This window comes from Hyperolius riggenbachi, chromosome 5 (assembly GCF_040937935.1).
Source record: "Hyperolius riggenbachi isolate aHypRig1 chromosome 5, aHypRig1.pri, whole genome shotgun sequence".
Lineage (NCBI taxonomy): Eukaryota > Metazoa > Chordata > Amphibia > Anura > Hyperoliidae > Hyperolius > Hyperolius riggenbachi.
In genome coordinates this window covers 354,048,558-354,120,646 of record NC_090650.1, presented here as the reverse complement: position 1 = coordinate 354,120,646, position 72,089 = coordinate 354,048,558, and the positions used below count along the sequence as shown (strand labels likewise).

General features: G+C 46.4%; 1 protein-coding gene across 1 annotated transcript; it reads right to left on the bottom strand.

The window, feature by feature from the left end:
- Positions 1-12,307: 12,307 nt before the first annotated feature.
- Positions 12,308-56,367, bottom strand: LOC137519427 (NXPE family member 2-like). Its single transcript, XM_068238379.1, has 4 exons — positions 55,700-56,367; positions 42,765-42,829; positions 37,057-37,272; positions 12,308-12,843 (listed from the first exon to the last, which is right to left on the bottom strand). The coding sequence occupies exons 1-4, from the start codon at positions 56,365-56,367 to the stop codon at positions 12,308-12,310; spliced, it is 1,485 nt and encodes a 494-aa protein (XP_068094480.1).
- Positions 56,368-72,089: the final 15,722 nt, after the last annotated feature.

Sequence of the window (72,089 nt, the reverse complement as noted above, 5' to 3'; positions counted from 1 at the left end):
GGGATGTGTGTCAGCTTAGCCAACCTTAAAGCGCGAATGAGATTACTCCCATTATCACACACAACCATGCCCGGTTTCAGGTCCAGCGGTGCCAGCCACAAATCCGTCTGTTCCTTTATTCCCCTCCAAATTTCCTCCCCTGTGTGCTGCTTATCCCCAAGGCAGATCAGCTTCAGCAACGCTTGCTGACGCATGCCAACAGCTGTGCTGCACTGCTTCCACGATCCTACTGCTGCTGGGTTAGCGTTTCCGGATGAGGTACAGCTTTGAGATGCATTGGAGGAGAAGGAGTCAGAGAGGTAGGTGCTGCTGTTATCCAGTGGGAGGGACGGCGGTGCAGCTGTTTGCGGCGTGGGCAACACCCGCGCCGTAGCAGGTGAGGAATCGCTGCCAGGCTCCACAAGGTTCACCCAGTGCGCGGTAAGGGAGATGTATCGACCCTGGCCGAACGCACTCGTCCAGGTGTCAGTGGTGAGGTGAACCTTGCAGGCAACGGCATTCTTCAAGCTTCGGGTTATTTTGCTGACCACGTGCTCATGCAACTCAGGCACTGCAGAGCGCGCAAAGTGGTAGCGGCTGGGAACCACATAACGTGGGATGGCCACTGACATCATGCCCTTGAAGCTGTTTGTCTCCACCACTCGATATGGCAGCATTTCGCAGGCCAGAAGCTTGGCTATGCTGGCTGTTACTTCCACGGCCCGGGGGTCATTTGCTGGCAATTTCCTCTTGCGCTCAAGCATCTCCGAGACAGACAACTGAACCGTAGGGCTGCACACTGAACGGCTGTTGGTTGTTGTGTTTGATGACTGGGAGACCTCAAGAGCACTAGTGAAAGTGACAGTGTCAGCGTCGTCTGATGTTTGTGAATGTTGTTGTGAACCACGCAATGGCTGCTGCTGCCGAGGAGGGTCTGGTGGTGAGTCTGGTGACCCCAAGGGAGGCAGTGTTGCTGCTGGTACCCTGTCCTGGCGGCCACAGAGTGGGATGTTTGGATACCATGTGGCGGGTCATGCTGGTGGTGGAGAGGTTGTTAATATGTTTCCCCCTGCTCAGGCGGGTCTTGCACACCTTGCAAATCACCATGGTACCATCCTCACTGCAGTCTTCAAAGAAAGGCCAGACTTTGAACTTCTTGTGGTGCCTGAAATTTTGCGCCGCCTACCTTGTGGCACAAGTCGAACTCGTGCAGCAGTGGGTTCTTCAACAGACTCATCTGTGCTGCTGCTACGACGGCGAAGTTCTCCTTCACATACAAAATCTGGGTCTCTGTCAACATTGTCCATACCCTCCTCCTCCTCTTCCATCTCCTCAAACTCGTCATATGTGATTGTGGGCCGCCGCCGTGGAGTAGAGCTCCCCACAACAACCTCTGCGCAGCACACTCCAACGTCGTCTTTAAGATCTTCTCGGCCGACCTCCTGCAATTGAAACCCCTCCTGCCCAACTTGCTCTGGGATTTGGGTTTCCGAGTCCTCCTCGGACTCGCCTTGCATTTCAGTGCGCGGTGCATTTCCCACAGACAATGGTTGTAAATCCGGGCACAAAATTTCTGGCAGTTCCATTGACCTTTAAAGGGGGAAGTTTGTTGGGCTGGGAATAGCTCCTGCGAATACCCCATTGTGTCCTGAGGAAATTCTTCGGACTGGTTATTTGGCAGTTGTGTGCGTGGTGTCGCTGCCGGTTGTGTCTGCTTTGTGCCCACTGGCTCCTTGTAACTGGCTGAGGACTCGGACCTCATGCGTGATGTGCTGGTGCTGCTTAACCCACTGCTGGACGTTTGAGAGGTCATCCAATTAATTATCTGGTCCTGTTCTTTTGGATTTGTGAGGGTTGATTTCCTGGACAACATGGGCGGTATTGAGTGGGTTTTCTTCAGTGGTCCACTGTGGCCTGTACGTGAACCGTCAGGGGGAACACCTCTTCCCTTGCCCCTACCTCTTTCACAGGATTTCTTCTTCATTTCACTTATCCGTAAAAGTACACGCTAACTGGCAGCAGTACAGTGGCAGTACAGAAATGCTATACAGTGGCGGGTGAGCGGTGTACTACTATTCCCAGCAGCGACACAGAGCACAATGCTATACAGTGGTGGGTGAGCGGTGTACTACTGTTCCCAGCAGACACAAAGAGTGGCAGTAAACTCAATGCTATATAGTGTGGGTGAGCGGTGTACTACTATTCCCAGCAGCGACACAGAGCACAATGCTATACAGGGTGAGCGGTGTACTACTGTTCCCAGCAGACACACAGAGTGGCAGTAAACTCAATGCTATATAGTGTGGGTGAGCGGTGTACTACTATTCCCAGCAGCGACACAGAGCACAATGCTATACAGGGTGAGCGGTGTACTACTGTTCCCAGCAGACACACAGAGTGGCAGTAAACTCAATGCTATATAGTGTGTGTGAGCGGTGTACTACTATTCCCAGCAGCGACACAGAGCACAATGCTATACAGGGTGAGCGGTGTACTACTGTTCCCAGCAGACACACATAGTGGCAGTAAACACAATGCTATATAGTGTGGCTGAGCGGTGTACTACTGTTCCCAGCAGACACACAGAGTGGCAGTAAACTCAATGCTATATAGTGTGGGTGAGCGGTGTACTACTATTCCCAGCAGCGACACAGAGCACAATGCTATATAAGGTGAGCGGTGTACTACTGTTCTCAGATGACACACAGAGTGGAAGTAAACACAATACTATATAGTGTGGCTGAGCGGTGTACTACTATTCCCAGTAGACACACAGAGTGGCAGTAAACACAATGCTATATAGTGTGGGTGAGCGGTGTACTACTATTCCCAGCAGCGACACAGAGCACAATGCTATACAGGGTGAGCGGTGTACTACTGTTCCCAGCAGACACACAGAGTGGCAGTAAACACAATGCTATATAGTGTGGCTGAGCGGTGTACTACTATTCCCAGCAGACACACAGAGTGGCAGTAAACACAATGCTATATAGTGTGGCTGAGCGGTGTACTACTATTCCCAGCAGCGACACAGAGCACAATGCTATACAGGGTGAGCGGTGTACTACTGTTCCCAGCAGACACACAGAGTGGCAGTAAACACAATGCTATATAGTGTGGGTGAGCGGTGTACTACTATTCCCAGCAGCGACACAGAGCACAATGCTATACAGGGCGAGCGGTGTACTACTGTTCCCAGCAGAGAGACACAAAGTGGCAGTAAACACAATGCTATATAGTGTGGGTGAGCAGTGTACTACTATTCCCAGCAGCGACACAATGACCGGGGGACCCTGGCTAGCCTGGCTGGAGAGAGAACTACCCTGCCTGTCTACCCAAAGCTAAACCCACAGACAAATGGCGGAGAAATGACGTGGTTCGGGTATTTATTTACCCGAACCACGTGACCCGTTCGGCCAATCAGAGCACGTTCGGGTCCGAACCACGTGACACGTTCGGCCAATCACAGCGCTAGCCGAACGTTCGGGGAACGTTCAGCCATGCGCTCTTAGTTCGGCCATATGGCCGAACAGTTTGGCCGAACACCATCAGGTGTTCGGCCGAACTCGAACATCACCCGAACAGGGTGATGTTCTGCAGAAACCGAACAGTGGCGAACACTGTTCGCCCAACACTATTGCTGACGCCGGCTTGCGCTCTAGCACAAACTGTCGTACATCAGCAGGGCAAATGTTCAGAAATTGTTCCAGGACTATCAAGTCCTCCAGGACACCATAAGGCTCTTTGGTGAGGCCTAGAGTCCACTGGCGGAGTGTGGTGAGCAAGCTGCTGACCACATCTCGGTACGAATCAGAAGACTTTTTCTGCCAGGCCCTGAACTTTTTGCGATAGGCTTCTGGCGTCAGCTGGTACTTAGTAATGATTGCGTCTTTTATAGCGGCATAATCATTATCTTTCTCCGCAGGCAATTCTGCGAAAGCATCAAGCGCTTTGTATCGCTGCAAAGGTGTCAGATGTCTGGCCCACTGGTCTTGGGACAGACGATACTGACGGCATGCTTTTTCAAAAGATCGCAAAAACAAGTCAATGTCTGTGTCTTTTTCAATATTAGCACATTTAAATTTTGCACTTACGGGTGGTGCAGCTCCTTCAGCAGGGAGGCTGGGCGGCGAACTCCGGCTGGCCTGTTGAACTTTTGCCAGATTCAGCTCATGCTGTCGTTGAAGCTCCCGCTCTGTAGCAGCCGCTCGCCGCTCCCGTTCCTCTCGTGCCTCTGCAGATTGGCGCTCCTCTCGTATGTACTGCAGGTACTTGTCCAGGTCAGTCTCCATCAGCTGTCGTAAGGCCTGCTGCATTACCGGGTCAGCACCCATGGACAGTCCAGTACTGGCCAGTTCTGGGCGAGTACTTTCAGAAACTCTGGGATTGGGAACCACACTGACAGCCTCTTGCGTAACTGTTGCCACATTGCCCGCAGGTTGCTCAACCTCTGTACGCCTAGGATCTTCAGTCTCTGGTTCCCCTTGATTTGGGTCAGATGGGCCGGCGTCTACCTCAGCAGACACATCCAGCTCCCGCAGTTGCTGGGTATCCCATTGAAACAAGTCCGTTACCAGGTCCTGTTGTTTCCTGCGGCCGACGTCAATGCCTCTCGCTTGGCAAAGATTTTGCAGGTCCGACAGGCACATGTTCTTGTAGTTCCCGGAAATTTCCATGCCAAATAAAATAAAACTTTTGGGGAGGGGTACTGGCTACACAGTCTCTCTGTATATATAAAAAATATATTGCCTTCCACCTACACCAACGAATTAGTTCGTTTCTGGATAGCGCTAGTGCTATCTTAGATACTTTTCAGCACAACACAGATCCCAACCGCTGCCAAACACTGTCACAGGAGGCCCTAGTGGTCAGACCGCAAACGGTGCCAGCGCACGGATCGTGCGAACTCTGGTCACAGTCAATGCGTAGGAACCGTTGGGAATTGGCCGCAGACAAATCAGAAGGGAGCCTGTGAGGTACGGTAATTACAACTTACACATGATTCCAGGGTATAATTGCCACCACCACTGATATGGGCCAGTGGACCCGACTGCCTGACTGATCCTGCGAATAAAAACGGTTAAAACACGCTGTATTCTGTCTAGCCAACAACAAACAATAGTAGCGTCTCTTCAGAGACCTGGGATCAGTTCTGTGTGTGCTGAATAATAGGGTAGCTAGAACAACAACTGACGATAGCGTCGGTTTATTGAAAGCAATATAAATAATTAATATATACAGACAATTATTAAAATCAACAATTATTAAAACAGTAATAGCCAGTATGAAATAAAAAGGGGAAAATACTTAGGGTTTGTGGAAATATGTCCGTTCTGGGAAAACTTGTAGAGTTCCTTTGGTTCAGTTCAGCAAAGTTTAAAATCCACGCAATATGGAAAATGTCCTTTGTTCAGGTTAGACAAGATGGCAGATCAAGATGGCCACTAGCCATGTGTCCTTTGTTTCAGATCAAAGTTCAGAGTTCAGCAAGATGGCCGCCAACCATGTGTCCTCTGGCTGGCAATGTGCTTTCAGGAAGGTGGAATTTGGAGGACTAATTAGCCCGGGCAGCTCATGTACTTTTAATGGAGCTGCTTTCAGAGGCGGGCTTCCAGAGTCGGCCCCTGGGCCGGACTATGGTAATCACATCTGGGCAGGGGCTTCCACAAGCCCCATAATCCTGACATTTCTCTAGACCGACCTACGCGGCCAGCACACAAATAATAATTACATATTCTCGGTCCCCAGAGCCTACCGATTAATATGATACCTTGGATACCTTGGTGTTAGGGCGTATGGTTACCGAGGGGTCCATAACTCCTTAACCGAACGGGCCATCACAATGAATTTCATATCAGCACGATGGCCAGATTTTACCGAATAAGACTATATGCATTTCATAGCTGTGCGATATTCGGTTTTCGTATGCCGACAGGAAATCATACCACCCAGGCTTTCAGATTGGCCATTCATCAGTGCCAGGAAGTCTGGGGGGAACGTAGGATTGGAGTAGCCCCCTGCTGGGGAGGGAAGCCTTCTGTGAATAGAGTCCCCAGCTGGTGACTAGAGAGGTAATGAAAGATAAACATTCTAAGCTAATTAACACATCAAAAGACATCCTGCATCTATGTCAGGGGCAGAGGAGAAAACTTGTACTTTAAAAAAAAAACAGGAATGTCAATTTCTGATCCCTGTAATGGCTGCACAAATTTAGGTGGACAGCTATCAGAAATTGAACTGCGCGGCTCCTTCCAATTCGCCCGCGTTTCTCACGGCTGTTCCGTGACAAGGATTTTCTCCCCCCAAATGGGGAGAAAAAGTCCCTGCGTCTTATATGGCAAATGCAGGAAATCCCCGACTTACGAACGCCCGCCGATAAGAACCGCGTTTTTTTGCCCTCAAAACAGGTTTTTGCCCTCAAAACCTGGGTGCGTCTTATATTCCAGAGCATCTTATACGGCGCGAAATACGGTATATATGTTTTTTATTACTAGGTTAGCATGGGTGTCGCTTGTTCGTTAAAGCTATAATGGCTGAAAACTGAGAATAAATGATTTTTTTTTATTATTCCCTTTAAAATGCATAAAGACTTAAATAATTCTTATCCAAAAGTACAATCCAAAGAAAGTCCAATTTGTGGTGAAAAAAACAATGCATAGATCATTTAGGTGTAATGAGTAGTGATAAAGTTATTAATGAATGAATAAGATTAATACATGAATTTATAAATAATATTATGAATAATTGATCTTATAGTAGGATATTATACTAAATTCTTTAAAGAGGAACTTTAACTAAGGATTGAACTTCATCCCAATCAGTAGCTGATACCTCCTTTCCCACAGGAAATCTTTACCTTTTCTTGAATAGATCATCAGGGGAGTCTATGTGACTGATATTGTGGTGAAACTCCTCCCACACTGTGATGTCATGACCAAGGTCCTGATAGTTTCCTGTCTGTGAACCTCGTTTCATTGTGAGAAGTAATGGCTTTTTTCAATTGCCAAACAATCAATATCTCCCTTTGTGCATAGAACTCTCAATAACAAACATTCTGTACAGATCAGATCACCTGGCAGAACTAAAGCTATCACCACCAGCGTTAAATTTCAGAATGTAAATCAGGGAGAGGAAAGGTTTTACAATGGGAAGACACTGACTAAATAATCTACAGTATAAATGAATATTGTAAAAAAATAAGCTATTTGATTCATTGTTATTTTTACTATAGTTCTTCTTTAAACAATCAAGCCACTACTCTTCAAAAATGGTTCCTTGTATGTTATATTGGATGTGGTGGCCTGGGAATATCCCCAGGGCGTTATTGGAACAAATTGTCAAGGGATTTCTGCTCAGACTCATGTAAAGCTAGTGGATCAACACAAAGGCCCATATTTGCAATTAACTTTTACACCAGGGGTACCCACACTTTTTCAGCTCACGAGCTACTTTGCAAACTATCCGGTCACCATGATCTACTGCACTATACCGACCGCCAAAGCCCCCTCCCCCCCCCCCCCCCCCGGAAAAAACCATCAAAAAGCATATAGTAATTAGGCAGAGTCCCCTATAAATATGTAATTTTTCAAATCACTCATCGGGGTTCTATTAAAATTTTATGGTATTACACTATGGGAACCTGTTATTTGCGGTATATGAGATATTTAAGAGCGATTGAACTGATATGCTGTAACAGAGTGAGGATAAAGAAGTGATCACAAGGAACTTCTGAAGCAGAGTGATTTGATCCTTTAAGGTCAGTAGGGTGGGGGGGGGGGCTATGCGGTGACCTGGGAATATCCCCAGGGCGTTATTGGAACAAATTGTCAAGGGATTTCTGCTCAGACTCATGTACAGCTAGTGGATCAACACAAAGGCCCATATTTGCAATTAACTTTTACACCACCTAAGTTTTCTCCTAGGTCAGGGGTGCCCACACTTTTTCAGCTCGCGAGCTACTTTGCAAACTATCCGGTCACCATGATCTGCTGCACTACAGTGACCGTCAAAGCCCCCTCCCCGGGGAAAAAAACATCAAAAAACATATAGTAATTAGGCAGAGTCCCCTATAAATATGTAATTTTTCAAATGTATATCAGAGTCCCCCCTAAATCCACACATATATTTAAGAAGAGTCCTCCTTAATAAAAATAATTGGGCTGGCTACCTCTCAAATCAATCAATAATAAACATAGTTCCCCATCCCAGCATAGATGCAATCACTTCCAACCCCCCCCCCCCCCCCCAAGTCACCTTTCTCAAGCAGAGCCGAGTCCCCCCTACAAAGTAATTAGACCACCCACATAGTGCAGCTTTCCTCAAATCCATTGTTTCCACCCATTATAAAAAGAGACACACACCTGTGTGTCTCCCCTCGTCACCTTCTGTGTGGCTCTCTTCTTGCTGTGTGGCTGCTCTCACACAGCGACTCGTCGTCACTCGTCAGCAGCTCTTCTTCCTCCCTAAACCACATAAAATGGCCTGGAAGGGGAAGGACGCTATCGCTACAGGAAGTGCTGGAGGGGGAGACGCCTCTTATTCAGTTGCATCTCTCCCCTTTCAGCCGCGCCACTCCCCTTGCCACTCCTCTCCCCTCCCTTGGCTTTTCTGATTGGCCGTGTGCTGCTCTGCATTGGGCATCAGAGCAGCACAATATAACACAACGCGGCGGTCAAGAGCAGCAAGCCGGCAGTAAAATATGACAGGCCTCTGCCACGCCACCGCGATCTACCAGACAGTCGTTCGCGATCTACCGGTAGATCGCGAACGACGTATTGGGCACCCCCGTCCTAGGTGATAATTTCACACCGTGGGCCATATGCAATTCACTTTTTCTCCTGAGTTCTCACCTAGGAGATAATTTTTCATCTGATATGATGGGCAAGAGGCTGGGCTATGCATATTGGACCCTGGTGATTTAAGTATCTGATGAGTGGGTGTGGTGGAGGAGAGGGACAATCTGCCTATTATTGTGAAATGTTGACTATTTATGATATTTATATATGGTAATGCAACTGCTGCACTGTGAATGTTACTATATTGCATTGAAGTGGAGCCTGCGGTCATTATGCCTCACCGCAACACATCACTGTGAACGTAGCCTAGGTAACACTGCTGCAAAGTTCATGTACATTTGGCCCCACCCATGACTACTCCCATTTTCTGTTACATGGCCATGGCTATTTTTTTTGCATTGGCACAGTTCAACTCTGACCTGATGCCCACAGGTGCACCAGATCTCCCAGAACCATACCAATGCCCCGGATAGGTGCCAAGTAAGATTTAACCAGGGCAACAGATACAAGCAGGATTTGTACAAAGTTTGGAACTGTTTCTTTCCTCCACAGCAGGCAGAGGACTAAGGGCCTTTTTCCACTAGCCTGCGATTTGCGATTTGCTTCTGACTGCAAATCGCAAGGTACATTAAACTAATGGAAACTGCAGCAGCAATTTCCATTAGTGCGATCCGATTGCGATGCGATTTTGGTCAAAGCGCAATCGTCGTCCTGCTGCGTTTTGTATGCGATTGAGCTGGACTATAATGAGTATAGTAGCTCAATCGCAATCGCATGGTGGAAATTGAAATGCGATTGCGATCGTAATCGCGATCGCAATCGCGATCGCATTTCATAGTGGAAAAGAGCCCTAACAGTGCACTCTATGCTTAATAAGAGCATACATTTATAAGTAACTGGCAAGTTACATAAAACTGAGGACATTCTTTATGTATTTGTAACTGTCCTTGCATTGTCTTTTTTAAGTTTTCACTCTTTACTTTGTATTTTTTTTCATAATTCATATATTTTTTCATTTTTTTGTGAAGGGAGTAGTAGGCAATTCTCCTGGTGTGATTGCACATAGAGATTGACTGAATGATAATATCGGCGTCGAATATATATGACCAGCTGTTTAAAATTTTGATGTATAATTCCTTGTAATCATGTTGTCCACTCGTTTGCACTACATTTGCATTAAAGTACTATTTTATTTTCATGTGACTAATCTAAAATTCTGGAAACATGATTATTTATCACCATACAAAATGCTATTTTTAGTACCATACAATCTACATTTATACCCAAGCACTTCTGTCAACAACTTTTCTTATAACAGGTTCTTTTGTGTGGAGGAGGTGGATCCACCGACTCCTCCATATACAGGTAGTCCCCGGTTAACGAATGAGATAGGAACTATAGGCATAGGGACCTGAATAAGTCACGCTGCACCATTTCTGTCCCCTTTGACTACTATGTGCCCCCCTTTGCCTCTTGTGTCCCCCTCTGTGCCTCTCTGTTTCCCTCTGTTCCTGCTTGTCCCCCTCAGTGCCTTTATACCCACCCCCTTTGCCTATTTGTTCCCAGTGTGCCCATTTGTCCCCTCTGTGCTCATCCCCCCATACGTGTTTGTCTTTCTTTCTTCTGTGTCTCTTTGACCACCCTCGGTGTCTCTCTTTAACCCCCCTCAGTGCCTCTGTTTGCCCCCTTCTTTGCCTCTGTTTGTCCCCCCCGTGCCTCTGTTTTGTCCCTCCCTCTGTGCCTCTGTTTGTCCCCCACGTGCCTCTTTTTGTACCCCACCCTATGTGCCTCTGTTTCCCCCCTCCCCCTGTGCCTGGTTGCCCCCCTCCCCCCCTCAGTGCCTCCATTTTGTCCCTCCCTCTCTGCCTCTATTTGTCCCCCACATGCCTCTTTTTTGTCCTCCACCCTCTGTGCCATCATGGCGCCCACGGCCTCCTACGCATGCGCGCCCCTACGCCACTTCCGTCTAGCGTACCGGAAGTAACTCAGCACCACAAGGAGACGGCGTTCTCCGCAAATACATCTTATATATAGGGCTCAGGACGCCTCATTCCGCATTGAGGCGCTAAATGTATACCAGACCCCGAGTTGGTAAGTTCCCTTTACATTATTCCGCATAGAACCACGTTTTTCCTTACAAGTTTATGATATAGAAGTAACACTTTAAACACTTGACTTATGAGTCAGGCCAGAGTGTTCGCTTCATCAGATTGTATTTCCTTCTTAATATACTCCTATAACAAAGCGACAGTTTTGATTGATTTTTAATGAAGCATGGTTTTTATTGAATGAAGTTTTTAGATATGATACATGGTAGCACTGTATTTTGCACTTTTGCCTTGTTAAAGCACTGACGACTTTACTAGAATTTGTATATCTAATTACAAGCATTCGGGGTTCCTTTTTTGATATATTGTATTGTTCTGTATTTTTATAGCTTGTACCCCTGTCTAACTGCCTGAGGAAGCGGGATAGTCCTGTGAAACGCGTAGCACCTGGGAGTACCATTAAATTGTTTTTGTTCTTACTGAACATTGAAAGTTCTGTTGGTTTCTGGTTCTTTATGGGTGGCGAGTTGTGACTATAGTCTCCCCCCATTTTTATATTCATTATGCTTTTACTCTTTTGGCGCCTCTGGTCCGTATCCTCCTAACAAAGTGATCCACCTACGGTGGCAAGGATCTTTCCTGCATTTCTTCTACAGAGAGCGACATCTTATACCTGAGTGGGGTCAGGTTCTAATTCTCCCCACCTGCATATGGAGTGGTTGCCTAGGGGCAACCCGTGTTTGTGAGTATAACTACTATTTTCTTAATTATTTGAATTTCTTGAAAATACCACACAATCTTGGGCTCTCGGTCTTTTGTTTTTTTTGTTTAAGTGCTCTGTGCCTCTGTTTGTTCCCCTTGTGCCTCTGTTATTCCCTGTCTTGTACCCCCTCTGTGTCTCTGTTTTTCCCCTACACTGTGCCTCCATTTTCACCCCCCTCTGTGCCTCTGTTTTTTCCCCCCCTCTGTTTGTCACCCCTGTGCTTCATTTTGTCCTCCCTATGCCTATGTTTGTCCCCCCTGTGCCTCTAGCCACTCTGCCTCCTGCAGCCTCTAGTGTGCAGCACCACTTACTGTATGTCGTGTGTCATACAGAAAGCATGCCACGTACAAGAGCCGGAAGGTGGTGGAAAGAGGAGGACAGATAGTCTTGGACTCGGTACCAAAGTGAGTCCAGCACTGCAGCTGCTACGGGACATGCGCCGGCACTCGGGGGAAGTTTGAAGCAGCTTCTTTAAAGTTCCCCCACGCGAAATGACGCCATCACAATGGAATCAGGTCGTTCATATTGGCGGGTCGTTCATAAGCCGGGCATTCATAAGTTGGGGACTACCTGTACAGCGAAGTAACTGGGCGAATTTTTAAAGATATACGCCAATACAAAATCTTCCAGTGCCTCAAGTAAAGAAGAAGCTGAAAAATTATCTCCTAAGAGAAAACTTAGGAGAAAACGTTAATTGGATCTGGCCTATTGCCGCTAACTGCTCAACAAATGTAAGTCATTAACAATTTAACTTCATTCTCAATTACTATTTCTGGAGGGTGAATCTCATTGTAGTCAAATGCATTGGTCATATCCCAGCCATTGACAAAGCCAACATTGAGGTCAGTAAAAATGATTTCATTGATTAAATACTGAACAGAAGCATGGAAATCACTCATTGTTTCAAAATATTCTTTCATTGCGCTTGTGTTCTCAGTCTTGATGATAACTTTGGTGTCTGGACTTCTCAGGAAGAGACGTTCAATAGCACGACGTATGTTGAGGAGCCGCCTTATGAAGTGGAATATAGGGTATGCTCTGAAATGTACCCCTATGTTTAGTACAATCACAGTGCGATTGTCACCTCTAATTAGGTCAATTTCACTTGCAATAGTGCGTTCCTCCTTCCAGGACTGAAAGGAGCCAGAGATGAATGGGAAGGTGTGTCTCTTCCAGGTTATCTTCATATTCCTTTTCAGATCCAGGCTAAAAACTTGATGAGCCCAGTTGTCTTCATAGAGCTGGAAAGGAGTCAATGCTAAAAATAAATAAATAAATACAAAAAAATAAAAAGGAAGAAAAAAAAAGAAGTGTGCAGTGAACATATAATACAAAATGCCGACTTATTAAGTTTACAAAAAAGTGAAAGTCCCCTATCAACATTCCAGAGAAGCATCTCTAATATACATGTCAGTCACTTTTGCTATTTTGGTGATGGCTGTTAGAGGTGGGCCGAAGGGTTCGCCGGCGAACGGTTCCAGGCGAACCTCGGGTGGTTCGCCTTCGCCGGCGAAGGCGAACTTTCCCGGAAGTTCTATTCGCCTCATAATGCTCTATGAGGGTCAACTTTGACCCTCTGCATCACAGTCAGCAGGCACATGGTAGCCAATCCAGCTATACTAAGCCCTGGAGCCCCCCCCCCCCCTTATATAAGGCAGGCTCCGGCGGCCATTAGACTCACTCGTGTGCCTACTAGAGACAGACTAGGGACAGCTGCTGCAGACTTGTTCTCCTAGCCTAGGGACAGATTAGGTCAGGCTCTTGCCTTCTTAGCTTGCTCCTAGCTGAATATTATTGCCATAATAGCGCCCCAGAACAGCTCTTTTCAGAGCCAATCTGCTCATGTGATCATTTTTTTTCCTGTGTTTGAAACTGACACTTGTGTTGCTTAGACAGCATTGCTAATTCATACTGTGTGTGTCCCACTGCCAGCATCCCAGCAGCAGCAGCACATTCAGTGACTACCTGTGTGTGTGAGACACTGTGTTGCTTAGACAACATTGCTAATTCATACTGTGTGTGTCCCACTGCCAGCAGCCCAGCAGCAGCAGCACATTCAGTGACTACCTGTGTGTGTGACAGGGAGCTGCACATTGTACTACCCAGTACTGCATTTACCTACTACTAGTACATGTTGTGTTTAGTTAACCCACCTCATCACTGCATACACCTACGTTAGTGTTGAGTGAACCCACCTCGCTGCACATAACTACCTTTTGTGTTGAGTGAACTCGCCTCACTGCATATAACTACCTTTTAAAGAGAATCTGTATTGTTAAAATCGCACAAAAGTAAACATACCAGTGCGTTAGGGGACATCTCCTATTACCCTCTGTCACAATTTCGCCGCTCCTCGCCGCATTAAAAGTGGTTAAAAACAGTTTTTAAAAGTTTGTTTATAAACAAACAAAATGGCCACCAAAACAGGAAGTAGATTGATGTACAGTATGTCCACACATAGAAAATACATCCATACACAAGCAGGCTGTATACACCCTTCCTTTTGAATCTCAAGAGATCATTTGTGTGTTTCTTTCCCCCTGCAGCTATCTTCCACTGAAGTGTCAGGCTATTTCTTCCTGCAGAGTGCAGACAGCTGTGCCTGTATGTAATTCCTCAGTATGTGAAAGCCCAGCCAGCTCAGAGGAGGATTTATCCAGCTTGTAAAAGATAATAGAACAGAGAGAAGCTGCACTAATCTAAATATCACACAGGCAGTGTGCAGAGAGGGTCCTGGATGGGGGAGTTCATAGCAGAACCACAACACTGAAGAACTTGGCAGCCTTCCAGACACAGGCCTGACAAGTCTGACAAGAGAGAGATAAGTTGATTTATTACAGAGATGGTGATAGTAGAACCAGGGCCGGATTTACAGCTTAGGAGCCTATAGGCACAGAAGTTCTGGCGCCCTTAACCCCGCCCCTTTTCACAGGCCACACCCCTTTCACAGATTTTACCAAATTTAGAGCACGTTGTCTCTATAAAGAGCAGTGTGGTGCATCAAAGACCAGCCCCAAATGCCAGTCACAAGCGGGTGTAGGTTCCCTGCACACTGCATGCGATTCCGATTCCGCTTTTTAATATTTTTAACATCTAATTCCGATTTTTAATCTTTACTGCATGCTGCATTTTTTGATCCATTTTTCTGTTGAATGTATTCAGGGAAAATCGGAATTGAAAATCGGAATCGGAATCGCAAAACTGATTTGCAGTGTGCAGGGAGCCGTATACTGGCAAATTCTGGCCAGCCAGTCCCCATCTTGGTCTATCCCCAACCCCTCATGCACTGCCAGGCCATCCCAGGTCTCCCTTTGACTTGGCCTCAATGGGGGCCCCTGCACTATTTTTGCCAGCGTACCATCTCACCTGTCCTGGCGCATTGCTCTATTAGTCCGTACACTCTCGTCTTCATCCTTGCTAGTTATTACATAATGACATGGGCCAGGTTACTGAGATGATACAACTAGCAAGGATGAAGACAGGGAGTGAATGCACCAGGGCAGGTGAGTTGGTATACTGGCAGAAACGGTGCAGGGGCCCCAGGGAACATAAGTAGGGAGAGACCTGAAATGGCATTGGCAGCAGGGTGAGCCCTCACAAAGATTTACTTCCAGAAAATTCAAGTATTTTAATAAGCTTTGTTGAAAATGTGAGAACACCAGTGCCTGCAGGTCTAAACAGCCACAGCATCTTACAGCAGATATTAATGGCTGCAAGTTCTGTGTCTCTTCCCTCCCGTGCGGCATGCAACATGACTTCATGGCTACAGCAGGATACCTTTTTGGTGCATTTCTCTCAGCAACACAGCCACGGCTTGTGTAACAGTGTAGTTTGGATGGTGGTGGGCATAACTGTGTGGTGTGGATGGTGGTGGGCATAGCTGTGTGGTGTGGATGGTGGTGTGCATAGCTGTGTGGTGTGGATGGTGGTGTGCATAGCTGTGTGGTGTGGATGGTGGTGGGCATAACTGTGTGGTGTGGATGGAGGTGGGCATAGCTGTGTGGTGTGGATGGTGGTGGGCATAGCTGTGTGGTGTGGATGGAGGTGGGCATAGCTGTGTGGTGTGGATGGAGGTGGGCATAACTGTGTAGTGTGGATGGTGGTGGGAATAGCTGTGTGGTGTGGATGGTGGTGGGCATAGCTGTGTGGTGTGGATGGTGGTGTGCATAACTGTGTGGTGTGGATGGAGGTGGGCATAGCTGTGTGGTGTGGATGGTGGTGGGCAAAGTTGTGTGGTGTGGATGGTGGTGGGCATAGCTGTGTGGTGTGGATGGTGGTGGGCATAGCTGTGTGGTGTGGATGGTGGTGGGCATAACTGTGTGGTGTGGATGGAGGTGGGCATAGCTGTGTGGTGTGGATGGTGGTGGGCAAAGTTGTGTGGTGTGGATGGTGGTGGGCATAGCTGTGTGGTGTGGATGGTGGTGGGCATAACTGTGTGGTGTGGATGGTGGTGGGCATAGCTGTGTGGTGTGGATGGTGGTGGGCATAGCTGTGTGGTGTGGATGGTGGTGGCCATAGCTGTGTGGTGTGGATGGTGGTGGGCATAACTGTGTGGTGTGGATGGTGGTGAGCATAGCTGTGTGGTGTGGATGGAGGTGGGCATAGCTGTGTGGTGTGGATGGTGGTGGGCATAACTGTGTGGTGTGGATGGTGGTGGGCATAGCTGTGTGGTGTGGATGGTGGGCATAGCTGTGTGGTGTGGATGGTGGTGGGCATAACTGTGTGGTGTGGATGGTGGTGAGCATAACTGTGTGGTGTGGATGGTGGTGGGCATAGCTGTGTGGTGTGGATGGTGGTGGGCATAACTGTGTGGTGTGGATGGAGGTAGGCATAACTGTGTGGTGTGGATGGTGGTGGGCATAACTGTGTGGTGTGGATGGTGGTGGGCATAGCTGTGTGGTGTGGATGGTGGTGGGCATAGCTGTGTGGTGTGGATGGTGGTGGCCATAGCTGTGTGGTGTGGATGGTGGTGGGCATAACTGTGTGGTGTGGATGGTGGTGAGCATAGCTGTGTGGTGTGGATGGAGGTGGGCATAGCTGTGTGGTGTGGATGGAGGTGGGCATAGCTGTGTGGTGTGGATGGTGGTGGGCATAGCTGTGTGGTGTGGATGGAGGTGGGCATAACTGTGTGGTGTGGATGGAGGTGGGCATAACTGTGTGGTGTGGATGGTGGGCATAGCTGTGTGGTGTGGATGGTGGTGGGCATAGCTGTGTGGTGTGGATGGTGGTGGGCATAGCTGTGTGGTGTGGATGGTGGTGGGCATAGCTTTGTGGTGTGGATGGAGGTGGGCATAGTTGTGTGGTGTGGATGGTGGTGGGCATAGCTGTGTGGTGTGGACAGAGGTGGGCATAACTGTGTGGTGTGGATGGTGGTGGGCATAACTGTGTGGTGTGGATGGTGGTGGGCTGTTATGGTGGTGGGCAGCTCAGCAGGCAGGGGAGGGAAGTATGCACATACTTTACCTGATTCAAAGTCCGTAGGAGCCCCCCAAGCGTCTCCCATTTTGCCCCTTTAAAAATTCAGTTTGCCCTGCCATGGTCACCCGCGGTTGTATAACTGTGTTGTGCGGATGGTGGTGGGGTAAGTCAGCAACTCAGCAGGCACAGGAATTAGGCATTGTGGTTTACATGGTTCTCGTCCTGCCTGGTAGACAGTAGCGGCGCTCTCCCCGATGTGATGCTGGAATGTGACATCACGTCGTGGGAGAGCGCCACTGCGTTCTAACAGGCGGGAAGGGAACCATGGAAACCATGATGCAAAACAGGTAACTCATGTATCCCTGCCTCCCTCCCCTGCCTGCTGAGCTGACGACTCACCACTAGTGTTGGGCGAACAGTGTTCGCCACTGTTCGGGTTCTGCAGAACATCACCCTGTTCGGGTGATGTTCGAGTTCGGCCGAACACCTCATGGTGTTCGGCCTTTTAAGTTCGGGTTCGCCCCGAACTTCTGTATGCCCCCGAACAGGGCCGAACAGGGCCCCTGTTCGGGCGAACAGGGCCCTGTTCGGCCGAACAGGCCGCAATACGGCCCCCCTATGGGGTCGCAGGCATAAGGGGGGAGCATGCCCCGATCGCGGGGGGGGTCGGAAATTCCCCCCACCCCCTCCGCTAGCGCTCCCCCCTCTGCCCGCTTCCCCATTCAAAAGTTTCAAGAAGTACCTGTATAGCGGATGGCCTGGCAGTGGGCGGCACTGTGGAGTGAGGAGGAGGAGGAGTCCGGAGAGTGACGAGTTGAGGGAGGCCGGGCAGCGGGCGTGAGGTCAGAGAAAGGGCGGAAGTTCCGCCCTTTCGCTGACCTCACGCCCGCTGCCCGGCCTCCCTCAACTCGTCACTCTCCGGACTCCTCCTCCTCCTCACTCCACAGTGCCGCCCACTGCCAGGCCATCCGCTATACAGGTACTTCTTGAAACTTTTGAATGGGGAAGCGGGCAGAGGGGGGAGCGCTAGCGGAGGGGGTGGGGGGAATTTCCGACCCCCCCCGCGATCGGGGCATGCTCCCCCCTTATGCCTGCGACCCCATAGGGCCCCCAAAATAGGGATGTTCGGGAAGTTCGGGGTTCGGCCCGAACATGCCGAACATCTCGGCCATGTTCGGCGAACTTTCCCGAACCCGAACATCCAGGTGTTCGCCCATCACTACTCACCACACACTACCATCCACACAGCACAGTTACACAAGCCATGGGTGGCCGCAGTGGGGCAAACTGAAGGGGCAAAATGGTATACACTTGGGGGGCCCCTATGGACTCTGGTGCCAGGGGGTAATGCCCCCCTTGCCTATATTGTAGTGCTGGCCCTGCACACAAACACACTCTCTGGTACGTGGATACACACACACAAAGAGACACACACACTCTGCCACACACATGCGCACACACACACACACACACTGGTACACAAAGACACACACACACACAGACACACACACACTCTGCCACACACATGCACACATACACACACACACTGGTACACAAAGAGACACACACACACACACACACACACACACACACACACACGCACACACGCACACACACACGCACACACTGCACACACACATGCTGTGGACACACACAGACATCCTGACACACACTGTACACACACCCTGGCTCACACAACACGCATACATTCAATGTACACACACTTTACAACCCCCCTCCATCCCCCCCTAACCTCCGGACAATCAAACTGCTAAAAGAAGAAAAAAAAATACTTCACCAGCACAGCAGAGACAGCCGTTGAAGTTTCCTTGAGGAGAGGGAGGAGAATCCCACACTCTTTCTCCGGCTGGAGCTGCAGCAGCGTGAAGCCTGTTACCTCTCATGCCTGTACGGGGAGAAAGCTCTGCTTGAGCGGCTACACACTCTCCGAGAGTCCCGACGGAAGTTTGGGCACACCGCCCCTCCCTCTTCCCTGTCGCAGGAGCTCTGTTAGCAGATGCACTGAGAGATTCAGTGCAGAGTGGGGCGGCTGCATCAGATATTATGCCATACAACACCCGATGAACAGCAGGGTCGGATGTGGAGCGGGGCGCGCTGTCATGGTGCGTTAGGTTAGCTGGAGAGATTTGCTGCGCTGCTGTCTGCCGCCTCTGTAGCACATGGCGCCTGTAGGCACGTGCCTACAGTGCCTAGTGCTAAATCCGGCCCTGAGTAGAACGTGCTGCAGTAAGCCAGAACACATTAGAATAGCTTTTGGAACTTGTAGGATGCTAAAAAACAGGATGCAATTTTTGTTACGGAGTCTCTTTAAGTTGAGTGAACTCACCTCACTGCATATAACTACCTTTGTGTTGAGTGAACTCACCTCTCTGCATAAAACTACTTTTGGGTTGAGTGAACTCGCCTCACTGCATATAACTACCTTTTAAGTTGAGTGAACTCACCTCACTGCATATCTACCTTTTGTGTTGAGTGAACTCACCTCACTGCATATAACTACCTTTGTGTTGAGTGAACTCACCTCTCTGCATATCACTACCTTTGGGTTGAGTGAACTCACCTCACTGCATATCTACCTTTTGTGTTGAGTGAACTCACCTCACTGCATATATAACTACCTTTGGGTTGAGTGAACTCACCTCACTGCATATAGCTACCTTTGTGTTGAGTGAACTCACCTCTCTGCATATAACTACCTTTTGTGTTGAGTGAACTCACCTCACTGCATATAACTACCTTTGTGTTGAGTGAACTCACCTCACTGCATATATAACTACCTTTGAGTTGAGTGAACTCACCTTACTGCATATAACTACCTTTTGGGTTGAGTGAACTCACCTCTCTGCATATCTACCTTTTGTGTTGAGTGAACTCACCTCACTACATATAACTACCTTTGTTTTGAGTGAACTCACCTCACTGCATATATAACTACCTTTGGGTTGAGAGAACTCACCTCACTGCAATTTAGCATTCAATGTGATTTCTGCCCTTAAAATGCTGCTTTGCGTTCAATCCAGATTTTTCCCCGGGACTTTTGGCTTCTATCCCACTACACCATGCCCCCCCAAAAAATATGCTGGCCACAAAAGTGATGGAAAAGATGTTTCAAGGGGTCTAACACCTTTTCCATCACTTTTGTGGCCAGCATATTTTTTTCTAGTTTTCAAAGTTCGCCTCCCCATTGAAGTCTATGGCGGTTCGCAAACTTTTTCGCGAACCGAACCTTCCGCGGAAGTTCGCGAACCCGGTTTGCGAACCTAAAATCTGAGGTTCGGCCCATCACTAATGGCTGTGCTTTATGGCTCTGATCAATAGAATCAACTTCATTCACCAAGTACAACAATCATAGCTGGAATAATTTGCGGTTCACATCAGGTGCATAACTAGACTTAAAAGGGCCCCCCTGCAAAAATGATAGCATGGGTCTCCCTTGGTCTCCGAACCCCATGCAGGTCACGTGATCGGGAGCCGGGGAATAGCAGCAGAGAGTGTTCAGCTGTGAAGCAGCATTTGGAAGTAGTTAAAAAATTACACATGCTCCTGCACACAATTTTTGTGAGCGAGGAGAGGGATAATTATGTATAAATGATTAAGTCAGTGTTTGCCCATTGTAAAATCTTTCTTCTCTCTGATTTACATTCTGACATCATATGGTGACATTTTTACTGCAGGCAGGTGATGCCACTGGAATTAGCTGCTGCTTGCTTTTTTGGCAGTTGGAAACAGCTGTAAACAGCTATTTCTCACAATGCAACAAGGTTCACAGACAGGAAACTGCCAGGACCATGGTCCTTACAGTTTCCTGTGGGAGGGGTTTCACTACAATATAAGCCATACCCTGATAATCTGTTTGTGAAAAGGAATAGATTGCTCATGTAAAAGGGGGTATCAGCTACTGATTGGGATGAAGTTCAATTCTTGGTCACAGTTTCTCTTTAAGTCATTAGTTATCATCAGTGCTAAGATCCTTGAACTGAGATAGAGTGACCAGATTTTTGTAGGCTCAACCTGGGACGGGGGGAATTGAAAAATATGGTGTCTGCAGCGCGCACGAAAAATGGGCATGGCCATGACATTCTATGGGCGGAGCTAACGTAATGATGCAACAGCGAGGCATAAAAAAGCAGTGTTTACGCCGTGATGTGGTCAAACGTGGATTAACATCATAGGTGTGCAGAAACTGTGTGATGCTATTTAATAGTATGTCATAACCCCAAAGCAGCAAACATAGCCAACTATGACCATTAAATAATAAATGCAGCAACAGTTACCCCAGACACCACAAAATAAACGCAATGGGCAACATGTCAGCACAAAATAAACGCATTGCGGGCAACATTTCAGCACAAAATAAACGCATTGCGGGCAAACATGTCAGCATAAAATAAACGCAATGGGGGCAAACATGTCAGTACAAAATAAACGCAATGGGGGCAAACATGTCAGCACAAAATAAACGCAATGGGGGCAACATTTCAGCACAAAATGCACGCAATGGGGGCAAACATGTCAGCACAAAATAAACGCAATGGGGGCAACATTTCAGCACAAAATAAACGCAATGGGGGCAAACATGTCAGTACAAGATAAACGCACTGCGGGCATACATGTCAGTACAAGATAAACGCACTGCGGGCATACATGTCAGTACAAGATAAACGCACTGCGGGCATACATGGTCAGTACAAGATAAACGCACTGCGGGCAAACATGTCAGTACAAGATAAACGCACTGCGGGCAAACATGTCAGTACAAGATAAACGCACTACGGGCAAACATGTCAGTACAAAATGAACACAATTTGGGCAAACATGTCCGTACAAAATAAACGCACGGCGGGCAACATGTCAATACAAAATGAACACACGGCGGGCAAACAGGTCAGTACAAGATAAACGCACTGCGGGCAAACATGTCAGTACAAAATAAACGCACGGCGGGCAAACATGTCAGTACAAGATAAACGCACTGCAGGGCATACATGTCAGTACAAGATAAACGCACTGCGGGCATACATGTCAGTACAAGATAAACGCACTGCGGGCAAGCATGTGAGTACAAGATAAACGCACTGCGGGCAAACATGTGAGTACAAGATAAACGCACTGCGGGCATACATGTCAGTACAAGATAAACGCACTGCGGGCATACATGTCAGTACAAGATAAACGCAATGCGGGCAAACATGTCAGTACAAAATGAACACAATTTGGGCAAACACTTCACCTGCAAGAAAAAGCATTTACTCACCTGGCAGAAGACGTCCCCTCACGCAGCCGGCCTCTGGTGCCTCTGGTGTGTGCAGCTCCCCCTGGCCTGGACGATCTTCTCACAGGCAGAGCAGGGCTACGGCAAGATGGCGTCCGGAGGCGGAGCCCTGTACTGGAGACAAATAGTCTCCAGTACAGGGCTCCGCCTCCGGACGCCATCTTCCCGTAGCCCTGCTCTGCCTGTGCCTGCCGGAGGAGGACAATGCAGGCTGGAGCGGGGCTGCGGGGAATGAACTAGCGCAGCGTCTAGTAGACACTGCGGCTAGTTCATTGTACGGTTGCCAGAGTCCCGAGGCCTGCTAAAAGCGGGACGTTTCCCGGGACCTCATGCAGCCTGGGACAGTGCCCCCCGAAGGCGGGACGCGTCCCGGGTAAAGCGGGACGTATGGTCACCGTAACTGAGAGCATCTGAAAACATTTGACAATACAGATAGACTCAAGTAAAAATCAAATTAGCTATCAGCCAGAGAGCAGCAACAGGTAATAGAAGTTTGGAAAGTGTGAAGACGGCAGCCAGCAAGCCTCCCACTCTGACAGGACACAGTCATTAAATAAGCAATGTAAAAAAAAAAGGGTTGTCTAGTTCTAATTAGTGATGGCCCAAACAGTTCATCAGCGAACTTTGGCTGTTCAACATTCGCATTTCATGCAAGCTTTTTTGTCAAACGTATAGCCCCTGTATGTGCTAGAAACACCAAATGTACAGGGTATGTTAAGGAGGACAGTGGTAACAAGTGGAAAACCGTTTTTTTTTTTGTTTTTTTTTAAACACCTTGTAGTTTTGGAGAAAATCGGTTTTACATATACAATAGGAAAATAGTACATATTTCAATGCTGTAAATGACAGCTAATGTACCAACCTAATGGTACTATAAATTCATTTTTAAAATCAGCCTTTATTATGCAGAAAAAAAGGAAGGGTGACAAAAATAAGAAATAACATAACAGCTTACAGTAGTACAGTAAAATATGAATCACTGTGACCAGACAAAAGAGTCCTAGAAGGAAACACGAGAGTAACTGACCAGCTAGATACAGAGGTAATACTAACTCATAAACAAGGAACAGAACTATTTCCTGTTTGTGAGTCTGGAAGGAGGAGGCCAATAACATAACCAGGGGTGCTCGGATACCAATATTTAAAATCCGAATAGATTCGGATCCGGATTCCCAGTTACTCCCAATTGGATGCGGCCGCGCTCCGAGTATTACATCTAGTGACGAGAGGCAGCGGGTACCAATGAGCATACAGCAATGTAGTTCCCCATCAGGTCCGCTGTATACAAGGACCATTATGATTGGTGGAAATGAAAGATAGTGTTTATTGGCTATATGTACTCCATGATTACTATATAAAGGTGTGTACAATGATGTAAAGTGTATTTGATTCACAGCAAGAGCTTGATAAATAGGTTATCCTCGAAACGTCGCAATGTTTGCTGTGATAATTTGAAATAAATAAATTTTTATAAATTTTAAATTTTAAATTTTTTTAAATTTTATAAATAAATAAAAGAGCATGAAAATTATTCTGGATGGTGCCAGCCTACTTGCTTCTACAATTATGCATCCAAATATCCATAGATAGCTATCCGGATTTTTAAGAAAATCCGGAATCCGAATCGGATAGCATAAAAAAGTTCGCATATCCAGGTTACCCGGATATCCGGAATCCGGATGAGAATCCCTGAGAATATCTATTTTAAACACATTTTTAAAAATACAGGAACAGTGTCCCATTCAAACTTTTTTTGGGGCTCATTGTGAAGCCCTTAAGCATTGTCACGATCGGTGTCAGCAAATACAAAGTTCTGATTATTTGGTGATCTGCAGTATCACCAAACAATGCAGATACTATATCTGATTATATGGTGATCTGCAGAATCACCAATAATACAAATATAGCAACTAAAAGGAAGTGACTTGAACCTAGTCACACTTTATTGCACTAAGTGTAGTGATTGGTGAAAACAGTAAGTACTGGCAGATTTGGCAATACCTCACCAGAGGAGCTGGTGGGCACTGTCAGTACAGCGACTACCTCACCAGTGGCGAGGGCACACTGGTGAGTAGAGTGGTTAGACAAATCGGGTCGGTAACAGACAGGCAGATACAGTACAAAATCGAAAGGCGGAGAGGAAACGGTAGCCAGGCAGAGTCGGCAGCAAGATCAGATGGCTAAAGTACAGAATCACTGAGCAGAGGGATAGTCAAGAACGAGCCAGAGTCATACACAGATAAATAATATACAATCAATGAGGCTAACTAGAGATAGATGTATATCGCAAACACTGCATATACATCTATCAAAGGCTGGAACCTAACTAGGTCTGAGCGCTAGCACCAAGTGTTCGCAACAACAGACGAGTTGCGAGTGACTCCTTAGCCCTTTTGAAGCTGAGGAGTCCCTGAAAGCACACCCCGCACCCAGCCAATCAGGAGTGGCCGGGGCCTCCAGTGACGTCAGCCGACCCTTCGGTCAGCAGACTCCTCTCTTTGCCGCATAAAGGTCCTGCTGCTGGGCGCGCACACGTAGCCCTTGCCTTTGTGTGCGGCCGAAGGACCTGGCTGCAAACCCTCATGCGACCGAGCGGCGGGGACCGCCGCCACCTGAGATGCGGAAGTGGCGGCCATGCCGCTCTCCGCCACTGCGGCGTCCCCGCCGATTGTTACAGTACCCCACACTTGAGGAGTGGACTCCGGACACTTCTTACAAGGTTTCTCAGGGTGTGTCTCATGAAATTTCCGTCTCAATTCCTCAGCATGCATACGATGAGCCGGCACCCAGGATCTCTCCTCAGGCCCATATCCCCGCCAATGAACGAGGTACTGTAAAAAACTACGCACCGAGCGAGAGTCCAAAATTCGCTCAATCTCGTACTCCGGCTCTCCATCAATCACCATAGGAGGGGGGGGGGGGAGAGGAATCCACATGCACAGCTGGTTTCAATAATGACACCACAGGCATATCTACCGCCCCTGCAAAGGTTGCAGGCGCAGGGGGGCCTGCAGGGGGAGAACACTGAGAGGGGGCCCATGGCTCTGGAGCCCACCGCCCGCCCATATGCCTTAACGAGCGGGCGGACGCACAAAACAAAAATTCATTTGTTTCCTAGCAGTAGATTTATTTGTTTCCTAGCAGTAGAGTGAGGCGGCGGGAACTAGGACCTGGAGGCATACTTATTTCCCCCCTCCTCAACCTCCTGCTTGGATGCTCCCCGCCCACTCAAGCACGCTGGATGGAGACAGCGTTCCAGGCAAGGAAGAAGAAGATGTCACGCTGCCACTACCAAATGTGAGCCTGTCTGCGGTGTGTGTGTGTGTGTGTGGTGTGAGATGTGAGCTGTGTGTGAGAGATGTTTAGTGTTGTGGATCAGTGGTGGCTACTTTCTCTGACATTCTGTTTTTAATTGGTTTTATTAGTGTTCAATAAAGATGCTCATGTTTATTGAATTACACTAGATTGGTGCGGTTTTGAGGCATTATCTGTGTTTTTTTGGGTGTTGAGATGTGTAGTGTGTGAGATGTGAGGTGTGTAGTGTGTCTGAGGTGTGTGAGGTGTGTGGTGTGTGAGGTGTGTAGTGTGTGAGGTGTGTAGTGTGTGTAGTGTGCAGTGTCTGATGTGTGTGGCTTGTGAGGGGTGTAGTGTGTGGTGTCTGGTGTGTAGTGTGTGTGTGTGATGTGTAGTGTGTGTGATGTGTACTCTGTGAGGTGTGTGTAGAGTGTGTGAGGGGTGTAGTGTGTGGTGTCTGGTGTGTAGTGTGTGTGAGGTGTGTAGTGTGTGAGGTGTGTGTGGTGTCTGAGGTGTGTGATGTGTACTCTGTGAGGTGTGTGTAGAGTGTGTGAGGAGTGTAGTGTGTGAGATGTGTAGTGTGTGAGATGTGAGGTGTCTGGTGTGTGTAGTGTGTGTGAGGTGTGTAGTGTGTGAGGTGTGTGTGGTGTCTGAGGTGTGTGATGTGTACTCTGTGAGGTGTGTGTAGAGTGTAGTGTGTGAGATGTGTAGTGTGTGAGATGTGAGGTGTGTGGTGTCTGAGGTGTGAGGTTTGTGGTGTGTGAGGTGTGTAGTGTGTGGTGTCTGGTGTGTGTGTGGTGTGTGAGGTGTCTGAGGTGCGTAGTGTGTGTGAGGTGTGTAGTGTGTAAGGTGTGTGTGGTGTCTGATGTGTACTCTGTGAGGTGTGTGTAGAGTGTGTGAGGTGTGTGTAGTGTGCGAGATGTGAGGTGTGTAGTGTGTCTGAGGTGTGTGGTGTGAGGTGTGAGGTTTGTGGTATGTGAGGTGTGAGGTGTGTAGTGTGTGGTGTCTGGTGTGTGTGGTCTGTGAGGTGTGTGAGGTGTGTAGGTTGTGTGGTGTCTGAGGTGTGCAGTGTGACGTGTGTAGTGTGTGTGGTGTCTGAGGTGTGTAGTGTGTGTGGTGTCTGAGGTGTGAGGTGTGTAGTGTGTCTGAGGTGTCTGAGGTGTGTAGTGTGTGTGGTGTCTGAGGTGTGTAGTGTGTCTGAGGTGTGTAGTGTGTGTGGTGTCTGAGGTGTGAGGTGTGTAGTGTGTCTGAGGTGTGTGAGGTGTGTAGTGTGTGATGTGTACTCTGTGAGGTGTGTGTAAGGTGTGTCAGGTGTGTAGTTTGTGTGAGGTTTGTGTGGTGTCTGAGGTGTGTAGCGTGTGAGGTGTGTAATGTGTACTCTGGGAGGTGTGTGTAGAGTGTGTGGTGTGAGGTGTGTCAGGTGTGTAGTGTGTGAGGTGTGTCAGGTGTGTAGTGTGAGGTGTGTAGTGTGTGTGGTTTTTTGAGGTGTGTAGTGTGTGAGGTGTGAAGTGTGTGTGTGTGGTGTCTGAGGTGTGTGGTGTCTGAGGTGTGTAGTGTCTGAGGTGTGTGTGGTGTCTGAGGTGTGTGGAGTGTGAGGTGTGTGATGTGTACTCAGTGAGGTGTGTTGTGTGGCTTCCTCTCCAAGCTGCAGGTCAGAACACGATGCCTTGCAATCCTGCCTGATTTTTCTTTTATTGTGTGTCTGGGGAGGGGGAGGGGGGGGGGGGGGGCTTTGGATAGCAGGGGGGGGGGGCATCACAACTTTTGCGGGGGGGGGGGGGCATCACAAGTTTTGCAGGGGGGCCCAGTGATTTCTAGTTACGCCCCTGAATGACACATGAAAAGACTTCACCCCTTTCATACCAGATGGCAGTGCAATGACATAAGTTACTTGATTAATCTTTTTGGACACAGGGTACAGGCCAATAAACTTCGCTGAGGGCTGTTTCAGCGCCAAATGTCAAGTTGAGACCCATACCATATCCCCTGGCAAAAAATCCCACTCTACAGAACGTTTTCTGTCTGCTTGTCTTTTCTGGGTAAGAAAAGCTTTTTCTAGATTTCCTTTGACTTTACTCCAGATCTCCTTCAAAGAACCCTGCCACTCCTCCAGGGCAGGAAACGGAGAAGATGCCACTGGCAACGGGGAGAACTTAGGAGATCTCCCTGAGACCACCTGGAAGTGTGAAAAGCCTGATGAAGTACCCTTCAAGTTGTTGTGGGCAAATTCTGCGAACGGCAGGAATTTTGCCCAGTCCAACTGAGTATCAGCCACGTAACACCTAAGAAATTGTTCCTATGCCTGATTAACCCTTTCCGTCTGACCATTGGTCTGTGGGTGGTAGCCGGATGAGAACGACAGATTCATACCCAAATGATGGCAAAAGGCTCACCAGAATCTAGACATGAACTGAACTCCCCGATCAGACACCACATTCTCCGGAATACCATGTAGTCGGAAAATGTGCTGGATGAAAAGGTCTGCCAGCTCCTGAGCTGAGGGGAGTCCGTCCAAAGGAATAAAATGAGCCATTTTGCTGAACCTATCGACTACCACCCAGATGACCGTCTTTCCTTCGGACCTGGGGAGTTAACCCACGAAGTCCATAGAAATATGGGTCCATGGTTCCCCAGGCATAGGTAAAGACTGAAGTGTGCCTGCCGGAGCCTGTCTAGATGGTTTGCTTCTAGCACAGACTGCGCAATCTTTCACAAATTACTTACAGTCTAGGGCCAGGGATGGCCACCAAACACATCTCGCCAGCAACTCTTGAGTCCTCGCTATCCCTGGATGACCTGCATTCTTATGGATGTGGAACAATTGTAAAATCTGCAAGCGCAAGTGTAATGGCACAAATAAAACCCCTTTGGGTTTCCCCTCGGGGACATTTTGTTGATAAGGTCTTAACATGAGTGACCAATCTTCCTCAGTCTCTGTGACTGCGAGAACAATCTTTTCAGGCAAAATGTTTTCGGGGGTTGGTGGCTGTACCGACTCAGGCTCAAAACATATAGACAGGGCATCTGCCTTGATGTTCTTGCTGCCAGGTTTATAGGTAATTATGAATCTGAACCTCGAAAAGAACAGTGACCAGCAAGCCTGTCGGGGGCTGAGTCTCTTGGCCCCCTCAATGTATTCTAAATTTTTATGGTCCGTATAGACCGTAATTACATGCTCTGTCCCCTCCAGCCAATGACGCCAATCCTCGAAGGCAAGTTTAATGGCTAATAATTCCCGGTTTCCAATATCATAATTTCTCTCGGCTGGAGAGAACTTACGAGAAAAAAAAGCACAAGGATGCAGTCTGCCCTGGAAACCGGAATGCTGTGACAGCACAGCCCCAACCCCTATTTCGGACGCATCCACCTCCACAATGAAAGGGTAGGTGACATCTACATGTCTCAAAATAGGGGCGGAGCAGAACAAACTCTTCAACAATGAAAAGGCAGACTGAGCTTTGTCTGACCAATTATAAGTGTCTGCCCCTTTCTTAGTAAGGTCTGTTAGGGGTGAAACCACAGATGAGAACCCTTTAATACATTTTCTGTAATAGTTGGCAAACCCCAGAAATCTCTGAAGTGCCTTCAGCCCGGCAGGCTGTGGCCACTCCAGGACTGCAGCCACCTTTTTGGGGTTCATAGAGAGACCGTAGGTAGATATTGTAACGATTGTGGAATACTTTCCGTGGTCAGCGCACAGGACGCGCGCTGACACTGCGGAAATCCTAAACAAGCGTATAATCTGAGAGAACCCAGCAAAAGGTGCAATGCACCTGTAGAGGGGAATTCCTGCTGGCAGATGGAGCCGTGGAGTGCAGAGGAACAGATCCTCTGCACAGCTACAGATGGCAGATAGGAATTGTACGAAGGGAAGCAATGCAGGGCAAGATAGCCCTTAAAGAGAGAGAGTACAGCGACAGGGTGTATGTGTGTCCACCAATCTAGTCGCCATCCAGCGACGATGAACACACAACCGTGAAGATCAGGTGGGAAAGCAATCGCAAGAGATGGCGATTGCTAACAGCGACACAAGGCTGAATAAGCACAGAGAAGGAATGTATGTATGTCCGCCAATCTTGTCACCAACCTGCGACGGCGAACACACAACAGTGGAAACCAAGTTAGAACGCAATCGCAAGAGATGCAATTGCCAATGAGAATGAGCACAGGGACAGATTGTATGTGTGTGCACCAATCTAGTCGCCAACCCGCGACGGTGAACACACAACAGCAGAAACAAAGTAGCAACGCAATCGCGAGAGAGGCGATTGCCAGAAGTGACACAAGACTGAGCGAGACAGAGCACTGTAAGATTCTTAGAGGGTCTTGCAAGGTATGGCCCTTATTAGAGCCAAAGTGAACCTGTGTTTCAGTCGAAGATTATGTGCAGAGTTCTCTTGCTATACAGATTCTAGAAGGCCAGGCAGAGAGTGGAATAGAAGAGAGAACATTACAGGGAATAGTAAAAGGTCAGAACGCAGCATTATCTATGGGATGTGCAGACTAGCTGTCTGAGCCTGGGATGCCCAGGGCCATACAATGCCAAACAATGCCTGGTGTTTCTAAACACCAGTTTCTGAGTATTTAGGGTACAGGGCATCGGCTTCGCGCTTGCGCACTAGACGGATGTCAATCACAGAGTTCTGGATGTCAATCACAGAGTTCTATAGGCCAATAGCAAGCGTTTAATAGGGGTAACATCTGGAACTCGCCCATATCCCACCTTCGGGGGCGTGTGGTTAGTTAACACTTGTGGGTCTGGAGGTTTTTCCATTTATAAGGTATATGCGTCCAGGTCTGGAGCTAGCGCGCTCATATTAATCAGCTTTGCTCAATATCTGTATTATTACCTACTGATGTTTGCTTTGCTTCGTATGTTTTTCAATATAAGTTTGTAACCAAGATTATACCGAGTATCCCGGTTGGATACAATAAAGATTCTCTTAACTGCTCTGGCGACCAATTCTGTGAAAGTCTGCTAACGGCTGTATATTTTCCGAAGGTGATAAGGACCAGCACTAAGGCTGTCAGGTAGTCACACACAGGGACTAAATATTTGATTATTACAAGCACGAGTGTAGCAAAGGCACAGCAAACAACAATGATAAGATAAGGAAAATAACAAACGCTAGCTAAACGCAAACACCGCACTCATTCGCAACAGCGAACGCGTTTACGGCGCGGTCTCTGCACATTAAGTGCAACAGAGACAAGCACGCCACCCTAACTAACCAATGCCACACAAACACGAAACAGAGAACGCGAACGCTTGCTTAACGGTTACCCCACCGAGCCTACAGCAAGCATTCGTATCAGACAAGACAGAGAGAAGGAGCACACTCCCAGACAGAGTACAAAAGGAACCACCGCTGCTACCGCTAGAGCGAGTGCGATCCAGACAGACAAACGAACAGAAACAGGAATAGGTCAGATAAGATCCACCGCTCTTCCGCCATAGCAAGTGCGATCTAGGTTCAGGGACAGGACAGGAAGGATCCACTGCTCTTTCCGCCAGAGCGAGTGTGAACCAAGTAGGGAAACAGAGTAAGCAGGATCCACTGCTCTCTCCGGCAGAGCAAGTGCGATCCAAGTACAGAAACAGAGCTTAGTAGGTTCCACTGCTCTTTCCGCCAAAGCAAGTGTGATCCAAGCACAGAAACAGGCTAACAGGATCCACTGCTCTTTCCGCCAGAGCAAGTGTGATCCAAGCACAGAAACAAACGATTCACCATCGCCAACCGCTGGCAACAGTGTAATCGCAAGGACAAACAGAAGACAGAACAGGCAATACAATAATACAACCTGACTGTGCTATAGGGATGCCTAATGCAATCCCCAGGAATACTCTAAGATAATCTTTAGCAGACAATAGCAAGGCTGACACTCCAGGAATGTTTCAACAGTAACAAACCATGACCAGCAAAGGATTGTGGGATCACATGGTATTTATGCTGCAAGCCTTCAAGGGAGGCGACTAGGCAATTTGCATAATCAGTATATGCAAATTCCTCAGCAGAGCAGGTCTGAAGCTTGCAAAGCAAAGACAGGTCTCTTATCCAGAGACCTGCATCCCACAGACTTAAGGAATTGTCAAACAGCTGTCTGCCTGTGCAGCCAGCTGAGCGGATTATTACAGATATAATATAACCTAAAAAAGGAACCTCCAACACCTCAAAAAGGCATTTCTCGAGTTTGGCATACAGGCGATTCTGCCAGAGTTTCTCCAAAACAAATTTCACGTGCTTCCTGTGATCAGACAGATTCTGCGAGTAAATCAAGATATCGTCAAGATAAACTAACACAAAGCGCCCCAGAACTTCTCTGAACACCTCATTAACTAACTCCTGGAAGACGGCGGGAGCATTACATAGCCCGAAGGGCATAACTAAGTATTCATAGTGCCCGTCGGGCGTGTTAAAGGCCGTCTTCCACTCATCCCCCTCTCTGATGCATACCAGGTTGTATGCCCCTCTTAGATCTAACTTAGAGAAGATACCAGCATCAGTGATTTGGGAAAATAAATCTTCAATCAACGGAAGTGGGTAACGATTCTTTATCGTTATTTTATTCTATCCCCGGTAATCGATACACGGGCGAAGCCCACCATCCTTCTTTTGAACAAAAAAGGAACCTGCTCCGGCCAGAGACTTTGAAGGGCGGATAAAGCTCTGGATGGCCGAGCATTAAATCAGGAACAGCATCAGACAGACCTGTTAAAAAACAATCTAACAAGGAAAACTGTCCCCACCTGGCTGACACTGACCACCTTCTGAATTCAGTGGCATAGTTTTCTACGGTATTATGCCCCTGCCTGAGGATCTTAAGTTTCCTCTCTGCAGTTATGGCGATATCCGGGTCGTCGTAAATGACAGCCATAGCTTTATAGAATTCCTCAAAGGATGATAAAGCCTCATGATCCCTAGGGAGACTGTAGGCCCATGACTGTGAATCCCCAGTTAGTAATGTTTTAATAAATGTGACTCTCTGGCTCTCAGAACCCGAAGAGATAGGCCTGATCTCAAAATAAGAGAGGCAATGGTTCCTGAAATTCTGGAAATCAGACTTATGCCCGGAGAATTTCTCGGGCATGGGCATTCTAGGCTCAATGACTTGAGGAGACTGTACTGGTGCAGCCGCCGTCCGGAGGTTCTGAACGGCCTCAGACAGCTGATTGATCTGCGCCTGTTGGGTATTGACCGTTTCGGTTAAGGTATTCACCGCTGCAGTCAAGGCTTCAACCTCGCTGCACAGTGCGTCTATAGACATATTGGTCTGTTGTTCTGTCACGATCGGTGTCAGCAAATACAAAGTTCTGATTATTTGGTGATCTGTAGTATCACCAAACAATGCAGATACTATATCTGATTATATGGTGATCTGCAGAATCACCAATAATACAAATATAGCAACTAAAAGGAAGTGACGTGAACCTAGTCACACTTTATTGCACTAAGTGTAGTGATTGGTGAAAACAGTAAGTACTGGCAGATTTGGCAATAACTCACCAGAGGAGCTGGTGGGCACTGTCAGTGCAGCGACTACCTCACCAGTGGCGAGGGCTCACAAATCGGGTCAGACAAATCGGGTCAGTAACAGACAGGCAGATACAGTACAGAATCGAAAGGCAGGCAGGAAATGGTAACCAGGCAGAGTCGGCAGCAAGATCAGATGGGCTAAAGTACAGAATCACTGAGCAGAGGGATTATTATTATTATTTATTGTATTTATAAAGCGCCAACATATTACGCAGCGCTGGACAATAAATATATACAATGATACAAGGATGACATACATAGGGTTATACACATAGAACAAAGTTATACATACAAATTGTACAAAATATATGATCATGCAATATGGGCTGGTTAGGTAGGCCCAGTAATACAAGTACAGGCTGTAATAGGACAGGAGCACATGATCCTGTAGATTACACTAGGGAGTGGAGGACCCTGCCAGAGGCTTACAATCTAAAGGGAGGGGTGGAAACACTAGGGGGGGCTGTTAAATATTCCTTAGAGAGTTACTGTGTGGTAGGAGGTGGGTAGGCCATCATAAAGAGGTGGGTTTTGAGGGCTTGCTTGAATGTGTTGAAAGAGGGAGCAAGTCTGATGGGTGGTGGAAGGGCATTCCAGAGGGTGGGGGCAGCTCTTGAGAAATCCTGCAGGCGGGCATGGGAGTGTGAAATGCGCGGGGTGGTGAGGCGAAGGTCGTTGGAGGAACGGAGGGGGCGACCTGGTGTATACTTGTGAACAAGCTCCGAGATGTAGGTAGGGCATGTTTTGTGCACAGATTTATACGCCAGGCATAGAATCTTGAAACTTATCCTGAGACGGATAGGGAGCCAGTGCAGGGATTCACAAAGGGGAGATGTGGATGCAGAGCGGTGCGAAGAATGGATGAGTCTTGCAGCCGCGTTCATCACTGATTGAAGGGGGCAGTGCGTTTCAGGGGGAGGCCAGAAAGGAGTGAGTTACAGTAATCAAGGCGGGAGATGATGAGGGCATGGATGAGCAGTTTGGTCGTGTCCGGGGTTAAAAATGGGCGGATCTTGGAGATATTACGGAGGTGGAAATTGCAGGCTCTTGTGATGTTTTGGATGTGTGGGATGAAGGAGAGGTCAGAGTCCAAGGTGACACCCAGGCAGCGGGCCTGGGAGGTAGGGAGAATGGTTGTGTTGTCGATTGTGAGGTGGAAACCTGGGATGGGTGCAGCAGCATGGGGTGGAAAGATCAGGAGCTCAGTTTTGTCTAGGTTAAGCTTTAGGAACCTAGCTGACATCCAGGAGGAAATTGCTGAGAGACACGAGGAGACATTGTTTATGGTGGTGGCTGAGAGATCGGGGGTATGGAGGTAAATCTGAGTGTCATCTGCATAAAGGTGGTAATTGAAGCCCAGGGAGGATATAAGCTTGCCAATTGAGGAAGTGTATATGGAGAAAAGAAGGGGGCCTAGAACAGAGCCCTGGGGGACCCCAACTGAAAGGGGGGCAGGAGTTGAGAAGGAGCCATTGAAGGAAGTGGTGAAGGAGCGATTGGATAGGTAGGAGGAGATCCAGGCCAAGGCAAGCCCATGGATGCCCATGGACTGTAGTGATTGGAGGAGGAGGGAGTGGTCAACGGTGTCAAATGCTGCAGAGAGGTCAAGGAGGAGCAGGATGGAATAACTGCCTTTGGCCTTGGCAAGGGTAAGGTTGTTGACCACCTTGGCGAGGGCTGTTTCAGTTGAGTGCGCAGGTCAGAATCCAGATTGTAGGGGGTCAAGTAGGGTATTGGTGTTGATGTATTGGGTAATGCGCTGGTGGACTAGGCGTTCGAGAAGTTTAGAAGCATAGGGAAGGAGGGAGATTGGGCGGTAGTTTGAGGGTAGGGATGGGTCGAGTGAGGGTTTTTTCAGCAGGGGAAGCACAGTGGCCTGTTTGAATGCTTTGGGGAAGATGCCTGCGGAAAGGGAGAGATTGAACAAGGAGGTGAGGACTGGGGCCAGGTCAGGGAAGTGGGGACGAAGAGTATTCGCAGGTACCGGATCACAGGGAGAGGATGTGGGGGGGGAAGCCACTAGCAGCAGGCTGACTTCATCAATGGTGGCAGGAGCAAAAGAGGCGAGGGGTGGATGAGACAAGGGAGCCGCTGGGAGGGAAGGCAAGGGGACAACCTGAGATGTATTGGTAAGGGAGGGATGGAGGAGGGAAATTTCATTGCGTATTGTTGCAATTTTAGTGGTGAAGTGGTTGGCAAGGTCATTGGCTGAGAGGGAGGAGCTGGGAGGTGGAGGAGCGGGGTTGAGGAGGGAATTGAAGGTAGCAAAAAGCTGTCGAGGGTTGGAAGCTTGGGTTACAATCAGTGCTGCAAAGTACCTTTGTTTAGCCTCAGAGAGGGCAGTGTGGAAGAGTAACAGTTTGGCCTTGTAATCTAGGAAGTCAGCAACCTATCTAGGGATAGTCAAGAACGAGCCAGAGTCATACACAGATAAATAATATACAATCAATGAGGCTAACTAGAGATAGATGTATATCGCAAACACTGCATAAACATCTATCAAAGGCTGGAACCTAACTAGGTCTGAGCGCTAGCACCAAGTGTTCGCAACACCAGATGAGTTTTGAGTGACTCCTCAGCCCTTTTGAAGCTGAGAAGTCCCTGAAAGCACGCCCCCGCCGCCCAGCCAATCAGGAGCGGCCGGGGCCTCCAGTGACGTCAGTCGACCCTTCGGTCAGCTGACTCCTCTCTTCGCCGCATAAAGGTCCTGCCGTTGGGCGCGCGCACGCATAGTCCTTGCCTTGTGCACGGCTGAAGGACCTGGCCGCAAACCCTCATGCGACCGAGCGTTGGGGACCACCGCCACCTGAGATGCGGAAGCGGCGCGGCGTCCCCGCCGATTGTTACAAGCATGCTATCTATGTGATTTTTTTTTTATTATTATTTTTTTTTAAAAAAAACACCTTATACCTTCTGAAAAAAATTGATATAGAAATGTTCTAAATTTTGAAAAAAAAAAAAGGTACAGAAAATCTGTAAAATTGATACAGAATTTTTGCCAGGAAACTGCTTTTTACATATTTTCTCAGTCAGATATTTTGATTTTTTTTTTATAGCCACTTACAACACATTTGGTAACAATAGCATGTGAGTGCTTAGCAGTGAGCCAAAAACCATTTCACTGGGACACTGCTCCTATTTAAAAATATACTTCACCGCCAAAACTTTAAAATCCATTTTCTCAAAAACTACAAGGTCTGTTTTGGTTTTGTCACGTTCTCATGATAGGCCTTGACAATTGACATTACATACATATTGTATCTGAGAAACATGTCTAAAGTTACCACTTTTTCTTTTAGCTATCAAACTGAAACAGTTTACCACGGAGTGCCCCGTCAGCAGGGCCGGATTTAAGCCAAGGCCTGATAGGACATGGCCTAGGGCACCACAGAATAAAGGGCGGGTGGGCAGCAGGCTATACTAGGGGGAAGGGAAGGGTCACCTGGCTACCTATACTGGAGGGAGACAGGTCATCAGGCTATCTATATGGAAAGAGGAGTCATCTGGCTTCTTATGCTAGAAGGAAGGGGGAGAGGGGTCAACAGGATACCTATATGGGAGGGAAGGAGGGGTCATCAGGCTGAACTGGAGGGAGGTGGGGGTGGTCATCTAGCTACCTATACTGGATAGAAGGGTCAATAGGCTACCTATACTGGAGGGGGGTGGTCATCTGGCTACCTATACTGAAGGGGGGCAGCTGCTGACAGTGGCTTTGGGCAGTAAAGAGTACAAATCCGGCCCTGCCCGTCAGTCCATATTCAGCCCAATGTTTGCCTCTGATACTCCATTGATGCCCAGCTAAGCAGTTGTGTAACCTAGTTGTCATTTCTTTGCTTAGTATGTTTTCAAACCAGTTGAGGGGAATAGCGGTAAAACATAATATTAAATCAGACAACATAGTGTGATTTCTTTTTCTAGTTACAAAACTTACTTTTAACATGTTTTCTAAAATACAACATCCACATATTCAAAGTTGAATCACCAAGAAGATGAATAAACTTCCTTTGCATGCAGGTGGCCATATTCTCCAAGCTCTTGTATGCCAGCATGCTGCATGACTTCGGATACCAAATGCCCTTCATCACATATCCACTGGGGTATTCCAATTTCATTCCACTTTTGCATTTTTCCTTTGTAGAACTGGTGTCTGTTAAAAATAGTGTACTTGTCAGTTTAACACAAAATGTGGTTTAAATCAACACACATACAGTACATACATGCACAAAAAATACAACTCATATCTGTTCAAATTAATTACCCTGTAACTGAGCAGACCAGTGTGTATTATCACTTTCCTTTGTAGCCGCTATTTTTTATTCGACTACAAGGTTTTCGGCTACAAGTATTTTTATTCTGCTACAAAACGACGCCCCTTTGTAGTCCATATGTTTTATTCGGCTACAAGGTTTTCTGCAACAAGGTTTTTGATTCTGCTACAAAAGAGCACCATTTTATAGCCAAGAGTTTTGATTCAGGGGTGCAGGGGTGGGGGGGGGGTTAATTAGGATTAGGCGTCAAAATTGTGTGCATGGGGTGTCTTAGGGTTAGGCACCACCAGGGGATTCTTAGGGTTAGGCACCATCTGGGGGGTCTTAGGGTTAGGCACCCCCAGGGGAGTCTTAGGGTTAGGTACCACCAGGGGAGTCTTAGGGTTAGGCACCATCTGGGGGGCCTTAGGGTTAGGCACCACCAGGGGAGTCTTAGGGTTAGGCACCACTAGGGGAGTCTTAGGGTTAGGCACCACCTGAGGGGTCTTAGGGTGAGGCACCACCTGGGGGTCTTAGGGTTAGGCACCACCAGGGGAGTCTTAGGGTTAGGCACCACCAGGGGAGTCTTAGGGTTAGGCACCACCAGGGGGGGTCTTAGGTTTAGGCACCACCTGGGGGTCTTAGGATTAGGCACCACCTGGGGGTCTTAGGGTTAGGCACCACCTGGGGGTCTTAGGGTTAGGCACCACCAGGGGAGTCTTAGGGTTAGGCACTACCAGGGGAGTCTTAGGGTTAGGCACCACCAGGAGAGTCTTAGGGTTAGGCAATACCTGGGTAGTTTTAGGGTTAGGCACCATCAGGGGAGTCTTGGGGTTAGGCACCACCAAGGGAGTCTTAGGGTTAGGCACCACCGGGGAGAGGGGGGATTGGGGTTAGGGGAGGGTTCTGTGTGAGGGTAGGGAGAAGTTAGGTCATAGTAATCACCAGGGGCTTTCTTAGGGTTAGGCACCACCAGGGAGGGGTTAGGCACCACCAGGGGGGTTAGGGTTAGGCACCATCAGGGGAAGGTTCTGTGTGAGAGTAGGGAGAAGTTAGGTCATAGTAATCGCTTTTATCAGTTATATCTAGAGCCCTTTTATAGTCTAACAAATGTTGCCTATAACAGCATCCTTTTTATAAACTAAAACTAGCTTTTTGGGCTACACCAGGCACCCTTTGTAGCCGAATTTGGGATATATGGGCTACAACAGGCGCCCTTTGTAGCCTAATTTGGCATATATGGGCTACACCTGGCCCTCTTTGTAGCCAAATTTGGCATATATGGGCTAAACCAGGCGCCCTTTGTAGCTGAATTTGGCATATATGGGCTACACCAGGCGCCCTTTGTACCCAAATTTGGCATATATGGGCTACACCTGGTGCCCTTTGTAGCCGAATTTGGCATATATGGGCTACACAAGGTGCCCTTTGTAGTCGAATTTGACATATATGGGCTACACCAGGAGCCTTTCGTAGCCAAATTTGGCATATATAGGCTACAGCAGGCACCTTTTGTAGCCGAAGTTGGCATATTGGCTACACCAGGCATCCTTTTTTCCAGGTGCCGTTTTCAAATGGACGCACAACAAGGGATCAAGACGAGGTAGGTATAAGCTCCCATTCGGGTTGGACAAGCCCACCGGTCCCGTGAGTGTCAACCCGCTTTCCTAAGCCAGAAACCCTCCTGATAGTTTGCTACCCTAGGGTGTTTAAACACTCAAGGAGAGGGCGTAATGCATATTCTGCAAGTGGCCGGACACAGGTAATAGACGGAAGACCGTAAACTCGTACTGGAGCCCAAGTGAAGTGAATCGAGGAAGTAGGTTGCGGCGCTGTTGACAGTTTGCGTTTCAAGTCAACCTACTTTTTGCGGAATATTCATTACGCCCTCTCCTTTCAGTATTTAAATGCTCCACGGCAGGCAAACTATCAGCAGGTTATTGGTCTTGACTCTTGAGAAATCAGGGTGCTGTGGAACCGGTGGACTCATCCACCCTGTTTGTAAGCAGATACCTACTTTGTCTTGATCCCTTCCTGGTGAAAATCAATCATGCTAACATGGGTGAAGTATACACTTTTCACTTTTAGAGCCTAATTGCATCACCAGCCAGCATCATTATACTAGCACCAGCACCTCTCATAACCACTATATGGGCTTGATTCACAAAGCCGTGATAAATGATATCATGGCCGTGATATGCTTAGCGCGCAGGTTAGCGAGTGTACAGGTTTGCGCGCATAATAGTAAAGGTTTGCGGGCATTAACTTCCCCATTCACGCGCTAAAATATGGGTTAGCGTGTGAACGGGAAAAGTTAATGTGCGCAAACCTTTACTTTTATGTGCACAAACCTGCACACGCGCTAATCTGCTTGCTAAGCATATCACGGCCGTTGATGTTTGAAATGATTTCCTTAGCACCAGTAGCACTTTATTTAAACACTGCTGTTTGCACTATCTGAACCCGGGTGCAGAGACTGTAATGCATTCAAATCTGAATGTGTACAGGTGTTATTTACATCCCAAAACCCCAGGAAATTATGGTTTACTGAATTATATATTTAAGATTGTATATTTATGGTTGATCAAAGATAGAGGGTGAGTTTTTAATTGTTTTTATTTACATGATCAGTGATGAATACGAAATAGATATAATACAAGTTGATTGTACAAACTCTTTGAAACATGGAGTAGTGCTATTTATGAGTTTTCTCCCCTTTTCCTACAGTTTAACATCTATACCCATAGCACACCCTACTGGTGGAGTGCTGTGTTTCCCACTGCTGTTCACTGTGCTTTTGTTTTACGTAATTAGACTTATAGTTCTACTCTGCGGCATGGATGTGACAAATCCAATTTTGGGCACGAGCCATCCCAGTCGTGCCTGGCGAATAAATGGATTCTGGTTATGTTTGGGTATAATAGGGGAGGTGGGGGAAGGTGCATTTAACAGTAATTTACTGTACTGTAATACTCCTCTTGATATCAACTTGCTGCTGCTTGCTGCCCTTCTACACAGAGCTCTCCAGCTGCCGGCAGATAATATTTTGGATGGTTTGCTCCCAGTGAATTTGTGCTGCAATCTGTTCTCCCCTGAGCTATTATAGTGGGTGAAGATAGAAGACCAAGTGCAGCAGCATCAGCAGCAGTTTTGCCCTTTCTTCCTCCACTGAACCACTTCCTCTGCAGTACAGTGAAGACAGTGCAAGAGGAATGTAAATCTGTAAAGGGATAGTGCATGAGTGCTCTGTGTGTGAGTGGGCGCAGTATCGGTAGAGCGTGAGTAGGTGTGTGCCTGTGGGGTGTTTGTTCATGTGCAGTGTTTGCAGTGTGTGTGTGTGTGCGTGCGTGCGTGCGTGCGTGCGTGCGTGTGTGTGTGTGTGTGTGTGTGTGTGTGTGTGCTGTGCAAATTGTGTGGGTGGCTAGGATTATGCAGTTTATGTGTATTACACAAAATATTTGTGGGCCTGCAATGCACACTATGTAGTTTACTCTAAATTGCTTTGGCCCAAAATGTGCAAACATATACAAATAAAAAATACCTTTTTTTTCAGAGTAAAATGAGTCATAAATTACTTTTCTCCTATGTTGCTGCCACTTACAGTACAATAGGTACTGTTACCTCCTCACAGTAGGTAGTGCAGGTGGCTGGATAGTGTAATGGTTAAGGGCTCTGCCTCTAACACAGGAGACCCAGGTTCGAATCTTGGCTCTGCCTGTTCAGGAAGCCAGCACCTATTCTGTAGTAGTCCTTGGGCAAGTCTCCTTAATACTGCTACTGCCTATAGAGTGCATCCTAGTGGCTGCAGCTCTGGTGCTTTGAGTCTGCCAGGAGAAAAGCATGATATAAATGTTTTGTGTTTGTTAGTACAAATCTGACAGAAGCGACAGGCTTTGGACTAGTCCATCTCTTCATGAGGGATTTATTTATTTCAAAAGCACTTAGTGAATGGCAGTTGCTCTGTCCAACTGCCCAAAAACTGTGTAGCGAGCAGGGAAGCTGTGCAGCATCATTGTTTAAATCCTTTTTAGGTAATAGCTGTATAAAGAATAAAAGCCTTGCTAAGAATTCCCTATAAAGAGATGGACTAGTCCAAAACCTGTCGCTTCTGTCAGATTTCTACTACCTACTGTAAGTGACAGCAACATAGGAGAAAAGTAATTTATGGCTCATTTTACTCTGGAAAAAAACGTACTTCTTATTTGTCTATGTTTGCACATATTTTAAATTTTAAAATTTTTTGCCATAGTGCCCCTTTAAATAGACAAGCTGTTTATGTTTAACCACTTTACCGTGCAGATATCTCCGTCCCTTTTTCCACCCTGTCAACACCAGAGACGGAGATATCCGCACGTCCCGCTGCTGTCCGCGCTCCCGCTCGCTCGTCTGCGCGCCCCAGCTCTTGTGCACGCCCCCGCTCTTGTGCACGCCGCCGCCCGCTTGGCCGGAGATCAATAAATGGGAAAAACCATTCCCGTTCATTGATCTAAGCCCCCACAATGATCCGCTGCTTCTATGAGAAGCAGCCTCATAACACTTCCTGCAAGCGTCCTTCCGACGCTTGCAGGTCGCATAAACAAAAAGTTACTGTGGCCATCTTGTGGCCAAATAGCAAAACTACACGCTAAAGCATTTTTCATATACAAATACATTAGTTTTACACACAAAAAATAACGCATTACCTCCTACACTCCCCCATATTTTTTTTTTGTAATTAAAAAAAAAAAATACATACTGTAAATAGTTACCTTAGGGACTGAACTGTTTAAATATTTATGTCAAGAGGGTGTAACACTGTTACTTTATAAACTATGGGCTTGTAATTAGCGATGGACGCAAAACTGGAAAAAATGCACCTTTATTTCCAAATAAAATATTGGCGCCATACATTGTGATAGGGACATAATTTAACCGGTTTTATAACCGGGACAAATGGACAAATACATTTCATGGGTTTTAATTACAGTAGCATGCATTATTTAAAAACTATAATGGACGAAAACTGAAAAATAATGCATTTTTTTCCCATATTTTTTCCTATTTTCCCATTAAAACACATTTAGAATAAAATAATTCTTGGCATAATGTCCCACCTAAAGAAAGCCTAATTGGTGGCGAAAAAACAAAATATAGTTCATTTCATTGGGATAAGTAATGATAAAGTTATAGACGAATGAATGGAAGGAGGGCTGAAAGGTGAAAATTGCTCTGGTGCTCAAGGGGTAAAACCCCCCAGTTGTGAAGTGGTTAAGATATGTAAATCTGGCATGCATGGAAATCTTTTAGCTTAGCTCTTTAGTGTATCTTGAAGCATAAACAATATTGTTTAATTAGCAATCTTCCAAACAAAAACAAAAAGAGAGAGAGAGAAAAATTGAATAAAAATACTTACTTTTGCTACAAGGTCTTACATTGATAATATCAAAGTTTCTTGGAATTTCAACTCTGACATTTGACCTTAAAAGTAAATACAAAATATAAAATTGCATCTACTACAATAAAGATGAACATTATCATAAGCCAAGCCTCCGGAGCTCTAAAAATACTGACACTCTATGATTGAGACATACAGTATATCAGGGGCAAACCCAGGATTTTCAAGGGGGCATTCCTGAAAGATCTCCCTCAGCTGCACACAATACAGTATAATAATATGGTAGGACATCGTGCTGGGTAGTGGGTACACATAATGCAATTTCCCGTTCAACTGACAGGATCTGATGATTATTTCCTAAATGTCTGATCAGCTCCCGATTGACAACGGGATCGATCAGAAGCAGTTTGGATACAGATAATATTGAGGACAGCCGACATCAGTAATCAAGGGGAAAGTGAAGCATTCACCCAGCAGGAGCACAGGGCTGTGCTCATACCTGACTCTCTTAAGGTCCCCAGAGCTGCTCCATGCTCTGTACACACACTGTTGCTCCATGCTCTGTACACAGGCCGCTGTTCCATTCAAAGTAAACTGTAGCAAGGAATCAAAAGGGGGAAGTGCTGTGAGCTGCAGTATACCTCCAGATATTCTAGAGTCTTAACATGTGCCTGTCCCCAGACACTGCACTGGCCCTGGTCTGAGGGGGGATTCTGGGCAGCTGTAATCGCCCCTACATTTGTATATACTGTATATATATATATATATATATATATATATATATATATATATATATATATATATTGCATCTTATAGTCCAAATGCATGGAGTTCCTGACTTGTGAACACCTGCCAATATGAACCTCCAACCGGCAGCTATGTCGGGGACTCCCTGTACTGTGCCCATGCAGAGAAGGACACGGAAACAAACGGAGGACACGGGGATAAAAAGCGGCATAGAGGAGGACACAAGGAAAACAGAGACGGACACATGGGACACAGGAGGACACAAAGGGGACAGAGGAGGACACAGGGAAACACAAGAGGTCAAGGGGCATGAAGTACAAAACGCATGAAGTACAAAATCCACAAGATGACCTTCGCCATGGATGCACCAGGTTTAGTATATATTTTTCCCCTGGTTTTTTTACCATAGACCGTAATAGGAATTACGGCTATAGCAGCATTATATAATTTCACACTATCCACGTGGACCTAGAGGGGGAACCACTCACCTATCAACCACATCCTGGAATCACATGGTGGTTTAGGGGTCCCGGGCTGTGGCAGATTCCGGGGCCCCTCACTCTCGTGTGAACCAGTGTATGTGGTTTCAAATTTCTTTTATGCAGCTTCCAGGATGCAGTCGATAGGTGAGTGGCTAGGGAGGGGAACAAGTGGGTGGATACCTGCACGCGGTGTCCCTGCTGAGTGACATAATCTACCATTACATCCGACCCAAGCCCCCAACCTGAATGCTGCTAAATGTATACAATTTATGTAATTCCTGCTAGATTTGATACGGCAGACAAAGGGTGTATACCATTGCACCTGATTGGCCGACAGGCGTCTGCTGATCAGATGTAAGGTAGAAATGTGCTAGCTGGGAGTGTGCATTCGCTTTTTGTGTATTGCAATCAGGGTTGCTCTCCAAATTCGCGAATTCGAATACTACCCGTGATCACGGGTAGATTTTCATGCTTGCCGAATTCAACTAGCTATCCTGCTCCCGAATTTGAAGTCGAATTTTCCCGAATAGTGCTCTCAAATTCGGGTTTTAACCCGCGATCACGAATTCGGCTTCGGTATCCAGGTGATGACGTCATTGGGCCAATCAGAAGGCCCCTAGCCGAGGCACTAGCAACCAATCAGAGCAGGGGAGCCTGGCCCTCCCCTCCTCTATATAAGGTGGCGGCAATGTTTCGGAGCCCGTCCTTGCTGTGTGACTGAGCAGTACTAAGAGCATCTCCAGTGCTGCTACGTGTCTGAGCAAGTGCTTTTCACCAGTTAAACCTAGCGATTTGCATCCTAACCACATTCTAAACACATTTATTATATTGCTATATAGATAGCTAGTGATTTGAGTGTTATAGTTCAGTCAGCTAGTGTAGTGCATACTGTATACTGTGCTAGGCTAGTGTTAGGTCTGTGTGCAGGCTAGGCCTGCTAGCCTAGGTAGCCTTAGCCTACCACTATCTTAGGTAGGTTAGGGATTATAGTTAGTTAGTACTATTTTACTTAATCTCTGCTGTTAGTCTGTGAGTTTATTAGCTTCAGTACTGTGTTCGTTTCTGTACAGGCCAGCATCTGTTGCGATCTGTGACTGCCAGTCACATCTCTGCCTGACCTTATTGATTGCGTCCGTGTGTGACAGACTTTGATTGCCACTGTGGGTCACACGCGTTAGTTATCGACTACTAGTCTACTACACTACTACTACTAGGGATTATAGTTAGTTGTTATTTACCTACGTACTACTTGACTTAATTTCTACTGTTGTTAGTCGTTGAGTTTATTAGCTTCAGTACTGTGTTAGTTACTGTACAGGCCAGCATCTGTTGTGATCTGTGACTGCCTGTCATCTCTGCCTGACCCTATTGATTGCGTCCGTGTGTGACAGACTTTAATTGTCACTTTCGGTCACACGAGTTAGTTATCGACTACTAGTTGTAACAGCTGCGGCTGCGGGCACGCAGGGTTTCTCCGCAGCCTCCTCGGATCCGTGTTTAGAAGGTTTTTCCGTTCCGTCGGCGTCTAGCACGCTGAGGACGGAATTGTCATTAACACATACGGTTGCTCTATCGCGCGGCCGCGCGCATAGACAGGACCTTTATGCTGGGAGGAGGCGCATCAGCTGACCCGCTGGTCGGCTGACGTCACAGGGGACTCACGCCGCTCAGGATTGGCTGATTACTGTGGACCCGGCTGTGAGGTCTCCTGTGCTTCTTAAGCCTTCAGACTTCACTCGCAACTCGTCTGGATACGTGTTAGCGCTCAGACCTTAGACTAGTATCCTGTGTGCTTTGATCTGGGAGGAAACCAGGGATTTCACACAAGACTAGGACTATTGTTATTGTATTATTATTGATATTCTGTGTATGACTCTGGCTTATCTCTGACTCTGCTATTGCTTTACGTTTCTGTACCTCTGCCCATCTGATCTAGTTACAGAACCTCTGCCTGAATACCTACTACTCTTTTGCTTACTGAATCTCTACTGTATCTGTCTTTCAGTTGCCGAACCTAGCCAGTCTGACCTCTCTACTCACCAGTGGGCCCTCGCCACTGGTGAGGTGCTTTTCTAATAGGACCCACCAGCTCCTCTGGTGAGGTTCTGCTAAACTAATCAGTTACTGTGTTCTAATAGTACCCACCAGCTCCTCTGGTGAGGTTCTGCCAAACTAAACAGTTACTGTGTTCTTTAAGTGCCCACCAGCTCCTCTGGTGAGGCCTATTATTACTGTCCTGTTACTGTTGCACCAAGCACTACATACTCTGTTCTCTGCCAGCTATACTTGTATTATTGGTGATACTGCAGATCACCACATAATCAGGTATAGCGTCTGTATTATTGGTGATTCTGCAGATCACACATAATCAGACGTCTGTGTTGCTACACCAATCGTTTCACTAGTCTACTACACTACTACTACTAGGGATTATAGTTAGTTGTTATTTACCTACTTAGGGCTTGATTCACAAAGCGATGCTAACTGTTGGCACGCCTGTGAAAACCCCCTTAGCACGTCTAAACAAGCTTATCGTGCGCAAAACTTTATGCTCATAAAACTTTATGCGCGTACTGCACAGAGCGCAGGGCGCTCCGCGCGAAGTGCCCATTAAAGCCTATGGGACTTAGCGCGCGTAAACCTTTGCGCGCGCAAAGTTAGCGCGCAATCTGATTGTGAAATCCGGTGCTAACCTACTTAGCACCCTGGTTAGCGCGTCTAAAGACTTTAGACGTGCTAAGTAGGTTAGCACCGCTTTGTGAATCAAGCCCTTACTGTTTTACTTAATTTCTACTGTTGTTAGTCGTTGAGTTTATTAGCTTCAGTACTGTGCTATTTACTTTACAGAGGGCAGCATCTGTTGTGATCTGTGACTGCCTGTCATCTCTGCCTGACCCTAGTATTTAAAAAAAAAAACCTTTCTTTTTTTTTTGGTCACTCACCCACCAACCCAAACTCTTTATTAAAGTTTACACCCTTTCCCGCCCTTTCTACATATATATTTTTTTGTTTTTCTTACTGTAGTTGTATAATTGTACGATGACTGGCAGAGGTAGAGGCACCAGCTGGAGAGGCAGCGCAATTTGCCAAAGGCACTGCTGGCAGGTCTGTGACTGGTCCACCGCCAGCCACTGACCGAACAGTTGTGGAGGAGGGAGCAGAGGCGCAGAAGCAGCGGGTTGCGCCCATCTTTGCCTTGGGTCGTCGTCACCGGCCCATTGTGGAGAGTCAGGCACAGGCTGTGGTGGAAATGATGGCAGAGCAGCAAGCCACCGTTTCCAGCCAGACCTCCAGCGCCAGTGACACCAGTGCCACCACCAGCACTCCGGTCCGCAGCAGCAGCCGCCCTCCACCACCGTTTGAGATCACGTCAACCCCAGCGGCCAGCCTGTCCTCACTGAGCGCGCTTTTGACACCCGGGGACGCGAGCGAGTTGATGGATGTGGTTGCCCAGTTCGAGGTGGAGATGTTGGGGGAATGCAAGGAAGAGGAGGAGGAGTTTGAGCTGGAGGAGGTTGTTGTTGGCGGCACACAACAGGTGGAATTTCAGGAGGAGATGAAGGGGCCTGATGCAGGGGATGTTGAGGCAGAGGAGTTAGTTGAGGGCTCAGAGGAGATGTTTGGGGATGATGATGACGATGAGGTGGGGATCATCATTATGTGCCACCACCAGCACAGTTGGGAGAAGGCAGCACGTCATCGGAGGCGGAGGCATCTCCGGCACAGAGGGGCAGCAGCAGCAAGGCGGCCAGCACAGGGCGTGGAAGGCAGGATCCACAGCCTGCTGCTTCAGCCGCTATCACCACCACCCGCACCAATGCTCCTCCCAAAAAAAAAAAAAAACCTCCAAACCCAAAAAAGGGCAAGTTAAAATCCCCAGTCTGGCGGTACTTCACTGTGTGCAAAGACGACAAGACCAGTGCCGTTTGCCACAGTTGCGTTGCCCGCCTGAGCAGAGGTCGCGATCTCAACAAGTTGGGTACCTTATGCCTGCAGACCCACTTGGAGACAAAACCTTTTGAGGACTACAGTGACTTTATGAAGGTGAAGGACAGTGGCGCAGGCAGTGGTCAGAGCCAGATAGACACTGCACAGACTTCAGCAGCAGCAGCATCCCACCCTCCTGCTCATCCAGCATCAGCAGCAGGAGTGCATAAAGTCACTGCTCCCCCGTGGGCAGTCAGTCCTCATTGGCCTCATCTGCTCCCTCCACAGTGGCCACCTCATCCTCCTGTTTAGGCAAACGCCGCCAGACCCTGCTCAGCAAGTCCTTTCCCGGTGTGACCAAGGTTCTGCCTCTCACCAACAGGCGCATCCAGGTGCTGAACGTGTTGCTTGCCCAGGCCATGTGCTCCCAGCTCCTGCCATACTCCTTTGTGCAGGAAGGGAGTGACATGCGAATGCTCCTGCAGTTTGGGATCCCGGAGTGGCAAATCCCCAGCCACCACTACTTCTCCCGCACGGCGATCCCAGCACTGCACTGGTTTGCTATGGTGAACGTGGGCCGCTCGCTTGATCACGCCATGAGGGAGTGGATCCACATCACCATGGACTCCTGGAGCAGCCATTTTGGGACAGACCGCTACCTGTCCTTCACGGCTCACTGGGTCAGCCTGGTGGAATGCGCCAGCGAGGAAGCAGCAGGTCCATCCTCAGGCACATCAGCAGCAGCAACGGCACCAGTTGTCCACTATGTGGTGCCACCACGCGGGGTCAGGGGAGAAGCAGCAGCTCTCGCCGCCAAGCGACCCCGCATCAACAGCAGCGTGAAGGCCCGCCACTGCCAAGCGCTGCTGGAGATGAGAAGCCTGGGGAAAAACAGTCTGACAGCAGCAAACGTGCTCCGCTACCTGAGGGAGCAGGAGACGACATGGCTGACCCCCAGAGGCCTGAGAGTCGGATTGGTGGTGTCCGACAATTCAGCAAAACCTGCTGGCTGCCATCAACAGGGGACACTTGACCCACGTCCCCTGCTTGGCCCATGTCCTGAACCTGGTGGTGCAGAAGTTCCTGCCCACCTACCAGGGGATGGAGGATCTGTTGGAAGCGGCTTGGAAATTTTTTTGCAGTTTCCATCGCTCAGCTGCTGCCGCAACAAGCCTGGCCGACATTCAACAGCGCGAGGGCCTGCCACGACACTGCCTTGTCATTGATGTGGCAACTCGCTGGGGGGCAGATGCAGCAGGTCTGCTTGGTGTTGGCTCCCTTCCTGCAGGGAACCAACCTGGTGAGCGAGGAACGGGCATCCCTCTGCCAGTGGGTGCCCTTTGTTTGTCTGCTGGACAGGGCACTGTGTGATTTGATGGATGTGGGAGAGGAGGCCCTGAACCAGCTGGAACAGCAGCCGCCTGCGCAGTCCACTTCTGCGCAGAAATTTGAGTTGTTAGAGGAGGATGAGGAGGAGTTGGAGTTGCTGGATGTTGCTGTTGAGGGGGAAAAGCGGAGTGCAGCAGCAGTGGTGAGAGGGTGGAGAGAGGAGGAAGAGGCTCAGGGGCCAGAGGAGGAGGAGGACAGCGAACTTGAGGCCACTGACCCTGATGTCTCTGCTGGACGGACGGAAGAAGATGCAAGCGAGGGAGGACGCCTGCATCAGCATGATCCTGGGCCCACGGCTGAGGGGGAAGGTGGCTCAGTTAATGCCTGCTGGAGACCATGAGCAGCTAACAAGGGAGTTGCAGGAGATCCTTGTTCGGCGATTGGTGGAAGCCTTCCCCCAGCCTTCCACCCCCTCTGTCTCTGTCCAGCCAGCAAAGTAGCCGGTGCCTGCAGCCTGCAGCATCAGCAGCAGCAGCAGGCACCCAGGAGACTTGTGGGCCTTGACAAAGGCACTCTACCTGACGGTAGAGCAGCCGAGAGAGGAGGTGCGTGCAGCAGCATCCTCCTCTCAAAGTCACAGGCAGCGCCTGACCCAGATGGTGGACGACTACATGGGGTCCTTCAGTGGGCTTGACACCGGAGACGAGGAGCCTGTGGACCCCTTGGAGTACTGGGTCGAGTGCTTGCAGATATGGAGTGAGCTGGCGCAGTATGCCCTGGAAGTCCTGTCTTGACCTCCTTCCAGCGTGCTGTCAGAGAGGTGCTTAAGTGCGGCCGGTGGCGTGGTCACGGAGAAGCACTCTCGTCTGTCCACAGAGTCCGTGGACAGACTCACATTCCTGAAGATCAACCAGGCCTGGATTGAAGGCACGTTCCAGGCACCTGTTGTTGGCGACAGGATGACATGAAGTGCTTAGGAATTATTTTTTAACAACATCAACCTTCAGTCCCCTGCAAATTTGTCCTGGTTTTTATTTAGGTGCTGTGGTACCACCGCTAGGAACCATTGCCCCTTACACTGCCTGCTGCCACACGTCACTCCTCCTCCTTCTCCTGCTGCTGCTGTATTTTACCTCCTGCTGTCTGTGTTCCCACCGCTAGGGTCCACAGACTTATGCGCTGCTGTCATGCGCCATAGCTATTACGCCACTACAATAGCTACATTTAAAATATATATATATATTCTGAGGTGTCTGGGTTGAAAACTGTGCTGTCCCAGTTGTGTATTGGACACAATGTGGGCTTCATGACTGCTGTCCTGAACCTTCTGCTGTATGGTGTTTATTACAGCCATGCTACCAACGCTAGTGACCATGGCCCGTTACACTGCCTGCTGCCACACGTCACTCCTCCTCCTGCTGCTGTATTTAACATCCTGCTGTCTATGTTCCCACCGCCAGGGTCCACAGAATTAAGCGCTGCTGTCATGCGGCATAGCTATTACATCACTACAATAGCTACATTTAAAAAAAATATTCTGAGGTGTCTGGTTTGAAAACTGTGCTGTCCCAGTTGTGTATTGGACACAATGTGGCCTTTATGACTGCTGTCCGGAACCTCCTGCTGTATGGTGTTTATTACAGCCGTGGTACCAACGCTAGGGACCATGGCCCGTTACACTGCCTGCTGCCACACGTCACTCCTCCTCCTCCTCCTGCTGCTGCTGTATTTAACCTCCTGCTGTCTGTGTTCCCACCGCTAGGGTCCACAGACTTATGCGCTGCTGTCATGCGCCATAGCTATTACGCCACTAGAATAGCTACATTTAAAAAAAAAATTATTCTGAGGTGTCTGGGTTGAAAACTGTGCTGTCCCAGTTGTGTATTGGACACAATGTGGGCTTCACGACTGCTGTCCGGAACCTCCTGCTCTATGGTGATTATTATTACATCCGCGGTACCAACGCTAGGTACCATGGCCCATTACATTGCCTACTGCCACACATCACTCCTCCTCCTGCTGCCACATTTCACCTCCTGCAGTCTGTGTTCCCACCGCCAGGGTCTGCAGAATTATTACGCTACAAATTTAGCTATGCTGTTGAAGAACAAATTTTACAACAGTTCAGTTCTGTAAGGGAAAAAAAACATTAAGTTGGGTACAAGAGGAAGAATATGAACACAAAAAAAAAAAGATGGAGAAGAAGGAGAAGGAGAAGAAGAAGAAGTAGAAGAACCAGGTGAAGAAGAACCAGATGATGATGAAGAAGAAGAACCAGATGATGAAAAAGAACAAGAACCAGATGATGAAGAAGAAGAAGAAGAAGAAGAACCAGGAGAAGAAGATGAAAAACCAAGTGAGGATGACCCAGAAGAAGAAGAAGAAGAACCAGGTGCAAGTGAAGAAAAAGATGATGAAGATGATGAGAAAGAAGATGGAGAAGAATAAACAAGAAATGCAGAAAAAAAGTTTTCCATCATTTTTTTTTATTACACCTATTTAATAGTGATTTCCCCTTAAAAAAAAAATTAGCTTTAAGGCCATCCGAATTCGTGATCACGAATTCGGGGTAATACCCGAATTCTATTATTGATCACGGACCGAATTCAAATTCAAATCGAATTCTACTGGTCGTGATCACGGCCGAACCCGAATTTGACCCGGACCCGAATTTGAATGTACTCGAATCGAATTTCGGTACATTTGAGCATCACTGTTTGCAATCTAAATGAATGTTCACTGGCAAACATGAGACAGGCCTTTGCATGTACCTTCCTGAGCTGAGGGTCTTTCTGAGTGCTGCAATATTTCAATCCATTATGGCATAGTGTGTTCTCAATGATTGTGGTCCCAACTACCTACAGATCATTAACAAGCCCCCCCCCCCCCACCCATGTAGTTGTGGGATGCTCCCTTACCGTGCTTACTATCATCCACACCCCTTGAGGCAAGACCTTGACTGGCGCTCCAGAACAAATGAGATGGTAATTTTATATTTCTTCCATTTATGAATAGTTGCACTAACAATTGTCACCTTCTAATCAAGCTTCTTGCTAATTGTCTTGAAGCCCATTCCAGCATTGTGCTGGTCTACAATACTGTCCTGGATGTCCTTTAACAGTTCTTTGTTATTGCCCATGGAGACGTTGTAATGGAAGGAGCTGATTGTGTGGACAGGTGTGCTTTATGCAAATGAGTTAAAATCAGGAGTATCTATAATTGATTGATTGCAGTATGTGCACCACATGGGCACATAACCAATCTGTGGGAGCAGTGGCGTAGCAATAGGAGTTGCAGAGGTAGTGACCGCATCGGGGCCCTTGGGCCAGAGGGGCCCCATGGGGCCCTTCCTCAACCAAAGTATTAGCTGTTTATTGGTCCTGCTGGTGATAATCACTTCTATCGATGGTTTGAATAGTAGTAATCATTATCAAACTGTTTCCCATCCCATTCTTCACCTGTGACACTGCAAATGACCTTGGCAGGTTTTGTAGTGACATATTGTTTAAGTGTTACGTATAGAGTGCTTGGGGGTTCCAATGTAAAACTCGCACTGGGGCCCATAGCTCCATAGCTACGCCACTGTGTGGGAGACAGAATTCTATCTGGGTTGTAGGGGATCATTATTCATTTCATGACATGCAAAACAATTTATAACTTTTATACCATGTGTTGTTTTTTTTACTGTATTACAGTATAATCTCGTTATAATAAATTCTGATATATTAAACATTCTGGTATAGTAAACTAGTGGATTTTCTGTCTCATCATTAAAATGAAACTAACATAAAAATAGCAAACTGTCCATTCCTTTGTAAGTGGGCAAACTTACACATTTCACTGCAAGAAGTGTACTGTGGACAAATGCAATTATTTATATACGTACAGTATGTATCTATTAAAAAAAAAATAGAAAAGATTGGAATAGGTGTGTTTCCCCCATTTCTGTTGTAAAAGCAACAGTTGATGCAAACCTGTATTGAAAATAAACTAACGAGATAATCAATTGAATCTACAATTCTAATGTTAAATAGGTCTTCCCTGGAGTACCAGTCTTATTTACCACCTGTGATTTTAGCCTGTTACATAACAGACTCCGAACAGTGGTGTACCCACGGCTTCAGACATGCAACCTCGGTTGCCACGGACTCAGCCGATGGATGCAGATGCCTAGGTTAGTTAGTTATTAGGTAGGATTTATAGGTTAAAATCTATGCTTAGGAATCAACCCTTTTGTACCTGAGATAGGAGAGATTTACAACCTCTTATCCGTGAGCAGTACTACCATCCAACTACAGAGAAACTGTGATTTATTGCCCTGATTCTTCACTCCTAGATTCAAATAGCCAAAAAGCCTGCCATGTTTGAAAATTTAACCCCCTCTGCTCCCTTTTCACTGCCATTATCCAGGGTAAAGTGTGATTCATAGTGTGACTAATGTTTTCTGTTTAAAGTACAGTGGGAAAGACTCATCCCCCTCCCAAATGCTTAATGGATTTGTTTGATCTAAGTAAATGTAAAAAGATGAGGTAAAATGAGAGGTTTTTTTTTTCTAATAATGATCCACATTTTTAGCATGCATTTTTAGTTTGCTATTGAGCTGCCCTGGGAGTTGAAAACAATTCTTGGTTCCCTTTAATGCTTACAGAGAAAAAAAAAACAAAAGGAACACAACCTGGTTCAAGATTGGAACTGTAAATCCCCATATTTATCTCATCATTGAATTCAAACAGCACATACCGGTAGCATGTTTTCTGAGATTTACTGCAGTAATGTCATGTGCGTTGTGCAATTCGCGTTACATATACAATGTGTGTGCTTTGTGTGTATTATAGAAGCAATGCACATGGTGTATGCACAATCAACACATTACTTTGGTGGCATAAACAACGGCAAAATTGTTGTTTGTTGCCCAAACACAGCAATTTTTCCATAATTAAGTGAATTATCTGTTGTCTAAACAGATAAACATTCAGATATGCAAGTGACAGTTTCTATCCAGTCGTAAACTAAATCACAGCATAACCCTCACTGATGGGAATTAATGCTGTAAAGCTATTTCCTGGGTGAGAACAGCTTGTGCATGTGTGTTTGTGTGTGTGTGTGTGTGTGTGTGTGTGTGTGTGTGTGTGTGTGTGTGTGTGTTTGTGTGTGGTTGTGTGTGTGTGTGTGTGGTTGTGTGTGTGTGTGGTTGTGTGTGGTTGTGTGTGTGTGTGTGGTTGTGTGTGTGTGTGTGTGTGTGTGTGTGTGTGGTTGTGTGTGTGTGTGTGTGTGTGTGTGTGTGTAGATATAGATATAAAATATCTATATAGATAGATATCGATAAAAATATAGATATAAAAGGTCAATAGTTCATGTATTTTAGCCCTGGGATAGAGAAAAATTAAGAAATTAAATCTACTTTTTAGCTTTTAGACATAAAATAAAACTGTACGGTATCTAAAAAAAAGGTAATTTTTAGGAGAAGGAGGATAAATACAATTGTTTATCTTATCAGGTTTATTTTCACATGAGGTTCACTTTGAGCATGCCATACAATTTGCATGTGCTACTCGATCACCACTAAGGCCTTGTTCATACTGTGTGTACTGCCCTGCACCTTTCAACAATGCATATGGTGTGTGATATCAAAAAACATCAACAGTGCATCCACTGCACTGTCTGATAGTCACACTTGGGGCTTGATTCACAAAACCATGATAACTGATATCACGGCCGATGCAGTGTTTTGTGCGCGTTATAACGCGCGTAACGTTTTTCATGCGCAAACGTGAATTTTCGCGTGAAAACACGTCCATTTTCGCGTGAATATTCATGATTGCGCGAGAAAAATGTTACGCGTGTTAAAACACGCGCAAAATGTTCACTCGGCCGTGATATCCGTTAGCACAGTTTAGTGCATCAACCCATTAATGCACTGTGCAGCAATGCAATACAATATTACACTGCTGCATGGTCAGCAGCACAACACACGCATTTCATTCTGAATACATGGCCATCTACATTTACTAATGTGAACAAGACCCTTGTCCAACATTGTCTCTCCCATTGTGTGTACTCAACCAATTGGTCGAATGCACATCTGTGAGCCCTTTGGAGGCTTTGGAAGCACTTGTGTCCCTGAGTGCTTCCAAAGATGGTTGACTCCATACTGTGCGTGAGTAAGGTGCATAATGCACCAGAACAAACCAGCCCATGTCACCTCTAACCCAGTAATTTTAGTGATGATTAGAGACAGCAATTGTTGCTACCAGGAACATACATTACTGAAAAGCTATCAAAAGAAATATCGAACAAGTGGAAGCTCTTGAGAAAATAAAGAAAAGTAATGCTTGATGCAAAGGCAACACGACTTACTGCATTTATTAGACCTCTGTAACATAGTGGTTGATGTACTTTGAATGTACTCTCCACAACAATCTTGTTAACATATTACTTGATAAAACAGTGCATATGCCATTGACTTACGTATTAAATAAGAAGTGCTGTGATGTGGTGAAAAGGGTTTTGTCATATCTCCTCACGCTCTTCACCTGAGAAAGGGATTCACAGCTAAAGTCCTTAGGTTTAGTACAATAAAAATATTCTTCTTCTCTCTGGTTTGCATATTCACAGAGCTCTTGGGTTGTGTTAAGTTCAAATCCACAATTCACCTCTTTTTCTTGGTGGGGTTTGGTAAACTTGCCCAGGTGGTCCACATAACCATGCCCTTTGTTTCTGTAGGTCCAGAGGGCTGAAGCTCCTTCACTAGGATGCATGACTAATATGGAAATAGTAACCATGCCTTCCCAGAATAGCGTAAAATGAATATGATATGTCCCATTATTGAAATCCTCAATTCTACCAGAGGCTGCGGCTCCAATCTCCGATGTAAACATTCTAGCTCTTAAGTAGTCTCCTCCATACGTCTTCTTCCTTCTTAGCCAGTCATACATATCAACTTGTATTATTAATTGGTCTCCAACACAATAGCTGGTCTTTGGGTTTTTTAAGAAGGCTTTGCTGTGTTTTGCACTAGTTGTTTCTTCTTTGTCAGTAACAATAGTCTTGGGAATTGTGCTATCTATCTGATGAAATATTTTATTTATTTCCACTTGAAGTTCTGACAAAGGCTTTACTGTCACCACATTTTTCATAATGGGGATATCTTGCCTCTTACACTATTAAGCAGAATAAAGATTATTGGCATCTGAGTTTATATATATATATATATATATATATATATATATGTATATATATATATATATATATATATATATATATATATATATATATATATATATATATATATATATATATATACATATACACACACAAAGCTATAGTTTGTATATTTAAAAATAGAGTGCAATATATATCCTTTTTAAATGGTGCAATTTTATATAAATGGAATTAAATCATTATTTTTTTAATATCTCTTGCAATTAGTACTTTTTTCTTATGTTTTTCTATATATGATACTATCGATTCATTGTTTATCAATGTATTTATTGTTAATGAATTGATTATTAGTTTACAATCATTTATTATAATTTACTTCTTACATCTTCACCAGTACTGAACTTCCTCAAGGTTGTAGGCTAGCAAAGACAGGGCCCCTTCATTTTTGTGTCTTGTAGGTTGTTGTGCATTTTATTAATCACTATACAGCTGGCTCCATAACTTATTTTATTGATTTATTTTATTATTTAATTTCACTTGTTGTCTACTATTTCTATATTTTGTACTAATGTCTGCAGTTTTATGTACACCATTGTGGTTTTAGGTGCCTGTGGTTTTTTTTAATACTCTGTACAGAGCACAGAAGTTGATGGCACTATATAAACAGGTGATAATAATAATAACAATATTAAAAAGTACTCAAAAGGAATATGTGTGTTTCCTCTGCAGCAGGTTACTTTGATGTTGTCTCTGTGGTGTTCCATTCCTCATATATTTATACTTCCTACTTGTTGGATCACTGCACATGACAGGAGAAACTCACCCTCTGAATCGGCCTCCTTCCATCCTCTCACTATCTCATTGAAAGCGTTTATCTACAGCTAAGCCAAAATTGGCTTCATGTCAAATACAAACATAAGCATCTATATGACAACAAATATGTGAACAAACAAGAGATGTGCTTCATGGCAAAATGGTTAAAAGATTCCCACACAGCTCACATATTAAGCATAGACTATACGGGAGGTAAGTATGACCTGTGTATGGTTATTTTGACTTTTTTATTTTCAGTTCAGGTTCTTTTTAAGGGAGAAGACATCTTTCAACTTGGTTTGACATTTTTTTTTTTACAATTTGTATGCAGCTTAAAATTGGGTAATTCAAATTTACCAGCAGTGGCATTTGATTGGGCCAAGGTCCGATTCCGCTGAAATTCTGAATTCTGAAAAAGGTAATTACCAATACCGCAGCATACCCGCGGTGATCCGATTTCTGACTTTCCGAAATGTCTGAATAGTTACTCTAATTGGCTTGGACTTGGAAGCATTCGACCAATCAGAGAATGCAGATTTGTCCAGTGAAAATCAGATTGCTGTGGTAATTATAGACGAATGACAAAACTCAGATACTAATGAGCATTTTTCGAGTCTTCTGATTGGTGTAAAATTTCCACGATTTTGCCAAATCATTGCATTGGGGCAGCATGGTGGCGTAGTGGTTAGCGCTCTTGCCTTGTAGTGCTGGGTCCCCAGTTTGAATCCCAGCTACGGCATTCAAACTATCATTCCAATTTAATGAATTTTGTCAATGGTTTATGTAGAAGGTAGGGTAGATAAGAAAACTTGTGGTTGGAATGAGTGAGTTGGCCATCAGCTGTAGAGGGATTTGGTTAAAGTGGTTGGTGGTTGCTTGGTAGTTATTGTATCATTTGGGGGGAGGTATGAACGCTACAGGGTCATGCCTCAGCCACACCCTTTCATGCCTGCTGGCTACTCCCCCTGCCACATCCCTGGTGATGTTGTCACCTGGCCTCTACATGAATACGGAGGCCAGACATGCTAGGTGGGGAGTGGAGAGAAATAATAGTAAAGCATAATCTGTTTTTGATCTGGTTATGAGGTTCACAGTGGCATAGGGTCCTTGGTCGCAGCAGTCACCTGTGCAACTGGGCCTGGGGACCCGCTTGTCCTCCCCATGTGATGCATGGTGAGGCACAGGGGCAGGCTCAGTAACAGCAGCTAAGGAGGTAATCAGATACATTGCCAGTATTTAACATCGCATGTACTACTTACTTATTCCTGTTTCTGCATTCCATCTCATAGTAACAGTGCCCTCCTGGCTACCTATACTGGGGCACCTATTCCTGACTACCAATACTGGGGCACCTATTCCTGGCTACCTATACTGGAGGCACTTATAGCTGGCTACCTATATTGGGGCACCTATTCCTGTCTACCAATAGTGAGGGCACCTATTCCTGGCTACCAATAGTGGGTGCACCTATTCCTGGCTACCTATACTGGGGAACCTATTCCTGGCTACCTATACTCGGGAACCTATTCCTGGCTACCTATACGGGGGCATCTATGCCTTGCTACCTGTACTGGGGGCACCTATTCCTGGCTACCTATACTGGTGGCACCTATTTATGGCTACTTATACTGGGGCACCTATTCCTAGATACCTTTACTGAGGGCTTTTATTCCTGGCTACCTATACTGGGGGGCACCTATTCCTGGCTACCTATACTGGGGCACCTATTCCTGGATACCTTTACTGGGGGTTCTTATACCTGGCTAGCTATACTGGAGGCTCCTATACATGGCTACCTGTGAGGAGTGGAGCACTTCTGGCTACCATACTGGAGTGGGAGGGGGGGCAAATTCCGCATCAGGGCCATGAAGTGCATAGCTACGCTACAGGAGGTTCACTTGCAGGTGCTCAATAGAGCCATGAATTGTGACAGCAGCCAGTTTAGTCCTGTCTGAAAGGCTGTCTAGAGATGCAGCCATACTACCAGATAGACTCATCTTAAGTCAGAACAAATTTAGTGTCACTGTCTACATAAAAACCATTAAGAAACAATTTTTATGACAGTATATGTCACTAAAGAGGAGAAAGAAAGTATGCAGCCTCTATATTTAAACAACTATATAATTACATACTGTGCCCAACCCAACATACTTATATATGGGCACATTTCATATGAAAGCTTGATTCCCCCTGAACTCAACACCTACACACAATATACGCTCAACTATATGAATGAACGGGGTCCAGGCTGCTGATCATTACTAACACAATGAGATAATAAACAAATATTCGGGTAAAAATGTTAATATAAATTATACCTTTTGAATGTAAATAACATTTAAAAGGAGACAAAACACAACAACTGTCATCAGGACACTTTTATAGGATAGCTTGCACTCCATTCTACCTAAAGGAGACAAAAGAAACATAATTGGCTGTGCTGAAGATTGTATGCACAGGATTCTGTATTAATACATAATTCCAAAGGTAATAACACTTACTGTATTGCTGTATTGCTCGATTTGGTGTCCCATAGAGCAGTCAGTCAATATGCTGTATGACAGTCAAAGTTCAGTGCTGTGTCTATATATTACCAGTTATTAAGAAGGGTGTGTTCTAAATACACCTAAGTGGCGAGAACAGGCTTCCTAACAGAAGTGAGGCAGATACAGCTTATGTTAGACTGAATAAATCCACGCATACTGACTGACATACTGAGCTTTTCAGCACTTTTAAAGCATGCTTTATCAGGGCCGGATTTGTACTTTTTACCGCCCAAGGCCGACTGTCACCAGCTGCCCCCAGACCGACAGCATCCTAAACTTCCCCCACAACATAGCAGGAATTAGATTGTAGGCTCTACTGAGAACAGTTTGTGAAGTGGTGGCAGGGGTTACATTATAAGTTGATCTGAGGACCAGGGTTGCTCGTAAACTACGCCAGCGCGAATCTACGCATCGTAGTACGCAACTACGCATCGTAGTTCGTAGGCGAAGTTTAAGAACTACACGTACGCATTTCCGCGTAGTCGTAGTCCCGCTATGCGTAGCTTCGCCCGCTACGCGTAGTTGACGTATGTATTGTGAAGTCAACTACGCGTGCGGTAACTGCATTTATATGGGTCATTGCGCATGCGCAGAAATTTTATTTGCATTTATACGCATACAATTCCGCATTAGATGTTGGAATGTATGCTTATATTAGTTTGTGTATGCGCATAGTTAGCAGATTATTGCGGACATTTTTCAGCATAAGGGCATAAGCGGTCGCATCAACTACGCTACGCAATACGTGAAGCTTGCGTATTTTAATGCGTAGTCTACGGTATGCTAACATAGCGAAGTGGCTGATTTCGGAGCCGTAGATTGCGAAGCGTATTTGCGTAAAAATACGCGTAGTTCCAGCGTAGAGAAGTTGGCTGACTACGACCATCCCTGCTGAGGACAGTTAGTGACATGATGCAGGGATTCTGTAAGCTCTTTGGCGAGCGGCACATTCGATGAGGGGCAAACAGCTCAGAGATCACTGTCAGTGCCTGTTCTGAAGGGCCACTGCCCCTTCATCCCCCAAGTGCCAAATCCGGCTGTTGGTAGCCGCCCACCGCCATGTGCAAACGCTGTGTAGCTCAGCCTTTCTCAACCTTTTTACCCTGGAGGAACCCTGCAAATAACCTTTGGATCTCAAGGAACCCTTGCATTTATTTTGCAGGAGGCAACTCTCACCCCCCCCCCCCCTTCCCCTATTACAGTGCCACTTTTTATACTGTCTCCTTATCCTAGTGCTTTTTATTAATGTGCTCATTATTATTCTGACCCCCAATTTGGTGCTTCTTTTTACAGTACCCCTATTATAATGTGCTGTGTTATACTTCCCCCACGAAGGGACAAAATGCCAAGGAATCCCTGCAGAGTACACAAGGAACCCTAGTGTTCCAGGAAACTCTAGTTGAGAAAGCCTGGTGTAGCAGGACAAATGTTCAGCAGGCTAATTGCTACTGCCACCCTGCTGCCCACAGCCTGCCCCTTGCTTTCCTGGTGCCCTAGGCCATGGCCTTTGTGGCCTTGCCTGAAATCTGGCCATGTGCTTTATATCATATGGGTCCCATTGCCCTGAGCCTCTTTAGCTCTAGAGGAAACGCCATGTAGAGGTGAGTGAAATAGTTGCTGATGTGCTCGGTAAAGCTTCATTCAACTTCCAGTGGATTTGCACATTTTCAGCAAACCAGTTTTGCAAAACTGGCATTATTATAGCCCCAATGTATTTGCATTGTTTCAAAAGTGTGAACACAGTTTGCTGTATGTGTACAATATCATTATGCCCTTTATTGTGTATTTACATACCGTTGACATCTTGTGCAGTACTTTTACATAGTGTATATAGTCATGTCCCTCATTGTCCCTCAGAGGAGCTCACAGTCTAACTCCTACCATAGTCAGTCATTGTTTTATGTTCCAATTGTAGTCTAAAGGTACCCATACATCACATGATTTTAGCGGCCGATCGACCAAGAGACTGATCTCTCTCTGATCGAATCTGATGAGCGAGAGGTCTGTTGGTCATCATAAACCACAGCCTGAAATCTTTTGGGAATTAGCCTTTGTGACGCTGCCTCACTACCACTCCGCCTGGCTACTGTCTCTCCTGTTTTATGTCATGTCCTCCCCACCCCCACTCTCCCCCCCCCCCCTCTTCAGTTCCCATTCAGTTATACTTTACCTGTCCGCTGTCCATCCATGTGCTTGTTGTGCTTCCGCATTTGCGCCCCCAGCGTTATAGCATCTGGGGCACACGCCACGTATTATAACGCTGGCAACCCCATGGGGGCGCAAATGCAGAAGTACAAAGAGGACATGGACGACAGATAGGTAAAGCAAATCTTTACGGGAACTGGAGGGGACAAAAATATTATGGGGGCGACGGCCAGGGGTTTCCATCATGTTCATCATTTGCAATTATTGCACACCATTTCCGCCACACACCTCATCGAGCATGTCAGCACAAGATTTTCCAGCATATCCGATCTATGCATGTGACCATTTTCAACCCCAAATTGGTCCGAATCGTCTATCAGGTATACTCTTTTCAGCACCGTTTTTCCTCAGATTCGACAGTAGTTATAGAATCTGATGAATGATCGGCCGAAAAGTCTACAGATGTATGGTCACCTTAACTACTTTCGGACCAAGGTAATTGAAATCTACGCCCTGTCTTGGTGGGCTCCTGGCTGGCAGGGTGTAGATTTCAATCACCGTCTGCAGTGTGCATTCGCCGTTTCCGTCGCTCCCCGCCAATCGCACCGCTCAAACCCCGACGTCTCTCACCGCAGCTCACAGGCTCTGCCTGTCTCTAGGACGGCAAAGCCATGTGAACCGGTCAGGAGCTGATTTCATTGGCTCCTGGCCATGTCTATCAATGTAAGCCGCTCCCATTGGCTTACATTGATAGACACAGTCAGGAGCCAATGAAAGCGGCTCCTGACTGGCTCACATGGCTCTGCCATCATAGAGACGGCAGAGTCTATGTACTTAGGATCCCGGCTAGCGGCGATGACATCAGGATTCCGTCGTTCTTGTACCAGCGGTCTCTGGTCTTTAAGGGGGCAGAGACCGCTGGTACTTAAGTGGTTAAAGTGAACCTGAGATGAGAAGCGTCTCAGGTTCCATACTTACCGTAGGACCACTCGTCCCTCGCCGTCTCCCCAGGTGGCTCTGGTACCCGGCAATTCAGCCCGAAAGCCTGGCCAAGTCATGTTTCGACGATCAGGGACGAGCAGCCCTAAGGGGGCTTAAGGAAGCCTCAGGTAAGTGTGGTAGCTGAGACGCTTCTCATCTCAGGTACACTTTAAGGCCAGGGGTATTCCACTGTGGTCTGAAGATCCTCTTTTTCCTGATGTGCAACATGGTTTGGCCTACCAGATCCTGCACCAGTACAGTAGATATGCCATCTATGGGGGTTACAGAGCGTTTGGAATTTCCATACTTTAAGGCCAAGGGCATAAGTACATCTCAAAGGCTCAGCTTGTGTGTTTGTCTTCACAGAAGATTTTCAGGCTAGTTTCAGGCTATAACTTTAGCTCCTATATGTATGGTCAAATTTTCCAGTATGGCTCCTATTTGAAATATCATTCAATCTCTGGTCATGATTGGCTGAAATTTCTTTTTGCATCATTTTTTTTATTTTTTTTTTAATTCCTCAAATGCTGACATTTTCTTATCAGGGAAATTGATGTTATTTGGCATCGTTATATTTAGCCATTGCACATTTTGATATGTTATGATTCTTTGCATTCTGACATTTATACTATCGGGATGATTCACTGTAATGATCGCTGCTGCAGCAGGTGTTGCTGGAAGTAGTAGTGCTGCAGCTCAGGCAGTTCTGATCTCTTTCCATGCAAGCTGCATAGCTTTGTCTGCCTTTCCCTGCTGTCAGCTTGTGACTGATTATCATTCACCTGTGTGGGAATCTGCATGTTTGCTCCCATTGGATGACCTCAGTATAAAGATCTGCTTCCTGCAGGACTCCTCGGGTTTTCATAGCTTCAGTTTAAGCCTGCCTTGCTGTCGCTTCAGCCCCCGATCGTGTTTCTTGTTCTAAAGATACTTTGCTGGTCTTTGCATCATATATTGGTTCATTGCCAATATATATGCATACCAGCACGTTTATTATTTTCCTTGTATTCGTGTTACGTTGATACATCAGTGTCGTACACGAACTGTTTATATCCTGTGTGCAGTTAGTCAGCTTTCCAGCACGTTTTGGTAGTTTGCGCATATCGTGAGCACCCGTGCTGAGCTAGTATCCTGCTCCTGGTCCTGTTCGTGGATTGCGTTCATCTCTGCGAGGAGATAACGAATCCTTCTGAATCCTGTCCTGTTACCGTTTGAGGATTGCGTTTATCTCTACGAAGAGATAGCGAATCCTTCTGAGTCCTGTTCCCTGTATTACTCCAGTCCTAGTCAGCATTCCTGCTTATGTCATATATCGGTTCATTGCCGATATATACATATGTTAGTCAGACGTTACAAATAGTTTCATTGATAGCTGTAATTGTAATACGCTAGGAAAACATACTTATTGTATATTTATCTGTGTTACGTTCATCTATCTCGATCCTGCTATTTCCTGACTATCCTGTCCTGTCTTTGTGAGGCACGCCATCGCTGCAATCGCATTGGCTGCCTCATTCCAGTCTGTCTTGTTTTGGACGCTTGCTGTCGCTAAGTAGCGGCTAGCTAGCAAGCGTTCATTCTGTCTACCTGTCCTGATCTCCTCAGTTCTGGTTTATGCGCTCAGCGCTACCTTGCGCTGAGACGTTATCGCAAAAGTATTGTTTGTGGCTGTCGGATCTGCACCGGCTCTGTGCGCCACAATCTCCTATTGGAGTCAGTCCTCCCCTCCACTATACTAGGGATAGCCTGTTTCCGTGTGCTAGTGTGTGTACCTCCTCCACGTCAGCTCATGCGTTGCATGCTGACTGTGGAGAATACACCACCAAGCCTTACATTCACATAATTAAAAATGGCTGTCACTACTAGCCAGCTTGTCTGCCATATTGTCTGCGTTCTGACCTGGAAACAGTTCTTTTTTTTTGTAACACTCTTTTATTTCAAAGAAAAAAATAGATGCATACAGTACATAAGAACAGAGAAACATTAAGACATTGTCAGAGCATCATTAGTAGAAAAAGATACACCAACATTTGGCAATAAAATTTGCAACAGCAATGTGACAATAACCAACAGGATCCGTGTTAATTAACAGCCTTTTCTCTCAGGATGCCATATACGCCAAATATAAGAGACGTTCAAAAGAAACAAGTATACAATCCAATAATCGGTTACTAAGTCAGAGGGAATATCTGCACAAATAGTCATATATTTACCATCATGAAGGTGTATAGTGCTATGGGTGTCCATAAATACCACTATAGGGGGTGTGTCCAGGGAGTGTGTCCAGGGTGTTGGTATGTAGAGGAAATAATGACACAGAGAATGGAATACCAGGGTCATGAGGGACACTATTTCAACCGTCCAATCAAGGAGGAAAAGTAAAATATAAGCCCGAAGGACAGAGAAGATCAATAATTAATGGATGAAAGTCTTATAATCACTGCTGTCTTTAAACTCAAACCACAGAGCCCAATTTACCACAAACTTATGAGAAGATTCCGCCTTATTATGGATGAGCTCCTCAACATCTGCAATGGTTTGGACACGGTCTAGCCACATTTTGACTGTAGGAGGTGTCTGGGATTGCCACAAGGAGGTGATACAGGATTTGGCCGCATTCAAAAGGTGGCAGGGGAGAGATTTCCCATAACTTTTGCCAGTGTGGGCCATTTTATGGAGGAAAAAGGCTTCAGGTTCCCAGCGAACTTCAAAGTCTGCAATTTGTTTTATTAGGAATTTCACTGTTTTCTCACCCAGAGTGGTGGGGGTCAGATGTCATGTCACACTGCCCGATGTAAAATTAAAAAATTGCACCATTAGGTAAACATAATCTGAAACCTAAATAGGTTCACTAGTGCTCAAAATATTACATGGCTATGCAAAACGACTGACTGAACGAAAGGACCAAAAAGTCAAAGTACCACACCAAACTATGAATATAAATCAATACAAATCATTTATAATAAATTCAAATGAAAGACTATAAATAAATCAATAGCATAAAGCAAGCATGGTAATTAATGTTCAAACGTTATATACTATTTAATGTATAAGGCTGGGCTCCCACCAAATGTACAATGGTGACTTCACAGCATATCCTGCGAAATTAACCATGTCAGTGCCTGTGTGCTTTTACATTGATTTTATGGTAAAACGCGCACAAATTCGCTGTAAAATTCGCTGTAAAATTCGCATATGAAAACGCATGCGAATTTCCTATTAAATACATTGTATGCGAATCGCACACTGCAAGGCGGTGTGCGAATTCTGAGGGCTCTGCCATGCAGATTTTTTCTGCACAGAAAAACGCTCAGAAATCCTGACAAGTGGAAACAGTCCCATCCACTTGTATTGTCTATGCGAATCTGCATGCAGGAAACGCATGCAGATATGCTCTAGTGGAAACGGGCCCTCAGTGTTGTGCATCCACCACCGTTCTGGTCCTTGGCACTGCTGCCACCATTGCTTGGCTCCACTGCAGGGGACACTCAACTGGGATATATACCGGAGTCCCGGGAGAAGCAGGCTCCCATTAGATAGCACTAAGAATGCTGCCTAGCAACAGGAAGGATTTTTATTGGTCCACCACTCAGTGAACCAATAGGAGCCTTCTTTTGGTTGAGTTACGATATATATATACCGGCGGAGTGTCCCATGCAATGGAGCTGAGCGGAGGACCTGAGACCACCGAAGGCACAGAAGAGGCCTCAGCAGAGCAGGAATGTACAGGTCAACAAGCCTAGGGAGAATGGACCCTGTCCATTCTTATAGGCTTACATTAATTCTGTCAGTCATCCATTTTGTTGGTGTTCTGTGAATTTTGTACAGGTTCCAAATTTGCATAACCTTACAGCAACAGATCAAACGGATCTGCTGCAGACTGACAGTGGGAATCCTCATAGACCAACGGCCGCTTCCTGCTCACTGCAATCTGGTTACGTCCACTAGACCTGGGGGAAACACTAAAGCTAAAATTACACAAAAGGACCCTTGCCTGTGGCCTCTGGGCTTCGGGCAATGTGCTTGCTTCAACTACCGCCTCTGCTTGCTCATCTTTAGTGAACCTATGTGGTTAGTGGAGCGCATTTCCAACTGGTTCCCTTATTTCTTACAAACTAGTAGTCGTGACCATATTACTGCAATCTGGAAGCAGTTGTGGGTCTGCTCAAGTAGTCTAGTGCTGACAAAGTGTGCATAGACCCTATAACATGGAATCCGTGCACATGTATTTTTCTCTGATGTGGAAACTTTCAATGGTAAAGAGGCCTATTGCCTGGTACACACCATGCAATTTCCCATCAGGGTCAAACAATATTTTTCAACAGATCCGATCTGATTTCTGATCGAGTTTGTACAGAGGTGAACGGAAAATCATCAGGAAAATGAACGGAAATCAGATCAGACCTGTCAAAAATGATCGATTCTACCCAAAATCTGACAGGAAATTGCATGGTGTGTACCAGGCATAACAGACGCAGGCAAATAGCAACTGACCAATCAAACTAAAATAATCACTAGATATAAACCACCTACGAGATGGCAGAAACAAAGTGCATGAAAGCAGACTTGCTACAGTATAAAGCTCTGTTCTCTGCAGAGAAAAGAGTTCAATGCATAAGAAAACTGTACAAACTGAATTGAGGAAAAAAAAGCATAGTGCAATTCACCACAGGCCAAGGACTATAAAATAATCAGACTGGGCTCACTCAGAGGTGCAATAGTTAAAAGTAAATGAAAAGATCCCAGAAGGAAACCAAGGGATTAATGCAGCAACTGAAGGTGACAAACTGCCTGCAGAGGAAACAGCATCAAAGAAACTGCAGCAGTGAAGGGGTTAATAGCTGCCACAGAGGGATGCAGATAAGACACAGTGCAGGGAAAGAGATGATAAGTTGACAGATAATGGCTTGAGCAAGATGCAGGAAAGTTCTAACAAATAGTGTTGTCCGGATTGTGAACGATTCGGATCTTTGATCTGAATCTCTTTTGTGAGTCGAATCATCCAAATCATCAAAATGAACGATTCAGTTCACAAAGGGGGTGGAGCCAGGAGCAGCACGCCCCCCCCCCCCCTCTCAGTGGGCAGGGGGGTCCTGGAAGCAGAACAGAGATGGATCGCTGAGTTGGAGGGGAGCCAGCCTTGCAGGGACAGGTAGATGAGAGAGGGGACATGGGTGCCACTGCCAGATATGTGTAGAGCACACGTACTGGCTGTAATGTGCTGCTCATTTTAGGCTGTCTGTTCCATAGTTGTGCATAGTGAACAAATGGGAAACTTTTGGCTCAGAAGCACAGCTCAGTAACTTTGCAGACAGCGTGCTGGGCTAGAATGACAGGGCAGGCACTGTGAATGCAGTGCAATTTGATCCTTATGATGAGTGTTCGAGGTGAGAAAAGGACACATTGGGATGGGGAATACTTTCTTTCACTGCGAGATGTTTGCATTCAAAGTATACGGATGAACATATAGGTGAAATATATTTAAAGCATATGATTGCAACATGTGGGTAATGTGTGCAAAAAAAACATTTCTGCTCTCTGCTCACCCCTCTTCGTCCGCCTCCTCCCTTCTCTGTCCACTCCCTGCCCTTCTCTGTCCATCATCCCCCCTTCTCTGTCTGTCCACCCCCTCCCCTTCTCTGTCCACTGCAGGGAAAGTCCTGTCCTGCTAGTCATTTCCCCTGTCACCCCCCCCCCCCCCTCAATGCTTCCCTAGTAAAATGATTCGAGCTTTGGATCAAAGATCTGGATCTTTTCAATGATCCGATTCGAATCATCTGAATCATTGAAAAGATCCGGCATCCCCATCTCTACTAACAAAGTGAAACTTACAGAAGGGGAAGGACTTTACACATTCATCATGCTGCCTGGATCCGCACAGAGCTGTGCAACAGCAGCAGCCACTCCTCCCTGGCTGGAACTATAGATTAAGTGTCGGGCCAGCCAAGGAGGTATTCATACGCCAAAATAGTCCCCCTTCACATGCCTGCTGCACTTAGCGAGGGGGGACGATTGTGTGTGCATGTGTGTGACTACATGTTGGAAGAAAGTGGGGAGTAGGGAATTGCAAGAGGGTACTCATTACATATTTTACTGAAAGAAGGAGTCCTTTGCTGCATGCACTGGGCCCCCTACTGGCAGAGGGCCCCATAGCAGATGCTATGCCTGCTATGGGTATTCCTACACCCCTGGATAGTAGCATCGAATTTGTGGATGATAGAGGGAGTTCTATACCGGAAGGAGAACACTTTATAGTTACAATCTTGAGTGGTAACGTTCAAGGAGCTTTTATGTATTAGGTCACATACTCTAGACCATTCAGAGGTAGAAAATTCCTTGCAAAGGGTTTGTTCCCACTGAGCCTTAAATAGGTAGGGTGGGGTTTGAGTGAAAGTCAGGAGGTCCTTGTAAATACGTGACAAGACATCTCTTTGAGGAATTTTCTGTAGGCACAATTGTTCCAGCATAGTGATTGGGCGTGAAGAGAAAGAGAGGTCCTTTAAAGTCGAGATAAAACTTCTAATTTGAAAATAGGACCAAAATGGTATTGGTGGATCAGCCTCATGTCCATCAGAGATTTAGTGTCGGGAGGCTAATTTTTAGTGATGAGATCCATCAATAGAAGATCTGGGTATTTAGAATAATTTTTGAGAAATGATGTATCGGCACCAGGAAGAAAGGACTTACAGAATCTCAATGACGTTAAAGGACCAGGAACAGAGGATATATGTGTTTCAAGACACAACTGTTTGAAACCCTTCACACAATGACCAATTAAAGGATGTGAGTATAATTCACGCATGTGATTATTTTCCCCTTTAGGAGTGAGAGACCAGGGTGACCATTTCAAGTGTGGACCATATATTTCCTCTTCTAAGGTAACCCAATCCTTGATATTTCTATTGCAGTGCCAATCTATAATTCTTGATAGAGCAGCTTGGTAGTTTCTGTGTAAATCTGGTAGGCCCAGGCCTCCGAAACAGTTATTTTAATTAGTCATTGATGCATATAAACATTCTATCTCTGATTTGTTTTATAAGCAATTATCTCTTGGTATGCTGCTTAGCTCAACTGTCCCAGACATTAAGACCTATATGCAATTAACTTTTATCCTGAGTTTTCTCCTAGTTGATATTTTCACACTTAGGGCTTGATTCACTAAGACAAATAGCATGCCTTATAAAAGTAAGCACGCTTTATCAAAGCTAACACGCCTTATCAGAGTAGAATAGCAAGCGCTACAAACCCGCAGGGGCTCAGGGCAGGATGACTGGAGCTATCGTTATTGCCAATTAGCAGGCATAAGTTCGCTAAGCTACTCTGATAAGGCGTGTTCACTTTGATAAGGCGTGTTCACTTTGATAAGGTGTGCTATTTGTCTTAGTGAATCAAGCCCTTAGTCAATAAAATACCTTTTAAGTTATCAGTAAGTGAGAAAACACCCAAAATAATTTTTATAGTACCTTTTTACCTGCTTTTTGGTACTTTTTCAATTGCAAATTGCTAGTAATACGGTAAGTTGAAAAATTATCTCCTAGGAGATAACACATCAGAAAAAATTAACTGCATAGGGGTCTAAGACTTCTACTCACTATCTCAATCATGATTTGAAGAGAGACAGAACAGAGGCCCAATTGAAGGTGAAGATGCATGTGGCAGAAGACAAGGGCACTACTGCTGAGGTGGGCGGGGAGTGGCCAAGGGTTGTGTGCAGGGGGTCCTTTAATAATGTTGCCGGGGGCACAGATGTTATGCCCCTGATCACTACATATCACACCTATATTATCTATCAAAAAAAATTTGGGGGGGGGGGATTGTTGTTGTACCTTTATGTGGGTGATATTTTTTAGTAATTATTTAGTAATTATTTTCTATGCATTTAAAAGGGGAAAAGGGGGGGGGGGGGGGATACACTAGCTAAAAATAAACAGTGCTACCGTGAAAATTGTTAAGTATAACCCACAACTCTCAGACTGCTGCCCCAAATGCCAATCTCCTTCCCCTTCATTCTTTCACCTTATCTGGAGCTGTCCAGTGGTGCAGGATTACTGGACACAAGTTGCTAAATTCTTACACGATAAAATGGGCTGCTCTGTGAACTCTGACCCAATCCTTTGCCTTTTGGGTGTTATCCAAGTTGAAGGGATGGAAGGTTCTCTTAAGACCTTCTTAACTGAAGTGATGTTTATGGGACGTCAGGAGGTGGCATGCAGATGGCTTGTGCCCGTGCCTCCTACTATAGGGAATTGGATAAAATGTGAAGACAGCGCCTTACCCTATAAAAACTGGTATATACACACCGTGGAGCATCAAAATGGTTCCATCTTGTCTGGGACAGATGGCAAAAATGCTCAAACTAACAACTTCCACTTCTCCGACTTCCCTATTATAAGCCTGCATTTGTCTATCATGTACCGTATTTTTTGGACTATAAGACGGGCCTGACCATAAGACGCACCTAGGTTTAGAGGACAGAAACCAGGGGAAAAAATATATACTAAACCTGGTGCTTCCTGGTGAAGGGGCATCTTGTGGATTGTGCCCCCTTTGTACCTCATGCCCCCTTGTACCTCTTGTGTCTCCCTGTGCCCTCCTCTGTACCCCCTTGTGTCATCCTCTATGCCCCTTGTGTCCTCCTCTATGCCCCCGTGTCCTTCTCTACTCCCCTTTGTTTCCACCTTTGTCCTCCTTTTGTCCCCCTGCGTCCTCCTCTGCATGGGCACAGTACAGGGAGTCCCCGACATTGCGGCAGGTTGGAGGTTTGTATTGGCAGGCATTCACAAGTCTGGAACTCCCTGCATTTGGACTATAAGACGCAATTACTTCTTCCCCCACTTTTGGGGGAGAACAAGTGAGTCTTATAGTCCAAAGAAATGTTTTTCGTTGTCATTCCTGTGTCCTTTTCGATCCCCTTGTGTCCTCCTCTGTATAGCTCTGTACCCTTGTGTCCTTCTTTCCCTTGCTGTGTCCCCTTGTGCCGCTCTGTGTCCACCTCTGTCCCCTTGTGTTCTTCTTTGTCCTTGTGGTGTCTCCTTGTGTCCCCATGTTCACAGGGCTGGTTCTAGTAACAATGGGGCACCTGGGCAAAATTAACCCGGGGACTCTCCAACCAGAAAGCATGAGGAGCCCTTTGTTGCAGCCAAATTTCCTCCCAGGACCCCTGAGCTCAGTTGCAGCCCTCCCAACCCCTCTCTCCAACTTAACGTTGCTCC

What these genes read in the sequence shown, in the direction of transcription:
- LOC137519427 (XM_068238379.1), bottom strand. Translation starts at nt 56,367, where the DNA reads ATGAAAAATGTGGTGACAGTAAAGCCTTTGTCAGAACTTCAAGTGGAA. An exon ending in CAGCACTTCTTATTTAATAC is followed by an intron (nt 42,830 to 55,699) that starts GTAAGTCAATGG and finishes TTTACTTTTAAG; the next exon opens with GTCAAATGTCAGAGTTGAAA. An exon ending in TGTAAGACCTTGTAGCAAAA is followed by an intron (nt 37,273 to 42,764) that starts GTAAGTATTTTT and finishes TATTTTTAACAG; the next exon opens with ACACCAGTTCTACAAAGGAA.